At 38.4% G+C, this 61,866-nt stretch overlaps 3 protein-coding genes and 1 long non-coding RNA gene across 6 annotated transcripts in view; 2 read left to right on the top strand and 2 right to left on the bottom strand.

Moving 5' to 3' along the window:
• Positions 1-1,400: 1,400 nt before the first annotated feature.
• Positions 1,401-8,470, top strand: LOC121390482. The gene is made up of 2 exons (XR_005960216.1): positions 1,401-1,504; positions 5,453-8,470. It is a non-coding gene; the product is annotated as an uncharacterized LOC121390482 (long non-coding RNA).
• LOC121390480 lies at positions 2,135-4,841 on the bottom strand. Its single transcript, XM_041522308.1, has one exon. The coding sequence runs from the start codon at positions 4,633-4,635 to the stop codon at positions 2,665-2,667; it is 1,971 nt and encodes a 656-aa protein (XP_041378242.1). The 5' UTR covers positions 4,636-4,841; the 3' UTR covers positions 2,135-2,664.
• Positions 7,767-30,438, bottom strand: LOC121390481. Its single transcript, XM_041522309.1, has 3 exons — positions 30,252-30,438; positions 8,465-8,668; positions 7,767-7,963 (listed from the first exon to the last, which is right to left on the bottom strand). The coding sequence occupies exons 1-3, from the start codon at positions 30,328-30,330 to the stop codon at positions 7,767-7,769; spliced, it is 480 nt and encodes a 159-aa protein (XP_041378243.1). The 5' UTR covers positions 30,331-30,438.
• Positions 30,439-47,455: 17,017 nt separating this feature from the next.
• Positions 47,456-61,866, top strand: part of LOC121389657 — a 32,402-nt gene continuing 17,991 nt past the window's right edge. For all 3 annotated transcript variants that reach the window (XM_041521307.1, XM_041521306.1, XM_041521305.1), the window contains exon 1: positions 47,456-47,652. In XM_041521307.1, coding sequence (XP_041377241.1) covers positions 47,628-47,652 — 25 coding nt within the window. In that variant the 5' untranslated portion in view covers positions 47,456-47,627. The remainder of the gene's footprint in view (positions 47,653-61,866) is intronic.

Below are 61,866 nucleotides of genomic sequence, written 5' to 3'. Positions count from 1 at the left end.
TGGTGGCGTCGACCATTGTTCCGGCGGTGCACGGTGGCGTTTTCTATTGTATTCCATTGTTGTCCCCGCCACGTATAAAATATACTACTGGTGGTGTTGAACTCGGGGGAGTGTTCGCCTTCCTCCTCCTCACAACTGGCTCCTTCCGGGCCTGCGCCTCAACGGGTGTCGTCGGTGGAGTCGGCGATACGTCCGGAGGCGCTTGAGTAGGGCTAGGTGTCGGAGGCCGATTGGACGGGGTGACACAGATGGCTGCGTCAGGCTCGTCCAATTCGTCGTCTTCCAGTGGGACGGTAGACGACACAGACTTATAATAATAATAATTATTATTATTATTATTATCATAATTATGTACTAATCTAGCGCCTTTGTGGCCTTCTGTCTATTAAGCATTATAAATGATTACTCTGCATATAATGAAATAAACAATGTAATAACAAAACACAACGTAATTATTATCCAGATTCCAATTAATTGAATTATAAATAAATAGAATTTAAACGTACAGATTCCTGAGTAAAGATTTCACTAAACATTTTCAAGAGCCAGTGTTATGCATAATTTTATACTGTCTTTATTATATTATAAATGAAAGTAATTACGTTTGCAAATACATTTTAAAACAGACTTACGCTGACCGATCTAGTCGGATTATGTATGCGACATAACGCAGGGTGGTGTGGGGGGGGGGGGGGGGGGGGGGGGGGGGAGGTGCGATGAGTGCGTATGGCATCACCATTTTTTATTTTTTTATCTTTTATTTTTAATACCAAAGCTCATATTTTTTCTAGCGAATATAGATAACGTTACCGAAAGGTGTGGGTATTTTTTTATTTTTTTTTGTGATGATCCCATCACGAAGAATTCGCCCCCCATCCCCCCCAAAAAAAAGAAGAAGAAGAAATCTTGCCTATGTATTGTAGTTTCTATAAATGGATTTGTGAGGACCAGGGATGGGAGTGATACACCAGCTTACTTTATTTTTCTTCCTTGTTATTTAACAAAAAAAACTAACCTTTTTATTATTATGCAGGGCGCCTATGCGAGTGAAATTCTGTTATGGCGATTTAAATTTGCAAAACACTAGCCTTTTGGCGAGTAGATTATTTTTTCAGAATGAAGCTGTCACTGGAACATTTATTTCACTAATCAGTCAGACGACACATATACTAATGATCGAAACTGTAAACATACACTTCCGCATTTTGCCCTGTTTGCGGATATCACACTCGGAGCTCTCCGGCCGACTTGACGATCGAGGTGTTCGGAAAGCCTCGTGACACATCGGGGTTTTCCGATTGTAAATGAGTTTTCACAAAGCATTGGACCAATAGGGATGTTCGCCGAAGCAGGAAATGATGCAGTGCGGCGCATGCGCGTAAAACTGGTTGGCAGAAACCATTTCTTTTATCATTGTAATGGATGACCAGATCACAAAGAAATTAGTTTTGAATGGACCTTTGTCGGCGTATGCGAGTGCATTAACCCCTGAAGCAAAACAACGGTACTACAGAAAGCTGCTTTACGATTCTGAAACTAAAACGTTGCCCGACCCGTACAGTTTAGGTGGGAAATGGAGCACAAATCCAAGCAACTGGCCAGATTTAACTTTTGGAGATATTTATTAGCAATGACACATGATTTTTAAATTTATTATTTTTCTAAAAAACATTTGTGTAAACCCCTTCAAAACAATGTCTATAACGAGAAAATGACAAAAAAATTCAAATAAAAAAATAATTATTTACACTGAAATGGTTATTTCTTTCTAAATAGTGGTGCTCCAAAAAATGACAATTTCACAAATTTCACTGAAAAGTGACCCTCATCAATATTTTTTTTATATATTAAAAATGAAGCAGTTATTTGTTCCAGTTGATTAATTTGGCATCCCAGCATGAAGAAAAAGCTACATTTTTATACCTGGCATCAATTTCTGATCCTTTATCAGGGCTTGAAATTAGGGCACCAATGTCAGCCAAACACTGGTAATGAAGGTAAAGACAGAAAAATAATTATTTAGCTACAATTAAGTATATACAATTAATAAATATCCACAAAAGAAGTTAATGCTAAGCATTTTAATACAAATGATTTTCATTAATAGTCTTTAAAAAATATTTTAAACTTATAATTTGCTTAAGTAAGAGTCAGTGTAAAGTACTTGACATAATTTTTTCTTTCTTCTTATTATTATTTATTTATTAATTGTTTTCATCTTTTTTTACAATACTAAGTGAAAAATTATCTGGATAAGAATATGAATAATTGAAATAAAATCAATGAATAAATGTTCAACGACACTCCAGCACGAAAAGGAAATGAAATCAATATACTGTTTTTCACCAATAGCACACCGAAAACAAAATGACACATGCAATTAACAAATAATTATTTAAAAAAAGCTTTGTTAGTGATGCTGTACATGAATTAAATTGTTAGTTTTGCTAATAATGAGAAATGAAAATTAAGTACATTAAACACAATTCACAAATCATTTATTAATCAAGTGTCATGCACTTACATTATTTCATCATGTTCATTCATTTGTGCAAATAAAACAATGCCAACAAATCACAAAATGATCACGTGTGGATTTAGACAAAATGTCATTTGATTGGTTTGATTCTTAGTTGTGAGTATAAAGCCACCAATTAAGATACCTCAAATTATTACTGTAAGATTCCCTTGTAGATAGTCGTCTTGAAGTGTGTATGTGTACACAGCTGTGTCACCATCATAAACAATGTTGTACCACTTGGAGTAACCAGGAACAACAGAGATGATCTTTCCTGTGTATGTTCCTTCACTGAAGATGTGGCTTACTTGCTTGCCAACAAGAAGTGGCCGACATGGATCGGAATCCTCTTCAGTGAGATTTAAAAGTGCAGCGTCAACTAAGGTGGTCAAGTTTTGTTTCAGTTCCTCTACAGACAGCGGTTGGGACTTTCCATGCAAATTTTTCTTCGTTAAACAATAAACCTTTTTATCAGAGACATATTGTTTCAAAACATTTTTTCGAAATAATAGCTGAGTTTTAAGAGCTTCGCGTTGCGCGGAAACGTTTGATAATGACTTAAAGTTCTCTTCAATCTCTAGCCTTGTCTGCCATAGACCATGATACATTATTCTGTCACTTAGTTTACTTTTTCTTGCCAATTCCCGTCTACGTCTTTCTTCTATCTGTCTTTTCTTCTCTTCCATCCTCCTCAATCTCTCTTGATGTATTTCTTGGCATTGCTGCCTGAACCGTGTCCTTACAAGTCTTCCCTCTTTCCTGGAAGAAGCCAGGAGTTCCTCTTTCTCTGTTGGATCTAAATTCTTCAACCATTCACTGGTCGTATTTAGTGAATACATCACAAATGCTTCATTGACAATTGTTGTTGCATTTGGTCTGTATCTTAGCAAAAAATCCAATTGTCCAAATATAAATTCAGGCAGCTTATTGTGTGGAATGACTGATTCACTTTCACGTCGTTTTTGCATGGTCACATCCCAATGCTCTCCTCCTGGTAAATGATCCTTCACCATGGACTGTAACATTTCTTTTAATGCCAAACACACGCACTGAGCAAGAGGCAGCGCTAATGCATCGGTATCATCTGATTGTGTAAGACACTCAAAGACATCATCTCGTTTAATGACTTCAGCATTGAAAGGGAAAACGGATCCATCAAGAAATTTAGAAGCATCTTGAGCGATGTTTCCAAGGTATTTCACCAGGGTTCTGTAATGTTCATTCATGTCTAAAATGCTGATTTTACTTTCTAACATTCTCCACAACGGAGTGCTTATCAATTTTGAGATCAGCCCAAGGACTCGTGATGCTGCTATAATGACAGGATATTTTAATCCGTTACCTACTGCCTTTTGCAAGCTGTTTGATGGCTCATGATATTTTTGAAAAAAATCTGAAATTCTATCTTTGTGAAAGAACAAAATTTGTCCCACCAGAAAAACGATGTTGAACTGGTTTCCTCTAAACCTAACGAATCGGACTTTCTGATTCCTTGCATCGCAGTACGATTTGAATTTGGAATAACACCCACTTTTTTCATCTCCTCCACGGGAGAAACATTTGCTACAAACCCTCAAGAACTGAATTGTTTGTGCCTCATGTGAGTCATCTGTGCCCGAGTCCAGTGGTAGACTACTTAATGATGTGCTATCATTGTCGTCAGCAGATGATTTTCTGTTAACTATTTCAAATTTGTTAATGGCTTTAGCAGCAACCTCTGCAAAATGAACTAATAAATGCAGTCCACAGAAAAAATTGTTAAGTTTCGAGATTGACTCTTGGTTTTCACCCATAGCATCCCGATTAGTAACAATCTCAGGCATAATTTCAGTCCGATAGTCGGCTAGCAGACGATTAAAGGCTACTTCAGTTGCAGCTCTGTCCGACATCGTATTTTTAATCTTGCTGATAATTTTAGTGCCTCCACCAGTACCCTGTGCCTCAGAAATGTCAGAAATAATTTCTTTCAATGTGTCAAGTGTTGTTTTAGATGATTTGTTAGACATCTCTCTTAAGCCTAACAACAATGGTTCCTTTTTTTCATCTGTAATGGCAAAAACATTATACGTCTTCCCAAACTTGCCAGTTTCATCTGAATAAATAGTTGTATCTGACATATATGGAGCAACTGTACTCGAGTGTTTTTCTGTTACTGCTTTTTTTAGCACTAATGATGTTGTCAATGGTTGCGCGTGATGGAAGTCGATTGGCTTCACAGTTAGCTAGTGTTAGAACTGTCTTAATAACATGTGGTATATTTTTGTTGGAAACATTTAAGTTATCCAGATCCATAACACATTCCATTACAGAGGTACTGAAGCAATTTCTATTTACAATGTAGCTTTGCACATTTACTGCCACAAAACACACATTAACTGTTACTAATTACATTTATAATATTACATATATATATATATATATATATATATATATATATATATATATATATATATATATATATATATATATATATATATATATATATTATTAAGCAGCATGAAAATGTGAAATTAGCACTTATACGGGTCGACCCACTAAACTGGTAGTGGTATTTATATCTTGACCACAGAGGCAGCATGGTACTGAAATAAAAATGTATGATGTAGAGTAAGGACTAACGATGCAGCTGCTGTAGAAAAAAACCTGACATATACATGGAAATTATATAAATTTATTCTTTAAATGTTGACAACATTCATGTAATTTGTTACATTTAAAACATGTACAATGCATTAAACACTTCAATTGTTTTTATATAAACTAAGGGTATTATCTAATGAATGCTAGAATTGTTTTCTTTGATATTGGATGACTAAAATTATTTATTAAAAGAAAGCCTGCTTACACAAAGAATGTTTTTGCCTAAAATTATCTACTGTATTTTGTTTAACTTTATTATTGTATTATTGTTTATTATGGATCATTTATTTTTAGGTCGCTCCAACAACAATAACTGATATATTTCAGGAGATTAAAGGCAAAAGGAAGAAGGAAATTAAGACGGTTCAGGCCAGTGGATCAGCGTCATTGCCACCCTCAGAAGAACTGCACAAGTTGTATGCCCTGGTACCAAATGCATCTTTTTTTTACATCAGTCTCCATACCAGGACTAACAGATAACCTCCCCACTGATCACAATCTGCCATGTATCCAAAAATATCCAAAATTGTTAACAACATTCAGTGGAACACAGTTGGAAGATAATTCTAATTTTGAGACCTACAGCATTTCCAAACAACAAGCTGCTAACTTGGAAATAGCCACAAGGAATCAAGCTGTCAGTCCCCTGTGGTACCAACATAGGATGGGTAGAGTAACGGCATCCAAGGCCCATGACATTTTAACACGCAGAGACACGACATCTCCAGATAATCTTGTAAGGCGCATTGTTGGATATGTTTCGTATGACTTGTCAAAGAAAGAAGCTGTGAAATGGGGAATCGATCACGAAGACGAATGTAGAGTTGCCTATAGTAAGCATCAGACTGGGTCTCATTTCTTGGAGCTAGTCCCGATGGCTATATTGACTGTCAGTGTTGTGGGAAAGGTACCCTGGAAATTAAATGTCCTTTTAAGCATAGGGACAAGACTGTACAGGTAGCAGCTGCAACAGATAAGGATTTTTGTCTTGATTCATCTATGCAGCTTAAAGCGAATCACAGATATTACAGTCGAGTACAATTTCAAATGTACATTACAAAATGCCAATATTGTGATTTTGTTGTCTATACCAAGTGTAAGCCTGCACCAAGTATGGTCATTGTACGACTTTCCATTGATGTCGACTTCTGTCAGAGTCTGATTGCTAAATGTGAACATTTTGTAAACAACTTTGTCAAAAATGAGTTGGTGTCTCGCAAACTGGAAAACCAGCCAGTAGTTACTTCTACCCATAAAGAAGATAACAGTGATCAAACATGGTGCATTTGTGCTGAAGTAGAATATGGTCGAATGATCAAGTGCGACAATGAAGACTGCCCATATCAGTGGTTTCACTACAAGTGTGTGAACATTCGCAGGAAGCCTAGAGGGAAATGGTTTTGTGCTAGCTGTGACAAATAAATAACTATTCATAGTCATGAACAATGTTCAGAAATTGAACAAAAATTGTGAAATTGGTGGCCTTAAATTTTATTTATAAAGTATGTATTTTGAAACAATAAAATGGATATAGCTACTGTTAGCTGATGATTAGTGTAATAAACACCAATAAAGTTATTAAATACACTATCAGGGCTTCTAGAATTTTAAAAAAACCTTCTTTTTTTTTTTTTTACTAGCCATGGGGCATGGCCACAGTACTTAATTACTAGCCTGTTATTGAAATTCACTACCATATTATATAATTATAGAATCCCCGATAATTTAATCGTGGACATGTTACAAAATAAAAGACAGAATTATGTATATACCATTTTGAAGCAAAATACAAGTTAAAAAATCTAAGAAACAAGTTTTGGTTGTAAATTACATAGAGCTGAACAAATGGTGACTATGCTGTCTGAATGGGGAACCATGTGCATACTCATACTACTACTCAGAATGTTCCAGTTTTTCAGTCTTTCAATGGCTCTTTCCACATGTATGCGTACATTAGCAATTTTTCTGGTCTGCTCAACTTCCCGAGCACTAAGCTGCGACTTTCCTCTGGTGAAGGCTGGTATTACCAGTGTCGCATTACGATTTGCCAAGTCCTCTGCTATCAAAAATCCTCTATCTGCCAAAACTTCATCGCCATATTCTAATTTGTCCAAATAACCACTTCTCTGAGTAATAACTTTATCAGATGTCCTACCTCCAAATGCCCTGGATACATAAGAAATTGCTCCTGTTGCAGTTATAGACACAAGAAATTTAATGGTATTGTTGTGTTTGTAATTTGACCATGTTTGGGCCCTTGCTGTAAGTGGTCCAGGTCTCTGAATAAAAACTTCAAAACAGTCGATAATACTAACACATTTTGGATATGTTATTGTAATAATATTTGGCATATTGCGTTTTAGACTGTCTTTGTCTGGCCACTGAATAAGAAAGGCAAGTGTCTCTGCTAACTTTGGCAGCCCCTGATTAAGCATTTCTGAGATTGTGGTGACAGACACATTAAATCGATATGCCAAGTCCTGGTGCTGCAGATTTAATCTCAGTTTCATAATTAAGCACATCAAAACACATGTTGGTGATAAAACTTTACACGAAGGCAATGCCAAAGAGCAAAATGACAACAGCCACATAAACGGCGCTTTTGAAGTTACACCTGTGTAGAACCAATTCTACGGTCGCTTGAAATTGTCTGCTCCTCGAAGCTCAGCCGACTCGGGTTTTCTTTCAAAATACAATTCTCAGTCTGAAGCCTCCCCAGTTCTTCATACAGCTGCTGATTTTCAATCCGTAGGGAAGCTATTTTCCTTATACAAATACTGTGTGTCTCAGCATGGGGTTGTGACTCTGAAAAATAATTTTATTTTGCATATTAAGGGGTATCAAATTAATACATTAAATTTTATAAGTATAATCATGCAAACCTTGACATTCACCCCAAAACATGTCTATATTATGTACATAAAAGATCGCTATACATTATGTACATAACCAGTGCCTTGATGCAGATCACTATGTGGCAGACAATTAATATGCTGACGAATTGTATTTAAGCAATATATACATGTAGATGTACCAAAATGAAGTGTAAATACTTGTCTGACTAGTAAAAAAAACATTGTAACTTAATTTGGTTTAAAAAAAGTTTATTAATACCTACTCTTATTTATTACCATAATGTACATATTTTATATTTAGCATCTATAATTAGTTGTTGGGAGTGTTCACATTATACGTGATTAATATGTGTGTTTGTGTAATTAATTAAATTAATATTTCCCAAACTATGTCCAAAATATTGAAATTTGGATCACATATACATGTACATGCAAATAAATGATTGTCTACCTTCTGCTTGTGTGTCAATAAGATTTTCTGTGTTTGACAAATCTAGTAATGCAGAAGCGGCTTGCTTCTTCTGCTTTTCAGATTTTAGGACCTCCAGTCGCTGGTGTCTGGCATGGCAGATTGTACCACTTAATTTGGTGTCCTGGTAACCCATGTTGATGGAGGGAATGTAGTCAGGACTATTCTTGTCATTGTTTTTCTCTCCTGGAATGATAAAAATAGTCACTTGTATTTTACTGACAGGTTAATTGTCAGATATATGTTTTACTAATACATGTGAATGGGTTCCAATCTAATTATTCCAGATTGCCCAATTTTTACATTGAAAACTACAAGTTTTTAGTTGTGACCGAGTCGTCAATTTTGTCTGGCGGTATAACTCCTCCATAATACACTTTAAATTAAAAACATTGCCTACATATATATTTGAACTCTAATTTCTGATTCATGCTTACTTTAAATAAATTATGTGTAAAATTTTGAAAACATCCGATTCAGATCAAATGTATAAATATTTGTTCAATTTACCATACAAATTTTAAATGGTGTCTACCTCTCCACCCCTGTTTGTTTTCTTTTGGAATGCTAATATTTTGGAATAGAAATATATGTGTTCGACCCATCGGGTAGTTCGACCGAACCATTTGGTCAACGTCGGATATTTCCGTAACATCAGCTAGAAAGTTGAATTAGATAGATGTCAGGACGTTTCGACCCCAGTACGGCCCCAAACCGTTTCGGCCACCAATGCAATATACGGCGATCTAGTGTTCGTGTATACAGTTATATGCTGTAATTGGTATAGTAACACCGGTAATAATATAGATAAAATACAAATTTGTAACATTAATTTGTCTTTGGATATTAATGCTTTATCAGCTGTTTACTTTCTGTCAGCTGAAGCTAGGCGAAATCAACATACCGTACTCGGCGTTTTAACCTCAGCTGGGTATGTAGTATATTTAATAAGAAACCACAGCACATCAGTAGTATGCAGTGTGACTGTTCATTATCTAAGGCCTGTACGTATCTCATGTATATGGCTTGAGTAAATGATACTGGAAATAAACAAAATTATTAAAAAAAAATTATCTTTAAATATAAACACGCAATGTGTGACATCTAAAAATCAATGGATATAGGACAAATCAATGAATAAATGTACTTTATTAACAAAATAAAAATTAGTGCGAATAGAAACATGGGCGAAACGACTCGGTTAGAGGTACGAATCAACCCTGTTCAAAACGACTCGGGGTGAACTAGTAATACGGGCGAAACGACCTGTTATTTGATTGGTATCACGGTTCATCGAAAAGGCACCGTGACACTAGCTGTACTTGAAAGACTTTTACTGATACCTGCTGGCTGAACACACATGACAGGTATGGCAAAGAAAGGATTGCTTGGCTAGTGTCGCGATTCTTCGATCCATCTATAACTCGTTCCGCCTAAATTATTAGAATCCAAAGGTTGTAATAGCCAACTGCGCAAGCGCGGCAATTGTTGGTCCTTGGTTGGTCGGTGGTTTTCCATTTGATGTATCACCAGTTCGAGGGAAATATAGCTAATAACACAGACGAGACCGATAATTTAGTTCGAGCGAAGCCTTATAGTCGACTCGGGACGTATTCGACCCATCATCAGTTAATATAAGGGTTTACCGGACAAAAAACTCGGGACTTCGTATTTGGTTCGAGCGTTGCGGTGTGTTCGACCCTTCCGAGGTCGAGCCAACGAGATTCTACTGTACATGTATATATATATATATATATATATATATATATATATATATATATATATATATATATATATATATATATATATATATATATATATGAGATGTGAGTGGTAGCCTACCCTGTAATATTTCGTTTTTAGCCCCCCACCTCCTAAAATAAATCCATACTGTGATCAATAAACATAGTGATGGGGATCCCCCCCCCCATCAGTTACTTTTTACAGATCTTTATTATGACAGGTGTGTCGGGGTGGGGGAGTCTATTGAAAGTGAGGAGGTAGTATGGGATAATTACAAGATGATCCTGCTTTAATCATATATAACCATATGTATCAGTATATCTTGTAATTATCCCATACTACCCCCTCACTTTCAATAGACTCCCCCACCCCAACATTTTAATTTTTTTTTTAAATTATCGTAAATACTATCTAAATCTGCTACATGTATGTTTGGTTGTTTAGCCACTGTTCCGAATGAATTCGATAAATCCTGTGAGAAGTTATGAATTTTTCAAAAATAACCATGAAAATGTTTTGGACTTAGTTTTTCCCCCATTCATTTGGAACACATCATTTCTTTGCAAAAAGACTATCTCCAAACTAATTGTTCACTTATATTTCACTTATAGAAACAAACAAAAAATGTCTTAATTCCAGTTCACTTATACCACTGATAAACCACTTATAGGTGAAATATATGTGGAGTATCAGTGAAGTATCAATTAACATTTTTTTTCACTTATACTTATACACACTGATACTTCACTTATACCAATATATAAGTAACTTATACGTGGCGTATAAATAAAGTATATTCCACTTATAAGTTTGTATAGGTTATTTCCGTAAGGGATATATATGCTTTTTGAGGTGTACATTATAGGTTGCACTGTAGAAACAACAGTTTCAGTGAGGTTGTCAGTTTATGTCAGAATACACCAGATCCTGGTTACCATAAAGACACATAGCTGGACACTTTTTGAAAAATGTATGTTATCAGTATAGGTAGTACTAAACCAAATAACTTCCGGCTGGGTCAAAGTTGGAGGTGCACCGAACTTTTGATAGAGAAGTGAACACCACAAGTCCTGTGATTGGTTATAAATGTGAGTGTGTTGGTTGTAAAAAAGAATAATTTCGTCTGGGTAAAATAAATGTGCAATTTTATTTCATCTAGTACCAATGTGTCAAGTAGCCTTGTGCTTGAAACATGTATGGAGTACCTGTAAAAAAAAGTACTAAAATTTTGTGCGAAACTAGGGTAGTCATAGACGCTACCCGTTATCTCAGAAACGAGCAGCTTGACCCCCATTTTTTTCTGATTCACTTTAAGTGTAACGGGTGGTAGTATTTATATCCGTGGCGTTTATGTCGGTTGATACGTTGCAGGTAGGAGTTTTAGCCGCATATGTTACTATTGTCGTCTATGGGATTTGATTTGGTAGTATACACCCTAAAGGCTGTTTTTTGTACTGTCATATCTATAGGAAAGTGCATATAAAGACCTCTTGCTGGGGGTTTTCCGTGACGGTAGCAGGGATGTTATTAATAAGAGGCTATTGTCGGTTGTTCACTGCTTATTTAATAAATGTTCGCCGGAAATAGATTTACAAAGAACAAATTCTTTGTTGATAACCTCGTGATATGCATTGGAAAGTTTGTCCGCGATTGGTTGATATACAGTGAAGTAAAATGTCCGGTTTAAGAGATGTCCAGTTTAGAGATGTTAATTTCTGTACTGATTTTTAAAAAAGGACTTTGGAAAAATGTCCGGTTGGGGGGGTGGGGGGGGGGGGGGGGGGAATTCCGGTTTACAGACGGGTCGGTTTTTTGAGGTTTCGTTGTATTTGGTAGTTAATGTATGGTGTTAATATTAGAGAAAAATCAATGAAATTTTGTGATTTTAAGGTTTTAGTATTAAACTTTTTTTTAGGTCTCATGGCCATAAGCGTACGAGGCAGGGCTGGCCTCTAGTGCTGGAGCAAATTCTTATATTCGGGCAACAAAATGCTTACACGAGACCTTTTTACCATGTATTTCTACCCCTAATATTAGTTCATCCATGTAAAAATTAATAGTGATTACCCAGAGTGCGCAACTACGTTGGCCCAACTTCAGCAGGGTCGGCACTATCGCCGTCGCCGACCTGACGTTGTCACGACATTGGCAAATGGTTGGTTCGGGCCGATCTCTCCCCACCTTGCGACCGCGTGAGGAAAACTCTGACCTTCACCTTCAGCTGCAGCCATTTGTGTTTAAATATATATATATCTATATAAATATTCCCAGCATTAATTTCAGGAATTTAACCAGTCATATAAGTATTTGAAACACGGTATAAAATCTCAATGAATATGAATATTTTCTGCTTCAGATAATTTGTTGATTTATATGTGAAATTACGAAGATTTTGTATAAATTGTAAAAAATAAATTACCGCATTGAAGCATTTGCGCCAAAGTTACTTCTGCTTGAATATGTCGGCTCCACGTTAGCAGAATATTGCACCGACGTTAACAAAAGACTCGTTAGAAAAACAAATACTGGTAATTATATATATATATATATATATATATATATATATATATACTTAACTCCAAAAGAAACTCGAAAATTTTAAAATATTAAAAAACCCACATTTGAATAAACTATGTACAAATCGATTAAGTTGACCAATAGCCATCTTGTCAGCGTATCCAATTCCACATAACGCATGAAAAAAACGAGTACAGTGTGACGTCACGCACGTGCTGAAATTGATGACCAAAATCGATCTGGAATGCAAAACGGGTGGATCATGAAAGATGCGAATTGCACGTGAAACACTACCAGGCCTGGGTATAAAAGAAACGCCAGACAGCAATGTTCAACTCATTTTACGAGTAGCGATACAACGATGCCACGACTTAACGCTGATTCCAGACATAGAGCTTTGGGGAATTTGGAGGCCGGAATGGATGCCAGGCAGGTTGCACGTGCTTTCGGTGTCCATGTCTCGACAATCTACCGTCTCATAGACCGATTTCTACAGAACAACAACGTCGTCGACCGTCCACGTAGCGGCCGTCCCAGAGTGACGTCACAGCGCCAGGACCATTACATCGTCCGAACTCACATGCGTGATCGGTTCGTACCAGCCACCACAACAGCCGGGCAGACAGTGGGAACCCACAACCGCCCCGTTTCCTACACCACGGTACGACGTCGTCTGATCGCCATCCACCTGAACTGTCGTCGACCGTACATTGGACAACGTCTCACACAGCGACACCGCCTTGCACGACACAACTGGGCTGTTCTGCATCGACAGTGGCGGAACCGACAGTGGCAGAACATCGTCTTCTCCGACGAAAGCCGCTACTGCTTAGATAGGGCCGACGGTCGTATGAGGGTGTGGAGGCGTCGAGGTGAGCGCTTCACAGATGCGTGTGTTATGGAGAGGGACCGTTGGGGAGGGCCTTCCGTCATGCTGTGGGGTGCCATATCCTGGGGACGTCGTGTACAACCTGTCATCTTCGACAACAACGGCCGAGGACGCGGCAGGGGCGTCACAGCACAGCGCTACATCGACGAAGTGCTCACGCCTGTGGTGGTGCCTTTTTTCGCGGGTCACCGTCAGATGGTTTACCAGCACGACAACGCCAGGCCACACACGGCACGGGCCACCCAGGCATTCCTGGCACAGCACAACATCATCACAATGGACTGGCCAGCTTTAAGCCCGGATCTGAACCCCATCGAGCACTTGTGGGACGAGGTTCAGCGCATGATGAACCAACGCCCTGCTCCCGTGGTGACACAGCAGCGTGGACACCTACAACAACGTGCCCAGGGCTTCATCAGGAACCTCTTCCTCTCCATGGGTAGGAGGTGTGCGGCGGTCATGGCCAGCAATGGCGGACACACCCGCTATTAGTGGACATGTTTGAGTGGCATGTGACGCCATTGAAGAAGCGCCATGGCCTTGACATTTCAAATGACAATGCGACCTCGATTTTTAACATGTCAATAACATGAAATCTCATCTTTACGAATTGTTTAAGTTTTTCATAGAAACGATTATTTTAAGAACTTTGGGACGTATTTCAATGAGTGCACTCAAAACCTCCAATCTACGTATTCGCGTTTCTTTTGGAGTTAAGTATATATATATATATATATATATATATATATATATATATATATATATATACTTATTTTTTTTTTTTTTTTTTTTTTTTTATTGTCCCCAGAAATATTTGGCAGTGTCAGGGTTGAGGTGCCCTGAGCTCACTGACGTACACATATTTTAATTATATATATACATATATATGCACTGTATATACAGACTATTTACATAAAACATATACTGCATTAAAAAAACTCATCCACTCACCTACTCACCCCCCCCCCCCCCCCCCCCCCCCCCGCACACACACACACACAAATATCCATGTACATCAGTTTTCATACATGTCGGTAATTAGTTTTAATTATTTCTGGGAGCAAGAAAGAAGAGAAAGAAGAAAGGGGAAAAACGAAATATCAGAAGTGAAAGAAAAGAATAACTGGTTGCAAATTTTATCTTTCAATGTTTGTCTCTAAGCCAGTATGTTAAACTACAGTTGAAAAAGTTCATGTAAAATTGTCAATAAATAAAGTATACCATTTCTTCCAATATGTTTCTAAATATTCGTATTCACAGTTTTTAAGCAGAATACACCTTTGAATTTCTAATTTGTTTTTAATTGTCCGTTGTAATGATCGTAAGTTCAATTTTAGTTTTTGCATTTTTATAGAATAAATATAATATTTTATATTAATAATCATCCAATTTACTACACTGCTGTTTTGTTCATTAGGCAAACCTAAGATAACTATAATTTATTAAAAGTAATATGTTCACCCATAGTATTGTTATCCAATTTGCAATAGATTTCCATAGTTTTTTTTAACAAAATGACAATCGTAGAATAAGTGTTCCATTGTCTCTGGTAGCAGATTACAGAAAGTACATTTATTGGTATCTATATAGTGAATAGTGTATAAAAAAGGTGAGTATTCGATGCAATATTCTGTACTGAAACCACTGCAAAGTTGTATCTCTGGTACATTTAAAAGGTATGCTATAATATATTTTCCATTCCCTTAATGAATAGTTAAAACCTTTTTCCTGATATTTTAATTGTGATTTTGGTATTTGTGATGTTTTGCATAGCAGTTTATATTGTTCCTTGCAACCTTGTTTCTCTTTTAAAATCTGCTTTAACTTTTGTGGATAAACTGGTTTATAATTAGGGAAAAAATTCAGAGTTTGACAATTTAATTTTCCATATTTTTCAATGAAACATTTTACTGCTTTAATTAAAGACGTATAATCTAAAAAAAATCGTTATTATATTATACTTCACCATAAATTCGTCAAGTTAGAAAGCCAATTAAATCATTTATAAAAATAATTCCCTTTTCGGCATACTTTTTGTAGAAAATAGGTTTTTTATCGTTTAATATTTTACTGTTGTGCCAAATATTGACACCAACTATGTCGTCTTTACTTTCAATGATTTCTTCACATTGAATTTTTCTCCAGCTTTCAAGAACATCTTTCCAAAAAGGATTACTTGTATTTTGCATTTTCTTGCTAACAAATTGATCCCCATATATAATTAAATCATGTATTGATACCTTTGTAATAGATGAAAAAAAGATGTATCCATTTTGAATCATTTGTAAGTAGTCTTCTTATCCATGTCCATTTTAAGGCTGTTATATAAATTGAAATATTAATCATTCTTAATCCTCCGTTTTGATAATCTTGAATTATAGTTTCACGTTTTATTTTTTTCTGCTTTATTTTCCCATATAAAACTATAAAATCTGTTTTTTTAACTTTTGGACTAATTTTTCAGATGGAGTTGGTAATGAGATTAGTAAATTTATTATTCTGGGTAATATTAATGTTTTTAAAACAGTGAGTCTGCCTAATAGCGTCAATTTTCGTGCACTCCAGATTTTCATTGTACTTTCCATTTCTAATACTTTTGGTTCAAAATTTTCTTTAAAGGGACACACCCTAGTTACGTTTATTTGTTAACCATTACGGCGTTGTTTTTCGCTATTAAAACCCATTTTTCACAAATAAAATTGCACTTTACTTACATTTTATTATTTAGAATACACATTTCCATTCACCTGAAGTGCTTTTTGGTAATCCTGATGTTTGTAAAACCACGAAATGCATTTTTTGCATTTTTTCACAAAACGTGTTGTCGAGAAAAAACCGTTAAGCAAGCGAGGTCCAATCTATTTTTAATGTCACAGACGTTGGTATATCACGTGACCGTTATCATTTTGCTTCGGTTTGTTTTCTCGTGCACGGTTCGCGCAATCAACATCCGATTTGTTGTTGTTCATTTGTGAGATTTTTCTTAACAGTTCGTGAACATTTTCAGTAACAATAAAGTTCAGACAAGTAAGTGTCTCAATACAAAACGTTACAAACCCTTAAAACCAATAATTTTGCTAAGTCTTACGATATCTGGAGAGGGGATACAACCAGGACAGAACAGTTGGAACATGTCCAGGAGAGGTGAAACGAACGCACCCCAAGTCTGTGAAATTTGTCGTGACGTAGGCATTGTTGTGCTTTTACCGGTGACATCAGAATACTAACTTTCAAAATTATTTCAAGCAATTGGGACATGGGGATTCCCATGGTACTTATCGATATAAAACCCGCTTTTTCACTCCATTTGATAAAAACGTGATCTAAGTGTGTTACAGGTTTGTAGATTAACCAAATTATAATTTATTTTCGCTGGATGGAACTAGGGTGTGCGGCTTTAACTATATCTTTTAGATTTAAAGAGAAGCGAATTGCCAATAAAGTAAACTTAGTTGAACCCCATTCTAATTTCCATCTAGTATGATAAAAGACTTCATTTGAGATTTTTTTTTTGCCAATCCATATTGTCTTTGATTTAGAATAATTTAGCTTCAAACCTGACATTTTTGCAAAGCAGTCTAGAGTAGTAAGTGTGCCGTACAGTGACTCGGGAGATCCATCCAAAATAAAAGTAGTATCATCTGCATACTGCGAAATAAGATATTCTTCTCCATCAATATAAATTCCCTTAATATTCTTGTTATTGCGTATTAAAATGGCCAGTATTTCTGCACATATTATAAAAATGTAGGGCGATAACGGATCGCCTTGTCTGCAGCCTCTGTATAACTTAAAACTTTCTGATAGATGTCCATTTTGGATTACAGCTGAAATTGAATTTTTATACGGTGTTTGTATCCAAGTTTTTATTGAACATTTAAAATTAAAAATGTCTAGAGCTTTTTGAATAAATTTCCAGGATAAGGAGTCAAACGCCTTTTCAAAATCGACTAATACCGGTAATTATATTTGGTATGATAAATAATAAAACATAGAAAACTTATAAACTGGCTAACAACTATCAACATTAAGTATTTATAGTATGGAAATTAAAAAGACCACAAATGTTTTACAAAGGAATTTTAAATAGAAAAATTTATATCAGAGGCGGATCTAGGGGATGGGGCCCAGGGGCCCGGGCCCCTATACATTTTGCGACAGTTATAATTTTATTATGTATTAATGAAGGGGGTATCCCCTTTCAAACCTCCCCTAAAGTTCCCTTGGCATTCCGTCTCATGTCATTGCCCCCCCCCCCCCTCCCCCACAATGAATTTTCTAGATTCGCCACTGTATATTTAAAAAAAAAAAGTAATTATAATAAATTCAATTAATAATTCTGTATTTAAATAATAGAAGATTAAAAATCTTAGCTTGTTTGGAAACGAACGGAAAAAAAGCAAAATAAACACATTATTTTTTTTAAATCTTGTTATTGAGATCTCAGTATCTTATTCTAGGGAACATTTTGTTTTAAAAATCTTGATTAGTGATATCTCTAGTCAATTGAAAATTGATTAGCAACTACTGTAAATGTTTTAAAATTGTGTAGCGATCTCTGATACTTGCGTAGCGAATCACGACGCAATACTGAACAAAATGTTACATGCATTTTCTCTATCACCGTTTTCCTTTATTTTATTTTAAAAAAAAGCTAAACATCTCCTTATGAATGAATGCTATGATTCTGTTATATATTTGTTTAATTTAATATATACTCTGTCAAAAAAGAAACGAATAGGTGATAGGGAAAGAAGAAAAGTGTTTGATTTTACAAAATATAGTTTTTTTGTACAATTTTGCTGAATGTCCATGCATGTTTGTTAATGTTCCTGGAATGAGACAGCATGCCCAAATGCACCCTAAAACAAATTTAACGCTCGTTGTGCAAGAAATCGGCGTGAAATGGTCAGATTTTGGTGAATGCACGTGACACTCGGGGGAAAAGATTGGGTAGTGATGGATATTTAAAGCTGCATGGCTCGCAATGATGACGCATTTCCATTTCGACGTAGACGAGTTACAAGATGCCAAGACTAAGCCTGCCGAATCGAAACATTGCAATAGGCTGCCTCCAGGTGAATCGCAGTCAGCAGTCGCATGCCTCATGAACGTCCACCAGAGCACCATTTCACGTCTCTGGGACAGGTACCAGCAGTTTCAATCAGCTGAAGACCGGCCCAGAAGTGGAAGACCTCGCATAACAACTGCAGCACAAGATCGCTACAGCCGGGTTCTGCACTTGTGTCACCGAACTGCCACAGCAACGAACACTGCTGGACGCATACCTGGTTTGAGAAGGGTGTCTGCACAAACCATTCGGAACCGACTTTGAGAAGCTGGTTTACTGGCTAGGAGACCGTATGTTGGCCCCGTCCTGCGACGTCAACATCGACATTTACGTGTTAGCTGGTGCAGGAATGTACAGGGTTGGAACTTGGGAAACTGGCGGCGAGTATGGTTCAGCGACGAGTCACGTTTCCTTCTACAGCGACGTGATGGACGACAACGTGTTTACAGACGCCGCAATGAACGTTTTGCCAACAACTCCGTCGACCAAGTTGACAGATTCGGTGGAGGGAGTGTCATGGTATGCAGAGCCATCTCATACACCGGCAGAAGTGAACTTGTGTTCATACAAGGCAACCTGACAGCTGTATGCTACCGGGATGAAATTCTTCGCCGTCACATGCTTCCCATTTTAGATCGACAGAGAGAACTCTTTCAGCAGGACAATGCCGCATACGGCACGTGTAACAATGGATTTCCTACAGAATGAGAACATTGATGTGCTGCCATGGCCATCAAGATCGCCAGATCTCAACCCCATTAACATCTATGGGACGATGGGCTAGGATTCCACGTGCCCGGATTCAGAGACTCATTCAGTCTATGCCAAGGAGATGTGCAGTGATTGCTGCTGATGTTGGCCACACAAGGTACTGATTTCAGCACCCTCGTGCGACGCTGTTTGGTGACGAAAACTCCACCACTGCCGTCGGTCCATAGCAAGAGCATTGTCACATACTCATGTCAAATTTGACTGTGATACGATCATAAATAACGAAATTATGACACTCTGTATTAAAGAGATAATTCCATGAATATTTCGCCTATGCGTTTCTTTTTTGACAGTATATTTAATGACGTTAATTTTAAGCATTCAGGGCTCCCTAAGCGTGAAATTGTCATTGATCTGAGGATAATAAAATTTATAATTAAAGAATATATGATATTTATTTTAACACCATTGGCATCTACAAAGTGATGTTGAAAATTTCAGGCAGTCTGCTTAAAATGTTATTAGTAAGCCTTACTGTAAGGTGTGTGGACATAACGTAATATATTATCTCAGATTTTTTGCCAGTTTTTTTTTATTTCGTGGAAAGTTTTTTTTTTTTTTTTTTATAAATAAGATAATGAGAATGATAGGCAGAGGGTGACAGACGAGAAAGATGAATGTAACGGGAACTAGACCGGTAATTATGAGCGTGCAATAATTATGTGTTCACAAAAAATAATCTTTCAAAAACATTATTCTAAATCCTGTGACATTCTCTAACAAATAGCATAAATCTGTAATGTGTGATTTTAATATGTATGATCTAATGATTGGTTAAGAGCTGAACAATTAATATAACATCCACTTGAAACATATTTATGATATTTAATGCTGCTGTATTTATGTATTACATATAGGTTGCCTATTTTAATTTTGTTGATGCATAACAGCAAAGGATATAATTGAACGAATAATGGAGTGCATATTCACCCAGGCCTTTGCCTGTCAGTACAACTGGGTTGGAAGGTGGGGAAAAAACGGCATCAGCAAATTAATTCTCAGAAAGATGATAAAAGGTATTATTACCCTAATATTATGGTTCAAAATATCTTGGTACTTATCAGGTAGTACTAAACCAAATAAGTTCCGACTGAGTCAAAGTTCGAGGTGGACCCAACTTTTGATAGAGAAGTGAACCCCACAAGCCCTGTGATTGGTGATAAATGTGAGTGTGTTGGTTGTAAAAAAAAATAGTTTGATTTGGGTAAAAAAAATATGCAATTGTATTTCATCTAGTACCACTGTGTCAAGTAGCCTTGTGCTTGAAACATGTATGGGGTACCTGTAAAAAAAAGTACTCTAATTTTGTATGCAACTAGGGTAGTCATAGACGCTACCCGTTATCTCAGAAATGAGCAGCTTGACCCCCAATTTTTTCTGATTCGCTTTAAAGGTGAGGGGTGGTAGTATTTATATCCGTGGCGTTTATGTCGATTGATACGCTGCGGGTAGGAGTTTTAGCCACATATGTTACTATTGTCGTCTATAGGATTTGATTTGGTAATATACACCCATCAGGAGTGTTGCGTCCCACTTGACATCACAAATGATCACAGTCTGCATTCTTATACAATGATTTCTCAATTTAAAACATAATTATTTGGGTAATAAATAGGATATTAGACTTGAAATAATTTTTATTTGTCACTCGCTAAGACAAGTAAAAATCATTTCACTCGTGACATAAACTTGATAAATGGACACTCATTTAATATCCTATGATAAATCTTACAAATTGGCTAAGATATGCATCGGACCGAAGTGGGGGCCGCGAAAGGAAGCATGATAAGAAAAGAAGTGAGTTTTTGCCATCATATTTGACTATTTCCAGTTTATAATTTTATTAGGGCTATTCGTTTTAAAAGTCGGGGCTAGAAATTTTTGGACTACTTCCTTGCATATTTTCAGTATTTTTTAATAATGGTGAACATAGCAGAATCTGTATAAAAGAAAAAAGAAATGTTTTATTTAACGACGCACTCAACACATTTTATTTACGGTTATATGGCGTCAGACATATGGTTAAGGACTACAGATTTTGAGAGGAAACCCGCTGTCGCCACATAGGCTACTCTTTTACGACAGGCAGCAAGGGATCTTTTATTTGCGCTTCCCACAGGCAGGATAGCACAAACCATGGCCTTTGTTGAACTAGTTATGGATCACTGGTCGGTGCAAGTGGTTTACACCTACCCATTGAGCCTTGCGGAGCACTCACTCAGGGTTTGGAGTCGGTATCTGGATTAAAAACCCCATGCCTCGACTGGGATCCGAACCCAGTACCTACCAGCCTGTAGACCGATGGCTAACCACGACGCCACTGAGGCCGGTTGAATCTGTATAAAGACATCCCTCCCCACATTTAGAAACATCTTCAGGCTTACCCCCACCAATTTAAAAAAAAGAAATAGCCCTTATATATTTTTAAACATCTTTAATGTATAACATTAAATAAAATACAAAAAATAAGTCAAGAACTAAGACACGACAAGTAATGTCCATCAACATGGAACAAAATAAGTCTCACTACACAGATGACTTCCGGGTGAGAGTTCATTGATCACGGTCCACTATAGTTCCTAATTGTGACACAAGTTATGGTTCACATATTCACTTCTAGGAAATGGTGAAGAATTAAAGGGACATTCCCGAGTTTGCTGCATTGTAAGATGTTTCCGACTATTAAAATATTTCTACGATTAAACTTACATATTAAATATATTTTCTTGTTTAGAATATCAGTGTCTGTATATTCAGTGTGTTTCTGGTCGTCTTAATATTTGTAAGAAGCCCAAACTGGATTTGTGTTCAAATAATTTCGTACGTACGAAAAAATTATACTTTTGGAAATAAAATGAAATTTAACCTAGTACAAATATTAGAACGATCAAAAACACGTTTAATATACAGCCACTAATATTTTATGCAGAAAAATATATTTGATATGTAATTACAATCGTTAAAAAGTCTTTATTAGTCGATAACATCTTAAAACGTGCAGCAAATTCAGGAATGTCCCTTTAAGGGTGAGGGTGGTAGTAATTATATCCGTGGTGTTTATGTCGATTGATACGCTGTATGTAGGTGTTTTAGCCACATGTGTTATTATTGTCGTCTATGGGATTTGATGTAGTAGTATATTCTGCAGGGGTAGGGGTTTGGGGGTCGAAACCTCTCCCAGCTCAAGCAGGTTTTTTCCCCCAATGTATTTTCCGGAATAGCATGATTCGACCTCCCTATAAACTTCGCCCGCCTGCATACATTCCTGTACACACGCATCTGCCATTAAGTGTACTAGAAAGGCGTAGGTGACAGCTTTGAATTTGAAGTCTATTTCAGACCATGGATTGCAAGCGCGACGCCCTCGTTCGTATCAAGAGAAAAGTATCTCTGGAATCATCTGAGCTGCGTTCTGCTAGACTGTTTATGCGCTAACAAAACTGAAGTCAGACTTCCACTTAATAAACATATAGTTATGTTTGGTATGATAAATGGTGAGTTTAGCAATGTAGTTAACTGGATTTTAATCAATATAAAATATTATATTTATAGTATGAAAATACTTAAGAGTCTTCATATTAATGTTGTAAAAAACATATTGCAAAATAAATTTCAAATAGAAAAAGATACATTTATTTTAAAAACTGTGAACATGACAAATTTAATGAATGCTGGGGAAAGTGGTTTAAACTTTTCAGTATTGACGAATAACATCAAAAACATCATCTTCTTTAACTATAGGTTAGGACCCTTTCCTTTGGTTTCTTTGCTTATTGCTTTTTATTTACAAAAATACCATAACTTGTTTGGAAATACAATTCTAGATTTATCTTTTTTTATGAATCTTACATCCACCATATCTACTCGTAACTGCTTCTTCTCTATATGACATTAAGTGTGGATATTAACTGGTAGACACTATCTTGCTTCGCTTATTAAATTTTATTGTTTTTTTAATTAGCCTGAACCCCATAAACACATTGTTTTTTTCTCCACTCTGTCTTTTCTGTCTTTCTTTCCTTTTCTTCCTTATTTCTTTTTTTTTTTTTTTCTTTTTTCTTTTTTTCTTTTTTTTTCTTTGACTCTCAGATCAAAATCATTTCAGATAATTATGGGTGTACATATACATTAATAGGGTATGACTATGTTTTGAAAGTATATATGAAGTATTGGTATATGTAATATGAATGTACATATGTATGTATGTATGCATGCATGCACTACGTATGTATAACTATATGTAGATATTATGAAATGTAAGACAATGATTCAAGGCACCCCAACCTTGACATTGCCAGTGATCTGGGGACAATAAATAATTAAAAAAAAACACAAAAAAACTTGGGGCTGGTGCATTCCCGAAATCCTCAAGGCCACGGAGAATGGGTATTGAGTCAGCAATTTGTACGAAATCTACACCGGCCTCGGTGGCATCGTGGTTAACCCATCGGACATAAGGCTGGTAGATAACAGGGTTCGCAGCCCGGTACCAGCTCCCATCCAGAGCGAGTTTTAACGACTTAATGGCCACTACACCCTCTTCTCTCTCACTAACCACTAACAATTAAGAACTAACCCACTGGCCTGGACAGACAGCCCAAATAGCTGAGGTGTGTGCCCAGGACAGCGTGCTTGAACCTTAATTGGATATAGGCACGAAAATAAGTTGAAATGAACGAAGTGTACGACTAGGCTTAAACTACGCAGTACAGTCCAGCAACACGTGATCTGAGGGCTGGTCTGTTTGCCCAGTGCATTAATACACTTCTAAAATCTGAACGACAAAACCGTAATATGTGATCAGTGCCGTATCTCTGCACAATGCAGAGTCCAATTGGCATGTGTAAAAAATTATGGTTGATTTCATGAATCTCTATCAAGTGCCTCCTCTGTGAGAGGGCAGCTGCTCCCGAGAAGATCATTTACCGAAGATTCCATCCCTCTTGCACTGCCACAAAGAGGACTGCCACTCCCAGACTAGTTCACTAAATCTAAACTAGGACCAGACAGAGCCCATTAGAATAAGTATACAGTTGTGATGACATGCACTGGCATAACAGTGATGATATCAGGTGTTCGCGAAAGGTCAGCATACCCTGTCCCACCCGTGGCACCCGTCATGAGTACTGCCACCACAGCTGTCAGGGTTGTCACTTTAGGCCCCCATTCCCCCCCCCCCCCCCACCCCCTAAAAAAACAAAACAAAAAACACCCTGTCTCTGGTGAGATCAAAGCTCCAAAATTAATGCGGCGATCCAGCTTTTCTTTTTTCTTTTTCAATTTTTAAAAATTTATTATTAAAGCACGGATTGCACAGAAAAGGTGGGTATATTTGATACCGAAATAAGGGGCAGGTTGCACGTCTTAGTTCATGCGTGATGGCATTTTGTCTCCAAATTTATGTGATTTTACGTCGTAGCAAGAAAAGCCCGCCAAAACTCGACGTCATACCGAGGGAAATTAAAAAATATGTCGACGGACGAAGGTCAAAATCGATACGCGTGCAGACCAGAGACTAGAAATATATTAAGTTTGGCCATGTCTAAAACGATGAAAAAAATATAAATGTGAAAATGTCACCAAAACCCGTTCCAAATCTAGAATAGCATCAGGCATCATTTTGGTCAGTGATGTATTGTATATAGTCGCCTATAAGCAAATGGATGACCCGACTGGTGTGTGCAAGAAGAAGACGGATACGTCAGAAAATACAGTTAAAATTCCCTTTGTTCAACGACACCACTAGAGCATCGTCTATTGGATGTCAAACATTTGGTAATTTTGACATATAATCTTAGAGAGGAATCCGCAACATGTACCACTCCACATACCACGGCCTTTGATATACCAGTCGTAATACAGTGACGGGGATCGATCCTAGACTGACCGCGCACCAGGCGCGCGCTTCACCACTGGGCTACATCCCGCCCCATCCCCCAATAATACAGAGAAAAGGAATTTTTATTTTTATTTAACGACGCACTCAACACATGAGGAAGGAAACCCGCTGTCGCCACTTCATGGGCTACTCTTTCCGATTAGCAGCAAGGGATCTTTTATATGCACCATCCTATAGACACATACCACGGCCTTTGATGAACCAGTCGTGGTGTACTGGCTGGATCGAGAAATAGCCCAATGGTCCCACCGACGGGGATCGATACCAGACCGACCGCACATCGAGCGGACGCTTTACCACTGGACTACGTCCCGCCCGCACAGAGAAAAGGAGCGACGTACACGGACTGTACCAATGTTAGACATCCAGTAAATCAACGTGCTCTAGTGGTGTTGTTAAACAAAGCAACATTTAACTTTGGGCCCATATGTCTTTAAATTGATAACTTACACGTGTAATACATGCTACGTGATATATAGATACAGGGACGGATTATGCTTTAGGTAAGTGGTGTGTGTGTGTGGGGGGGGGGGGGGGGGGTGTTCCGAAACAATATGTAAATGTTTATAATTTGAAATTAAAATTTTTACGTGGACATCAATTTAGATCTATGTGGTGGTTTTTTTTTTTTTTTTTTTAGCCGTGGGAGGGGTTTCCGTGCAACTGGGAAACCCCCCATAATCCACCCCTGAGATATAACAAAAAATCTCCACAACGTATGTATAATAAAAATCAATATCACTCGAGATATATATCCTGTTTAGTTGAGTAATTCGTCCTAAGCGAGGGGGAGGAGGGGTTCCGTCTTAAGCATTGCGACCCCCTCCCCCAGTTATAAAATCCCGGATCCGCTGTCCAAACAGAAGTGTGAGAAGTTTTAAAATGTAAGAAAAGGTTATGTTTTTTTTTTTTTAACGACACCACTAGAGCATGCTGATTTATTAATCATCGGTTATATGATGTCAAACTTTTTCTTCTTTTTTTGATAATTTATTTTATTGCTCCAAGATACATTGGTAGTGTTAGGAGTTATATCCCCGTCACACTCTACTGCGATCACGCTGGCTCTCCCGCTGCGACCTCAAAAGTATGAAAGCGTGAGGCAAAGCGCAGAGAACGATTTGATAACGCAGTGGAAACTGTCAAAGATGGGAGTGGGTCGCCATGACCTACCTTGGCGCCAGACGAGAGCGGTGTAATGACGCAGTACAGTCGCCATGGCATCACAAAGCTTGTAGCTGCTTCTAATCGAGCAATCTGGTTAAAATTAGCTCTACTGGTCGACATGTAATAGTGGAGCTAATTTTAATCAGATTGCTAATCGAGAAGATAAAAATAGAAGGAAAAAATATACGAGTAATGAAACAGCCAACTGACCCGACTATCCAGCGAATGACATAAATTAATAAATAACCAACTAACAAATCAAATAAAAAAAATAAAAAAATCATATAAATAAATAAAAATAAATAAATAAATAGGGAGGGAGGTGGGTGTGTAGGTAGGTACATTTACATTATATCATAGTGTAGGCAAACAGTACAATATAATATGGCATATGTCTAGTAACAAGGCTTCTAGAATTTAAAAAAATCCACTAGCCATGGGATCAGTGATTTAAAAAATGTATTAGGCATGAATAAAAATTCACTAGCCCTATTTTACTTTAAGTTAATGCAATTTTACTAAATAATAGTAATAATCAGACATATGCCACCTAAAGAGGGAGATATAGCTTAAAAACACTAACACTATGGACTGGAGTGGGTCAGGATATTCACATTTACAAAATAGACTTAATTGCAACATTTGAAAAAAAAATCACTAGCCGCCGGGCATGGCAATAGTAGTTATTTACTAGCCCAACACTGAATATCACTAGCCATAGGAGTGGGGCTACCATAATCTAGAATCTTTACTAGTAGTAAACATATTTACAAATTCAAATTACTGATATATCCGTGTCTAGATAGTACACATGATTTTATGCTTTATAGGAGTACTTGTAGTAAGTACTCTGTTAATGTCGGGTGGAAGAGTTTGATTAACGTTTGTTTTGTTGAGCTGATTTTGATGCTCAGAGTTAGCAAGTCTGGTATTAGCTGTAACTTTGATAATTTGTCCACTGTGTAACTTTGCAAACAGTTTTCCACCTGACGACCAAGCTGTTTCCACAGAAGGTGTTTCTTTAGTTCTAAGAATTTGGTGGTTTACAATTGTGAGGTCCTCAACAATAGATATACCAGTGCCTTTGAGTTTCTTGCGGTGTTTCATTACTTCGATCTTATCTTTTCGGGAGTTGAACTTGACTGTAATGCCCCTGTCACTGTTTGGTGTAAATCTTCCAACTCTATGAGCATTATCATTTGTGCATTTTACTTCAATCCCCAGTTTACTTCTAATCATGTCTACTACTTTTGTTTCACTTGCAATGTGTGTCTGATTTCTGTCTGTATCTTTTAGGCTAAACACTCTCACGCTGGAATTACGGGTCCATTGCTCAAAATCGTTCACTTTATCATTTGTGAGAAAGAAAGAAATGTTTTATTTAACGACGCACTCAACACATTTTATTTACGGTTATATGGCGTCAGACATATGGTTACATGGGCTACTCTTTCTGATTAGCAACAAGGGATCTTTTATTTGCGCTTCCCATAGGCATGATAGCACAAATCATGGCCTTTGTTGAACCAGTTATGGATCACTGGTCGGTGCAAGTGGTTTACACCTACCAATTGAGCCTTGCGGAGCATTCTCTCAGGGTTCGGAGTCCGTATCTGGATTAAAAATCTCATGCCTCGACTGGGAGCCGAACCCAGTACCTACCAGCCTGTAGACCGATGGCCTAACCACTACGCCACCGAGGCCGGTCATCATTTGAGAGTAAAATAAGTGTTTTATTTAACGACGCACTCAACACATTTTATTTACGGTTATATGGCGTCAGACATATGGTTAAGGACCACACAGATTTTTTTAGAGGAAACCCGCTGTCGCCACATAGGTTACTCTTTTACGACAGGCAGCAAGGGATCTTTTATTTGCGCTTCCCACAGGCAGGATAGCACAAACCATGACCTTTGTTGAACCAGTTATGGATCACTGGTCGGTGCAAGTGGTTTACACCTACCCACTGAGCCTTGCGGAGCACTCACTCAGGGTTTGGAGTCGGTATCTGGATTAAAAATCCCATGCCTCGACTGGGATCCGAACCCAGTACCTACCAGCTTGTAGACCGATGACCTGCCACGATTTGTGAAAGTAAAGAAAGAAAGAAAAAGAAAAAAAGACAGACATGTTTTATTTAACGACGCACTCAAGACATTTTTATTTACGGTTATATGGCGTCAGACATATGGTTAAGGACAACACAGATATTGAGAGAGGAAATCCGCTGTCGCCACTTCATGGGCTACTCTTTCCGATTAGCAGCAAGGGATCTTTTATATGCACCATCCCACAGACAGGATAGTACATACCACGGCCTTTGATATACCAATCGCGGTGCACTGGCTGGAACGAGAAATAGCCCAATGGGCCCACCAATGGGGATCGATCCCACACAGACCGCGCATCGAGCGAACGCTGTACCACTGGGCTACGTCCTGCCCTTTGTGAGAGAAAGAGCATACAAGTTCTACTCCAGTTTGTTATCAAAATCATCTTGTCTTTGTTTAAAGGGACATTCCTGAGTTTGCTGCATTGTAAGATGTTTCCGACTAATAAAATATTTCTACGATTAAACTTACATATTAAATATATTTTCTTGTTTAGAATATCACTCTCTGTATATTCAATGTGTTTCTGGTCGTCTTAATATTTGTAGGAAGCATAGACTGGATTTTGTCTTCAAATAATTACGTATGTACGAAAAGAATGGGTTTTTTTTAGGAAATAAAATGAAATTTAACCTAGTACAAATATTAGAACGATCAGAAACACGTTTAATATACAGCCACTAATATTTTATGCAGAAAAATATATTTGATATGTAATTACAATCGTTAAAAAGTCTCTGTTAGTCGATAACATCTTTAAATTTGCAGCAAACTCAGGAATGTCCCTTTAAACGTTTCGACCTCTTCTTTCAGCTGTTTATTTTCATTTTCCATTTCAAGCATCCGCCCTACAAGTTCATTTATTTTTGATGTCAGTGACTGGACGATATCTGATATTAAATTTGTTATTTCCAAGTTGAACATTTCTTTTGTCACCAGCATTTCTGTCAATGCGGGCTATTTCTCATCACAGCCAGTGCACCACGACTGGTATATCAAAGGCCGTGGTATGTGCTATCCTGTCTGTGGGATGGTGCATATAAAAGATCCCTTGCTACTAATCGGAAAGAGTAGCCCATGAAGTGGCGACAGCGGGTTTCTGTCAATGCGTCGATTATTTTAATGTAATGCTTGGATCTGGGAATCAGTAGTAAACATTTTCATGGTGATCTGGTCTGTTGTCGTTTGGTTTTCTGTGTTTTATTTTTTTTACTCATTGTAGCGTTCTGCAGGGCTTCTAGATTATGGTAGCCCCACTCCCATGGCTAGTGATATTCAATGTTGGGCTATTAAATAACTAATATTGCCATACCCGACGGCTAGTGAAAAAAGGTCAAATGTTGCAATTAAGTCTATTTTGTAAATATGAATAAACTGTCCTCACCCAAAAACCCCCAATGTTAGTGTTTTTAAGCTCTATCTCCCTCTTTAGGTGACTATTATTTAGTAAAATTATATTAACTTAAAGTAAAGTAGGGCTAGTGAATTTTTAATCATGGCTAATAAATTTTTTAAATCACTGATCCCATGGCTAGTAGATTTGATAAACATTGTAGAAGCCCTGCCGTTCTGTGTTAAAGATAGTTCAAAACTCTCACCTTGACTTGAATCAGTTGAGTCCCGATACTTTCTTACGTTTATGCCGGTTCTTTTTTTCGACCCGTCACCTTTTAACATTGCAGACAGGCACACTTCAACATTATCGAGATGTGTTGTTAATTGCTCGCTGGGATATGTCACACTGGGCTTCGCTTCAGTGATCACATACTATTGAAGCCATTTACGTACAGAGTTATAAGATACAGTGAAATTACAAACACAGAGAAGCCCAACAATATCTTACATAGAATAAACGGCAAACCCTGGAAATAGCCAGCGTTGTAATTGGTATAAACTCAAAGCTATCGGGAGCGTAGCAAATGCACGTCAGTACACGGCAGCCATCTTGGTAATTTTGACATATAGTCTTAGAGAGGAAACCCGCTACATTTCCCCATTAGTGTGTGGGTGTGGGTAATTTTTGGCATGCTTCCATCAGAGAATTGTTCAAGCACGCCTGTCGCGGGCACAACCTCTGACTTCGCCAGTTAGTTCTGTCCATGACCGGGCTTTACCATTAGTAGCAAAGGATATTTTATATGCATCATCCCATAGACAGGATAGCACATGCCACGGCGTTTGCTATACCAGTCGTGGTGCATTGGCTGGAACGAGAAATAGCCTAATGGGCGTACCGAACGCGAATCAGGTGAGCGCTTTAAATACCACTGGGCTACGTCCCGCCCATATGTTTCAAGTGTCACTGTCCACCGCCACACCCCAGTCCTTGTCTTTCCAACCATGACAGGTGTCACGGGTCGGTATCCCAAAAGAAACAAGACGACAACTCAAGAATCATTCATACACATTTATTTACATAACACTTCCCTCCCAACCAATACATATTGCACTTTCACGCATGTAACACATATCACATGTAAATTAAACTATGAATCAATATTAAACAGAGTAAAAATCTTTTAACCACAAAATAATACTAAAATGTCTGTCTTTCACTATTCATCACATTTCACAATTCATCATCATAAGTCACCCTCATGATCACCCTTGTCATGATCATTCACTGATCATCTTCACCATTCCCCATTATCATTATTATCATTCACTAGAATCATCACACCTCATAATGATCATTCACTGATCACCGTTGTCGTTTACCATTAATACCCCTGTCGTTCACCAGAATCACTAACCCCCTCGTCACGGTCATTCACTGATCATCTCCGTTCACCAGAATCATTGGTACCCTCATCACGATCCTTCACTGATCATCTCCTCCATTCACCATTATTACCACCATCATTCACCCGAATCAGCAACACTCTTTGTCAGGATCATTCATAGATCACATTCGCCGTTCGTCAAAATCATTGACACCGTCGTCACGATCATTCACTGATCATCTTCTCTGTTCACCATTATCACCACCGCCATTCACCAGACTCACTCTTCGCCAACTCCCAGAATACATCATCTACGTTCGTCATCACCAGGACCCAATACACAAATACACTGAAATACAATATACCCTAATCAAAACCATGTAATATTTATATTACCATATCAAATGTTAGACAATTTTCTCTTAATATAATGTCCGCACTTCACAAGTGTCTTAAATATTACATAAATCAGATTTACTTAAGACTTTTGTTTTGCAATGACGTTACATACAACTACTAACACATATACACAATAGTATACCACAGTTATACAACAAACAAACAAAATCTACTTACGGTTGTCATCAACCCAGAGTTATACAGAATAAAATATTTCACAATATCTTAACACACAGTTTCTCTCTCAAGAACGTTATGTGACTGCCCACAACTCATTACATCTCCCAACTATATCCCCACTATGCATGCTTCACTCACAACCAAAAGTGTTCACCAATGTAAGCCCAAGCCCAAGTTCTTTACAAACACCTCTGCTAGTGATTACAGTATAAAAATATAGTTTGCCTTAGCAAGCTATGACACACAGTTCAACAATATATTCTCAATTACCCAAGTATTTACAATAAATGTTCTAAAATATAATATGGTTCTTATTTTAGTACCCTTGACTTGTGACAACAGGTACTTGTCTCTTGTGGCTATCCATGCCACACACCTGTCATTTCGCAGCAATAGTTCAGTAGTTACTTCTGGCAGCACTTGCAACCACCTACTACACTCCCCTATTACTGGCGGTCGTTAGTTAGTGCCGTAGGTCAGACCAGCTTTATTTGCAGCAGAGAACGATGATGCCAGATGGATGCAGACAAGTACACTTGATATTTACTATAGTCCTGTTCAATTGTTTAGACTCTAAGTTTTTTTTTGTTGCAAATTACTATTCAATATTGTTTTCTTTACATACGCGTGAAAACAAACCCAAACCCTGACATATTTCATATACAATTCATCATCTAAAATGCACGAAGTTGACTTATTTCCATTTTACAAAAATCTCTGTATGTTTTGAATGCAGGTTCTTTGTCCTATTAATAACTACGGCTATTTGTATAACAAAAGTATTACTCTATAGTGTGTTTCAAACTAATGTTCTTTTCCAATTTCCTAGCGGAATATATTATAGCATGACCTATATTTAAGAAACAATTTGGAAACATAAGTCAATAAACAATTCAGGCGCGGATTCAGGAGGGGAAACCAGGTGACACACCCCCTCTACTTTTTGTCAAACAAATATATTACAGAATACACACAAAAAAAAGAAAGCTTATTCCATCTACCTGTTCAAAAGCAACAACGGGTTTTGGGCCCCCACTATTGAAAACTTCTGGATCCGTGCCTGTTATTTCATTAATGTAATGTACTGATACAAAACTAAATATGTTTGGGTGCTATTGGGGATAGAACACTGTAAAGTAACAATAAGATAGCTTCAATCTGATTAAAATTAGCTCTACTGATCTACCGATAGATCTAACAGCATTGCGTGGACTCCCATGTCCAGATGACATTTCATCTATAAATAACAATTTAAATATCGACCAATTACCCTTCGCCTTTTATAGCGTATTCGGAAGCATATAAATTCTAAAAATATGCATTAGACGACATTAAAAAAACAGGGGGGAAAGTGCAGTAATAAACTCTGGAATACTAATATAAACAGATTTTATGGCTATACCATCACGGGGTTTTTTGGGTCTTAAAACGAATTTTATATAACATTTTATATTGAAATTAGTTTCCGGCATACTTCGTAATTCATCCGAATCATTTCGTATACCCTCGGCATAATCCCGCATGTTTTCATATTCTTTTCAAATCACTGGCATGATTTGGCAAGTAAGGTTTTGATTGGTCGAGTGAAAGGTCAACTGGACATGAGCTCCAACGGGCTGCTGTTAGATCCACAGGTAATAGTAATTAACCAGTGGAGCTAATTTTAATTAGATTGAGATAGCTTGATACATTATGACGGTCCGGTTATATGTCCATGGATATTATATAATATTTATTATTTACTAATGCACGGGCAAGAGTTCAGCTGAAGGCCACGTTCCCTTTTAATGAGGGGGTGGGGTGGGGTGGAGTGAGGTGGGGTGGAGTGAGGTCTTATGTAATGTAGGTCATTCTATCTCTATAAAATCGGTATACTCGTCGTCTCATAATATCTTTATCAAACAAATCGATGAGTTTTCGGTCAGGTTCTTTAACAATGCATTCTGTGTTCAGACTGGTAGCGTTTAGATTTTTTATACTTCTTTTCACTGTTGAAACCGAAACTTTAAGTGCAGCGGCAACTCGTTCGACAATACGATAAGCGGCATATCTAGGTCTACCATGCTGATATTCGTCTTGAAAATAATCGAAAACGTTCTTAATACAAGATTTTACATCAGTTGAAATGCTTTTCGATTTATCCATATTTTACTCAAATAACAATAATATATGGAATGTCCAGTAATACATTTTATGTGAACTTATATACACTTCTATACTTGTATTCCATGTGGTTTACACAATGCTACAACAGCACGTGCAACCATAGATTATACTTCGAAAATAATATGTTATTGACCATCGACTTGATATGTACAAGAAATGTTATCGTATTTTGGACATTCAGGGACGTGTCTAGCGGATGAGGCAAGTGGTGGAACCCCCGAAAAAGTGTGAACAATAGCTTTTTGGGTTACAAAAATTCTTTGCGCATTACAAAAGTACCCCCCCCCCCCCCCCCCCCCCCCAAGCACCACCATAAATATTATAGATTTGACCACAAGGGATCCCAATTAAAAGAAAAACATTCTGGAAAGGGAGGGCCTACCAGACCTAACACTGTGGACTCTGTAACACCCCGACCGTGGGTCAGCTGATTTTTGTTTGTTACTACACCCCAGTTGTGTTAGGTTAGGTACGGTATATAAATATATAATTTATAAAATAAAATTCAAATAAATAATGTATTAGCAAATTTGATTCAATATACTGCATGTACATGGAATGGTTACATGTATTTCTACCTATATGTTTAAAGAAAAGGTTGGTCAAAGCGGGTACACATATCACATTCCAAAACATACATAACTTGATTCAATAAAACAAGCTATAATGGCCTTCACTTAGCCTCGTATCCTAATCTTTTGTTATGCAAATAGCCTTAGTTATTTATAGGAGAAAGAACATGCATTCAAAACATACAGAGATTTTTGTAAAATGGAAATAAGTCAACTTCGTGCATTTTAGATGATGAATTGTATATAAAACCTGTCTGGGTTTGGGTTTGTTTTTAATGTAAATGTAAAGAAAACACGGATTGAACAGGATTTAAACGTAACATTTACAAAACACTTAGGGTCTAACAATTGAACAGGACTATAGCTCTCGTTTGCTCTAGTCTTTAGCTGTTTATGTTATTGTTTCCTCTAGTCTTTAGCTGTTTATGTTATCGTTTCCTCTAGTCTTTAGCTGTTTATGTTATCGTTTCCTCTAGTCTTTAGCTGTTTATGTTATCGTTTCCTCTAGTCTTTAGCTGTTTATGTTATCGTTTCCTCTAGTCTTTAGCTGTTTATGTTATCGTTTCCTCTAGTCTTTAGCTGTTTATGTTATCGTTTCCTCTAGTCTTTAGCTGTTTATGTTATTGTTTCCTCTAGTCTTTAGCTGTTTATGTTATTGTTTCCTCTAGTCTTTAGCTGTTTATGTTATTGTTTCCTCTAGTCTTTAGCTGTTTATGTTATTGTTTCCTCTAGTCTTTAGCTGTTTATGTTATTGTTTCCTCTAGTCTTTAGCTGTTTATGTTATTGTTTCAACATACAAGCAGGGGAGGGCTAGACGAAATTCGAGCTAGATATTTACATATAGATAATACATGTTGTGGGCACCAAAACTGTCTATGAGTGTTATGGAGAAAAACAGGTGTACTTTTCAATAGTTATACACGCCTCGCGAAATGCATTTGAATATTTGGGTAAGGCGAAAAAAAGAAGGACAATGCATATATTTGAGGGGGGGGGGGGAGTTCGGAGTTATGCTCCCCCGAGACAATTTTGAATTTCAGGTATTCAAACACGGCATTTCCAGCGATCTCAACAGAGCAATTGGGGGGTGGGGGGTGGCCGCTGCACCCCCACCAACCTCGACTCCGCGGCCTATGAGTAAGCGTGCACATCTTCCCTGAATAAAGCGCTCGCTTGATACGCGGTCAGTGTGGGATCGATCCCCGTCGGTGGCCCTATTTGGGATATTTCTCGTTCCAGCCAGTGTACCACGACTGGTATATCAAAAACCGTAGTATGTGTTATCCTGTATGTGGGATGATGCATATAAAATACTCCTTGTTATTGATGGAAACATTTAGCGGGTTTCCTCTCTAAGTCTGTATGTCCGAATTACCATATGTTTGTCATTGAATAGCCGATGATTAATAAATCAATGTGCTCTAGTGGTGTCGTTAAATAAAAACCAACTTTAACCTTCCGTGAATACTGAAGGTGTCGTGTTTTAAATGTTGCACTCCTAGTTAGAGAGAAATCCTGCATCCGCACCTGTATTACAGTGTCATAGATCACTTAGCGTAATGTTAACGACGCCACTAGAGCACATAACTTAATAGCCCGAGTACTCTGACTGTAGAGGGCTAGACGGACATTTGGACAGATATCCAGCCTTGGCTACAGTCAGAGACCAAGCTATGTACTTTTCTGGCAATCGCTGCCCACCACACGGTAGTCAAAGATTCCCGCTCTAATACCACAACAATCCTATGTTTGACGTCAAATACGTTTACATCGATCATTTTCGAGTTACTTGATTTATTTTTTATATATATTATAAATAAAATTATAATACAGTCAGTCAGAAAAAGACAGATCGCAGTTGCATTTTTTAAACTCGTCCGTCAGGTTTTTTACTCGCATTTGGCGAGTACTTTCTGCAATCTAATTAAAATTAGTTCCACTATTCCATGTGTTTCTAACAGCAGCCCGTTGAAGCTCATAGATAGATAACTACTTTAACGTGCTCATATACCACTAGGGTTTCGAACACGCCCATCCAGAGTCCGACCTCCTATAAGATCGGTGGCCTGACTCGGGATGGTGGGGGTAGGGGAGGGGAGGGGAAGGTAGAGTTGAAAATGGCCAGAATTTTGAAAATAGCAATTAGTAAAACAGTTAATAGAATTTTTTAAAAATTAAACAAAAAGTTGCCAGCCAAAAATAAAAAGAATTGACTGCTCGGCCGAATATTTGTTTAATTTGGAGCATTTTAGAAGGACAGTCCCAAAATAAATAAGAGAAAGAAGAGAGGATCGGACTATTTAATAATATTAAAAAAGAAAGTAATTTCGACATAAAATTTTGAACGAAGGTCTAAAAGTTTAAAGTCCGATCTATATGTCTACGTGAGTGGCCTCGATAAGGCCGTTTGGGTGCACAGCTTATAGGGACGAGATGGGTTGCATCCCGTCAACCTCCCCCCCCCCCCCCCCCAGATTGACAGTCATTAGATGTTGAAGGTGAAGTGCTGTGCTGAAATACAGATCTTGAGAAGTCGGATCCGTCTGAACTAGAGAGGGTATCAGACTAGGGTATAGTCCAGTCGTCATGGGTTGGTGTAGTGGTGCGGACGGGCCCGACTCCGGAGGATACGAGATGGTATCACTATAAAGCAAAGTAAGGTCTAGAAAAGAGTAGTAGGGGCCGACCCCGCTTCCTATTTCTTCTTAGAGTGGGGTGGTCAATCTTCCAGTGCTGCTAGGACAGGCTTGGACATGTAGAGACTAAACGCGAACAACCGTGGCGTTTTGCAGAATGGCCGTCATACGAGTCACGAAAAAACAAGTCGACATAATCAGCCGGAGAAATGACGTGGAGGCAAGGAATCTTGCTAAAAAAGAATCAAACCTGGTGGTGCAGTCTGTCGAAACGAGAAGCGTTCCAGCGTTCAATCAGTTCCAATGGCAGCATACATCCCAGTAGAAAACTTCATTTCGCTGAACCCTGCGCGTGCTGTCACCTCACCGTGGTGCAGGGGTGTAACATTCTCTTTGAGAATGGCCAATACAGCACAAATCCCTTTGTTTGTTTTCGAGATACAATTGAAATTTTGAGTAAAAGTCAGTGTATATCTGTGATATTGTATTTTGCACAGTTCTTTACAATGTTTTTATTTAAATTTTGAATTTTTATATTTCTGTTGATCATCACTTTATTTGTTTGCATTACCATAGTTTGACACCCAATAGCCGATGTATTTTTCGTGCTGGGGTGTCGTTCAACATTCATTCATTCATTCATTTCGCTGACAAAAACAACGAAATGAAGGATCCCCAAGTCGAGCACATGAAAGCACGTGCAGTGTGCGCAAGCGAAACAAACACGTCTTACCGCGTCGAGCTCCAGACTGAGAATACGTTGAAGCTCATGTCCATCTGACCGTTGATTCGACCAATCAAAACCTTGCTTGCATAATCATGCCAGTGATTTGAACAGAATTCGAAAACATTCGGAATTATACCGAGTGTATATGAAATGATTCGGGTGAATTACGAAGTATGCCGGAAACTAATTTCACTGCCGTTATATAATATTTTAATGTTGAACTTTCGTTTCAAGACGGAAAGAAAACCGTAAAACCTATTTATTCTAGTACACAATCCAGAGTTTATTACTGCACTTTTACCCCCGTTTTTTAATGTTGAAATAGGCCAACAAGTTCGCCTATTGCTTCGGCGGTAACCTAATTGAATTGGAGCTCGGCTATATTATATGAACCACGACCGTATTTTCGTAATTTGACGTCATCAAAGTACTTTTAAGTTACAAGTAACATCGATCGACTGTTTTTGTCTTCGCATGTTGAATGCACACTCGACTTATTATCTCGAGCTCTCAAACTTATTATCTTGAGCGCATTACTGATTAGCTCTGCATTCTTTCAAATGCTCAACTTATTATCTTGAGCGCTTGCATGACTTATTATCTCAAGTGCTTGACTTATATTATCTAAAGCGTTTGACTGATTATCCTGAGTGCTCAACGTATTATGTTAAACTCTTGACATTATCTTGAGTGCTCGAATTGCTATCTTAAGTGCTTGACTTATTATCTCGATAGCTCAACTTATTATCCTTAGTGCTCAACTTATTATCTCAAGTGCTCAACTTATTATCTCAAGTGTTCAATTTATTATCTCCAGCGCTCGACTTATTATCTTGAGCTCTCAACTTCTGCATCAGTACTGTACAGCCAAAAACAGAGAATTGCAAAAACAAATGACATGCATGTTGTCTAAAGTTAATACATTGATCGCTTGAGATAATAAGTTAATAGCTCAGGATCATAAGCTACGTTTTTCCTCTAGCAGCAAGGGATCTTTTATATGCACACTCTCATAGATAGGAAAACAAATACCACAGTTGACCATTTGTCGTGCACTGACTGGAACAAGAAAAATCCAATCAGTTGAATGGATCCACCAAGGTGGTTCGATCCTGCAACGCAAGCACCTAAGTCGAGCACTCAACCGATTGAGTTAAACCCCGTCCACGCCCAGCCAAAACGAGAATTGCAAAAGATAGACGTACTTGATGAAAAAACAACCCAGAACTGATCACTTAATTAGTTAATCTCTAGGTGTCTAGTTTACACAATATTATAATCACTTCACCGTGACACAACACCCACACGTGTGATAATTGAGAAACGCTTCCAGGGGAACTTAATTAGTAAAGGAATTACAACTCTATTCCTTACTGGTTAATTTTTAATTAACCCTTAACTACTCATTCAGTAACCTTGTAATACAGGATTAATACTGGTACCTATCACAATAAAGACAATAACCTACAGTTTACCTAGGTCCTCTAGGATGACTGGTTAAGCTTTTTATATATATTAGAACAGTGAGCCTACAGTTTACTGCGTCAGATGACCGGCAGCACCGTCTAAATAATATTGGTATAATACAGTATTAAAATATTTAAATTCACATCAATCACATCAAGGTTATACAACAGAGCAGAAACAATATTTACCAAGTCCAAACAGACGCGTTCCCTGGGAGCCTTCCAATATGTTTCTCCCTGATATCTCTAAAACCCTAGCTATTTATCATAAAAACCGAATATCGCCTTGGGGTACATCGCGGCACCGAATACCTACAAGTGATATTTCCACAGCGACCAAGACGGGAATTTTCCTTAGATGGCCAGACTTGCTGATGCCTAGTTCGCCAGCAATACCCCGAACGTACCGAACTAGCGGAGGTATTACGTAACTACTGGCCACATGGCCTCCGCACCTGAGCTGGGTGGGTATTAGGCACAGCTCGACCACGGTCGCGTGGAGGTATTACGTAACAAAGTGCCCAGCTGGGCTTAAGTGCATATTGAGACTGTACACGGCCCTGTAAAACAATTAATATCGCCACAGACGAAAAGAAAATTAAGAGCATGTTCCATCACACACCCCCACCTCAAAAAGGATATTTCGTCTACTCTAGGAATAGGGAAATATACTACATTAAAACAAAAATTGCGTTAACCGACGCATCCGGGCATTTATAACACATAGTAATAAGGTGACTACCAGTAATCACACTGAGTCTCTGAGTCCCTGGTATACAAATCAAATATATAAAAACAAAACAGAAATCAAGAATGTCAACACATTATCATAACGTTCAACTTCGGGACAGGGCATCAGCGATTACATTAGAAGTGCCCTTGATATGTTCAATGGTAATTGGGAATTCCTTCAGAAGAAGACTCCATCTCAAAACTCTCTGGTTGGTGGCTTTCATTCTGTGAATGAAAGTGAGCGGATTATGGTCCGTAAAGACCACCACTTGATGCACTGCCGATTTCACGTAGATCTGAAAATGCTTCAGAGCTTGTACCATGGCCAAAGCTTCCTTCTCCATAGTGGAATAGTTCACCTGGTGTATGTCAAACTTTTTGGAGAAGAAACTTACAGGATGGTCCAGTCCATTTTCATCTTCCTGGAACAGCACAGCTCCAGCTCCCACGTCACTGGCATCCTCAGCCAGCTTGAAAGGCATTCGGTAGTCTGGTGCTGCCATCACGGTAGACGAGGAGCGCATCTGCTTGAGACGGTTGAATGACTTCTCTCGCATTCTTCTGACCACTGGAACTTCGTTTCCTACTTTTTCAGGGTCGCACGTTTTCCAGGTTTTCTCCGATAGGCATGCTGTTGAATCAGTGTAGCGTTGGGTTCCAAGCGCACATCCTGGCTTAAGGTATTGGTAACCGTTGGAAGGTCCTGACAAATGGAAACATTGTCTTGTTTCAACGTAGTCAACTTTGCTCGCTGGGGGCTCAAGTCTGCTATAATCTGGCTGTTGGTTACTTTGTTCTCTGCAGTCTTGACGTCATCACAGGAAATTGAGTGACTCTCAAGTTGGACCGGTAACTCTGAAACTATCGGCAGTCTGTAAAAATAACCTTTTAGCAAATTGATGTGACAATACCTACGTTTCCTAACCCTATCAGGAGTGTTTATCACATACTCTGTCTTATTAACCCGTTTGCGCACAACATAGGGCCCGAAATACCTGTTCTGCACAGAACCCCGTTTAATGGGAAGGTACAGCAGCACCTTATCCCCTTGTTTAAATTCCCGACTCCTAGTCTTCCTATCAAACACCGATTTTATTTTGCTCTGAGCATGGCTCAGTTGCTTCCTAGCTAGTTCGGTTGCCTGCCACCTCCTATCTCTAACTCTCTTATTCATTAATACTCCCTTGTCCTCAGTTAACAATGTAGTGCGAGCTGCCAAGAAATTTGGATCAGCCCCCTGCTCTAGTATTAACTCTGGTCTATTACAAGGTAAGGCCCCTCTATCAAACACAACTGGTTCATTTACCCTCTGTAGAAGTTCAACCGGTTCCACCACATTTAGTTCGTCAGTTGACTTATCTACCATTTTACTGATAACCTCATCCACTCAAATTTCATGGCTCACACACGTATCAGACAAATCACAAATATCCTCTGGGTCTCGTGTTACCCTTCTGGCTATAGCCCTAGTCTTTACACACACAGGATATCTAATCTCATCAACCTCACTCTCTTCTATTGGTAAAGTGCTGTCTTTAATTAACAATTGGTCACATTTCGGCTGACAACACTGACTAGTCAAATCATTACCCAACAAAACTCCTATGTTTTCAACAGGCAAGTCCTTCACAACACCCATAACGACTGGTCCCGTCACAAACTTCGAACACAAGAAAACGTTATGTAACCGGACAACCATTTTTTCTCCAGTAACTGAGGTTAAAGCCAAACTACGTCCCGTATCTGAATTTTCAATACCAGCTAAACACTTTGACGTTATAAGCAGCAGGTTACACTCAGTATCTCGATAGACTGATATTGCCTTAGGACTCAATTCTTGTTTCACATCACAAACCACACCAGTGGACACATACGGGTTTACTTTCTCTGCCATGGGACTAACCATTAACTCTCTCGCTAACGGAACTGACCTCACTAAACCAACCACTTGCGCATTATCGCGTTTCCTTTTAAAACAGTCCCCGACAAGATGGTTATCCTTTTTACAGTAACTGCAATGTGGACGAAAAGTTCGTGCATTGGCTGATAATGTAGGCTTATGCTTACTTTGCCCACCAGGTGCATTCCTTGTCTGACTAGCTGACCAACTAGATGACTCTCCCCGATAGTTACTTTCCCGGGAAAAACCTGGCTGAAATTTCTTCTTATCACCCTGTTGTATAGAACTACCCTGTACTGCCTGAGCTTTGTGTATTAACACGTAATCATCTGCCACTATGCCTGCCTCCTCTATCTTTTTGACATCACGATCCTCTAAATGAATACGTAAGCTAACTGGTAATCCATTTTTAATGTCCTGTAAGATCAACAACTCCCGTAACTCGGTATATGACTATACCTGATGAGAAACCACCCATTTATCAAACATCCCTGCCTTCTTAGCCACACACTCACTATAAGATTGATCCTGCGTTTTTCTCAACTCACTATACCGTAAACGATAATCCTCAGGTCGTAATTCATACGCCCTCAACACTGCCGCCGTAACTAGGTCGTACTGACTTGCTCGCTCATCACTCATTGAATTATAAGCTACACTAGCCTTCCCCTTAAACTTAGACACGGCCAATTTAGCTGCTTAGCGGCCAGTTCAAAAAGTTGGAAGAACATACCTACCTCCTGGTCATCAAATACAGGCACTGATCTATAAGCCTCCGACATGTTAAAACCATTTCCTGCCTCCCGTCTAACTTCTTCAGTATTCAACTTTAACTCATGTTCCACTTTTAATTTTTCTAACTGGAATTCTCTATCCCTCTCTTCTTTCTCTCTATCCCTCTCTTCTCTCTCTCTCTCTCTCTCTCTCTCTCTCTCTCTCTCTCTCTCTCTCTCTCTCTCTCTCTCTCTCTCTCTCTCTCTCTCTCTCTCTCTCTCTCTTCCCTATCTCTATCTCTATCTTCTCTATCCCTCTCTTGGTCCAGTCCATTTTCGTCTTCTTGGAACAGGACAGCTCCAGCTCCCACGTCACTGGCATCCACAGCCAGGTTGAAAGGCATTCGGTAGTGTGGTGCTGCCATCAACATGTAATCTATCTCCTTTTTCAGTGCCGCACGTTTTACAGGGTTTATTCGATAGGCATGCTGTCGAATCGGTGTAGCGTTGGGTTCCAAGCGCACATCCTGGATTAAGGTATTGGTAACCGTTGGAAAGTCCTGAGAAATGGAAACATTGTCTTGTATCAACGTAGTCAGCTTTGCTCGCTGGGGGCTGTCAAGGTGCAAGTCCGGACTCAAGTCTGCTAGAATCTGGCTGTTGGTTAATTTGATCTCTGCAGTCTTGACGTCATCACAGGAAATTGAGTGACTTTCAATCTGGACAGGTAACACTGGAACTATCGGCAGTCTGTCAAAATAACCTTTTAGCAAATTGATGTGACAATACCTACTTTTCCTAACCCTATCAGGAGTGTTTAGCACATACCCTGTCTCATTAACCCGTTTGTGCACAACATAGGGACCGAAATACCGGTTCTGTAATGAACCCCGTTTAATGGGAAGGTACAGCAGCACTTTATCCCCAGGTTTAAATTCCCGACTCCTAGCCTTCCTATCAAACACTGATTTTCTTTTGTTCTGAGCATAGCTCAGATGCTTCCTAGCTAGTTCGGTCGCCTGCCAGAACCTATCTCTAACTCTCTTATTCATTAATCCTCCCTTGTCCATATAATAACGTGACATCTGATCCTCCATCTCACCCTCAGTTAACAATGTAGTGCGAGCTGCCAACAAATTTGGATCAGCCCCCTGCTCTAGGATTAACTCTTGTCTATTACAAGGTAAGTCCCCTCTATCAAACACAACTGGTTCATTTACCCTCTGCGGGAGGTCAACAGGTTCCACCACATTTATTTCCTCAGTTGACTTATCTACCATTTTACTGGTAACCTCATCCACTCCAATTTCATGGCTCACACACGTATCAGACAAATCACAATTTTCCTCTGGGTCTCGTGCTACCCTTCCGGCCATAGCCCTAGTCATTACACACGCAGGATATCTAATCTCATCAACCTCACACTGTTCTATTGGTAAAGTGCTGTCTTCAATTAACAATTTGTCACCTTGCGGCTGGCAACACTGACTAGTCAAATCGTTACCCAACAAAACTCCTATGTTTTCAACAGGCAAGTCCTTCACAACACCCATAACGACTGGTCCCGTCACAAACTTCGAACACAAGAAAACGTTATGTAACCGGACAACCATATTTTCTCCAGTAACCGAGGTTAAGGCCAAACTACGTCCTGTATCTGAATTTTCAATACCAGCTAAACATTGACGTTATAAGCGGCTGGCTACACCCTGTATCCCGATAGATTGATATTGACTTAGGACTCAACTCTTGTTTCACATCACAAACCATACCAGTGGACACATACGGGTTTACTTTCTCTGCCATGGGACTAACCATTAACTCTCTCGCTAACGGAGCTGACTTCACTAAACCGACCACTTGCGCATTATCGCGTTTCCTTTTAAAACAGTCCCCGACAAGATGGTTATCCTTTTTACAGTAACTGCAATGTGGACCAAAAGTTCAAAAGTTGGCTGATAATGCAAGTTTATCCTTACTTTGCCCACCAGGTAACTCGGTATATGACCCTACCTGATGACAAACCACCCATTTATCAAACATCCCTGCTTTGTTAGCCACAAACTCACTATAAGACTGACCCTGCGTTTTTCTCAACTCGCTATACCATAAACGATAATCCTCAGGTCGTAACTCATAAGCCCTCAACACTGCAGACTTAACTAGGTCGTACTGAGTTGCTCGCTCATCACTCATTGAATTATAAGCTACGCTAGCCTTCTATCCCTATCTCTCTCTCTTCTCTCTCTCTCTCTCTCTCTATCCCTATCTCTCTCTTCTCTATCTCTATCTTCATCTTCTCTTTATTTGTCTCTCTCTCTCTCTCTCTCTCTCTCTCTCTCTCTCTCTCTCTCTCTCTCTCTCTCTCTCTCTCTCTCTCTCTCTAATGCACGTTCTTCTCTTTTGTACTCAAGCTTTTTAAAAGCTCACTGTTCTTCCATACTCAACTCATTTATTTCTATCTCTGGAACAATCTCACTTTCTTCCATAACAGGACTATCACCAAAAACATCCTGGATAATAATTGTCCTTATATCTCCTAATGTTTTAGCTGATGTTAAATCAATTTCTCGCTCACTCGCAATTTCAACTAATTCGGCCTTACGCGCTCGCTTAATCTCCACTACATTGAGCGTAGGCCTATCCAGCAAATTCTTATCCATGTTTAGGTATGACGCACTTATTATTATTTTTTTCTAGTGAACAACGTTGCTACTTCTAGTTAATTTGTAAAAATAATTTATAAAGCCCCCATTTACAAACAATACTTTTTAAATATGCATGTCCCGTTTCAGATCCGGGACGAGCGCCCCAATTTTTACTCCTGTCACGGTGATCCTATAATACCTGTAACTGAATAAAACACGATTATCCAAATATCTCTCCTAACTGTATATCTATTAGATCTCTCTGTATTGGGCAGTCTAATACCCGAGTGGCTCGGCTCTAGGTATGATCAGAGATAAAATTTTATATATATATATATATATATATATATAGCACGTTTAGTTCACTAGAAAACACAACAAAACACAATACACTTTGGAATCTGTGTTAACACTACGCTCGTTGACAAATGTGCTTGCCGCAGTAGTTAATTAACAACAAAAATATAATAACAACCCAGAGCTAATCATTTAATTAGTTAATCACTAGGTGTATAGTTTACACAATATTCTAATCACTGCACGGTGATACAATCCACAGTACCGGGGATACCGGCCAGTTCTGTCTGGGCCACGTAGTGGTCGGCGATGGAGGGCCTTTACGGGGCGTCTCACACACCGCGGTGTTGAGTCTGTCCCTCTCGATGGTCGAAGGTTCCGGCGTAGCTGGTTTCCTCGACTCAGGCTGGGCTGGGGGCGGCGTCGCAGAAGGGACCGCCGCCAGTTTTGGTCCCCCCCCCCCCGTGCCGTTCCTGGCGAGTTTTTCCTCTTCCTCCATCTCCTCCTCTTCTTCTGTACGATCGCGTCGCCGTACACCAAAGTCACGGAAGCGCGTGACCCGGTGTACGTGACGCGATACTCAAGTAGCTTCCCGTAACTCAGTAAGAGTCCCCCCAGGTGGGGGTGGGGGTAACTCGAGAGTACATGGCGAGACGTCTGTCCTCATTGCAAGTTAGCTTGGAAGTCGCTTTAACTATAGGATAGATACACCACGGATCAAAGGAACCGACAAGTCAAATAAATAGAGGATATTTCATGTTTTTTTGTCAAATATGATTTATATCTCATCGAGTCGCGCTCACGAAATGAAATATAAATCATATTTGACAAAAAACACACAAAAAACAAAAAATAAATAAAAGTTTGTTTTATTTAACGACGCCACTAGAGCACATTGATTTTTTATCTTATCATCGGCTATTGGACGTCAAACATATGGTCATTCTGACACTGTTTTTAGAGGAAACCCGCTGTCGCCACATAGGCTACTCTTTTTACGACAGGCAGCAAGGGATCTTTTATTTGCGCTTCCCACAGGCAGGATAGCACAAACCATGGCCTTTGTTGAACCAGTTATGGATCACTGGTCGGTGCAAGTGGTTTACACCTACCCATTGAGCCTTGCGGAACACTCACTCAGGGTTTGGAGTCGGTATCTGGATTAAAAATCCCCATGCCTCGACTGGGATCCGAACCCAGTACCTACCAGCCTGTAGACCGATGGCCTGCCACGACGCCACCGAGGCCGGTCACAAAAAAACATGAAATTTTCTATTTATTATGTAACGTCTGGCAATTTACCTTTATTTTTAAAATGCCAGCAGCAAGTCTATTATATGGACGTCAACAAAGAAACCCCTGATTGACCGAGTTACTCTTAAACGTTGGACTACTCCGCTATATATGTAGTTCCCATGTATGAAAATTAATTAAAAAAATTGAAGTACTTTATTTCAAACATTAATAAAAGTCAATAACATTTTAAGTTAGCTATGTTCAAAAGTTCATCTAAATCTGAATCTGTTCCCTCTTGAAATGTACTACTGTTTCATCAATTTTTTGGAAGCAGAAGTGAACACAAACAATAAAAGGGAGCTAACTCTGTTTCAAGGGTGTGTGGGGTGTGTTGGGGGGTGAAAATAGTTCCGGCTTTCTTACAGTGACGATGACACATTTTAGAATGACTGAGTGACTGATAGCACTTTTATTTCACTGATATTTTAAAATATTTCACTAAATGTTATAATAAAGCATTTTATATTGCGGCTGACATTGATACACTGACTTCTTCTTTCAATCTTTGTGAATGCGGCGATGTTGTTCGACAACAAATTCCGAGGTATGTTCATCATTGTTTAATATTTATAATAGAGCTGAATACGTTTTATCATTACAGAAAACAAAGTTAAAAAGGTAGTTTTGTTTAACGATACCACTAGAGCACATTGATTTATTAATTATCGGCTATTGAATGTGAAATATTTGTTAATTTTGACACACAGTCTTAGAGAGGAAAGCCGCTACATGTTTCCATTAGTAGCAAGTGATCTTTTATATACACCATCCCACAGACAGGATGATCATCACCACGGCCTTTGATATACCAGCCGTTGTGCATTGGCTGAAATGATAAATAGCTCAATGGAGCCACAGACGGTGATTGATCCTAGACCGACCACGCGAGCGATTTACCACTGGACGACGTCCCACCCCTACAGAAAACAATTTTACGCATCACGCGAATGCTTTACCACTGGGTTACGTCTCGCCCTGTAGGAAACAATTTAAAGGAGAACGTATGCTTTTACTGTAATGTGTTTACAACCAATAGGTCGCTTTTAATTAATAAAACTGTATACTCGTAATCGTAAACTCTATTAACGTGCCTCTATCCAATTAAGGTTCAGGCATGTCTCTCTCACACCCAATCTCTGGCATGACCAGTGGTCGAGAGTGGGACAGAAAAACTGTATACTAAATGCATTGTCTTGTTTCAACTCCGTCGTCTATATCACTAGTTTTCCCTAGATTGTTTTAGCATGGCGCAGCAACATGCGTCAATAGTCTTAATATCATCTTGCCTTAATCAGCACCATGCTGCCCTGAGATTAAACAAGCCTTTTTCAGTAATTAACTCTAAAATTGCCTTTATATATAAAAAAGGTATTATTAATTAATAAAATATGCCTTTTATATCTTTTGCCATTCATTTATTAAAGGAAGCACATAAATTACATTAATGTTTATTTCAATTAATGTTTGTGTATTTTTAATGAAAAATAAGTGCCCCGAAAATGGTGAAAATGCCCCAAAATTGTTTGGTCTACCATGCCTTGCCTAATTTCTAGGGAAATCACTAATCAGGTTTTCGTCGCAGGATCGAACCACCTTGGTGGATCCATTTAACTGATTGTTGTTTTTCTCGTTCCTACCAGTGCCGTGGTATATGCTTTCCTGTCTGTGGGAAAGTGCATGCAAAAAATTCTTGCTGCACTAGGAAAAATAAAGCGGGATTCCTTAGATGACTACGTGTCAGAATTACCATATGTTTAACATCCAACAGCCGATGATTAGTAAATCAATCTGCTCTATTGGGGTAATTTATTCATGAATTCATTCGTTATTGACTTTGAGCTATAAAGCTCATAAGTTACATCAAGAAAATATATAAATAAATCAATACACAAATACACAGGTGAACAATGGTGACACATAAAGAACTAATGTGCAATGGAAAGTAAGTAAATAAAAAAATAACATAACTGCATAATATTGTTTCTACGGTGGCTGGGAATAGAAAATCACATCAAATTAGGGTTTTTCCGATCGATCGACTTAATATCTTGATCGATCGACTTGCTATCTCAATCGATTGACTTTCGAAATAAAAGGCTTTCCGTCAAGATAGGCGACTTGGATACCGTTAGCCTATAGGTTATACTATACCAAATAAATTCCCATAGGCAACACTGTTAACGTTTGTAGTTATAAACACTATATGAAACACATCAAACAAACTATGACATTCATCTAGGTAATCGTCCAACACATAAATACAGGCCACCACAGTGACCACATGTACAGGTCATTTTTCTTTTCTCAAATTGGAGAATAACTAATCCCCATTCCTTTTGCCTTACTAATTTGGTCGGGATGGTGTGAGCAGGTACGTATACACTGTACTAAAAGCCACCCACTATTCGCATGTCTCAAGTACACCCACTGTTGCAATAGCTACGGTAACTACGTGTGTGTTTGTAGCAGATATCATGATCCATCTGTAGCTTTGCTGATATGCATCGAATATGGAGACTCATGTTGAAGCCCAAAATGTCCCAACTGGGACATCGTGGGCAGTGCTTGGCCAAAGATGTTCTTGGGACATATTGGGCCTAGATATGCCACATACTTTGTTACATTTGCTTAAATCGTTCAAATTGTTTTGTTTGTTTTGTTTAACGACACCTCTAAAGCACATTAATGAATTAATAATCGGCTATTGGATGTCAAACAAATGGTAATTCTGACACGTAGTCTTGAGAGGAAACCTGTCACATTTTTCCATTAGCAGCAAAGGGTCTTTTATATGCAGTTTCCCACAGGAAGGACGGAACATACAAAATAGTTTGCTATACCAGTCCTGCCTCGGATGGATGGATGCATGCAACCCTTTTCAAATGTCTGTCTCCGTCACAGGCATGCTGGTAACTTAATACAACTCATTTGTGTAAACCAAGATGTTGTTCAACAGGCTATGTCAATGTAGCATGCGACACAGCTGATCGAACATTGTAGTTGGGAGCTACTGTTTTTACACTTACCTATATTCATACTTTTGGTGACTCCACTGTCCAAAGGAAACCAAGCGAGACCTATCTAAAAGAAGAACATTTTTATTTATAGACGTAGGCAAACAATTTTAATGGAGTTAAAACACAATGCAAATGATGAAAGTAAAAAAACAAAACTCGCCGCCATCACTAGAGCACTGGCTAAAACGATATAGCTCAATGGGCCCACCGACGGGGAACAATCCTAAGAGCAAATACCACTGGTATATAAAACTGATAAATGCAATGGACTCACTCAGGCAGTACGTGTAGAAACAGCATGTCATTTCATATTAATTTTAATCTACGGACGTCACTGCATGTTCTCTCGATCTGCTTCCCACCCCTACCCCGGGGGCAACTTGACGTAACATCCGGCCTTCTGTTAGTAGGTCAAACTGCCGACAGCAGAGAATGATTTATCGAATAACAGATGATTCTTAACGGACGCTAGTTTGGCCATTTTTGTCTCATAACATTTGTTCATCTACTCGAATGGTATTTCGATTGGTGAGGAAGTGGTATATAAACACGTTAACCTAGTTACCTACCTACCTGTGAGAAGGAGGACACAAGTTCAGTCAGACTTTTGAAAGTGGGATATTAACATTTGACTGTAATAAAAATATGTGTTCAGATCAGAACACATTTAAAACAAGCAGAATAAAGAACATTATTTTATTGATTAATATCACATAAAATAGGGATCTGAATTTATTGTGTTAGACAGATCGGTATGATGCAATGCAGGTATGAACACATACAAATAATAATACAATTTATCCTGCTACCTACACCCGTTACTAGAGGTGTTGTTCATTGTTTATTAAGCTTTCAAAGAGGCGCGATTAATTCATAACACTTTCTGTGGTGTCTTAATTACTGGGGGAAATGCAGTCATTGTTTAAAACGTGACCGCTGGCAGAAAGTAGAGGTATGTTCGCATGCAATAAAATGCTTCTTGCACATCACTATATATTATATGTATATCAATCAGTATTTGCTATCAACAAGCACTTTCAGGTCATACACATTGACCAATATGTCATTAAATGTTGCTAAAAACTAACACTGTCTCAGCTACATGTATTCATTAAGGTAAGTAGTATTCAGGTTACCTATTTTATCGTTAACCTACATTATGCAACTACACAACTATTTCCATTATAACTAAATTTCTGTTTACTTATACTCTAACTTCAGATGTGCTAGTTTAATATATTGCTTTGTTTTTAATACTACAGTTCACTACACTATCTCTAATACTCTCTCTCTCTCTCTCTCATTACTTCCTACTACTTCAGTACTATATTTCTCTACTCTACATCACTCTCTGTCACTTCAACACTATAATAACTACACAGGGTGGCACTACATCAACCTCAACTACTACTTAAACTACACAGGGTGGCACTACATCACCCTCAACTACCACTTAAACACTATAAACTCAGTAGGGTGTCACTACATCACCCACAACTACTTCAACTATATTTCACTTGTCACTCTTCACTACGTCTACACTATCTTCTCTTATACACAGTGTGAACTACCTCACTTTTCACTACTTCAGCAATATATTAAACTACACTTTAACTTCTATTTCAATACTTCTCACTCTTCACTACTTCTATTCTATTTTCTCTTATACACTGAGTGAACTATCTCACTTTTCACTACTTCAGCAATATTAAGCTACACTTGAACATCTGTTTCAGTACTTCTAACTCAATAGACTAAATATTCCTATCTCAGAATAATATCACTTATGTCCAAGACACTTTATCTCAATGTTAACTTTTCACAGTAAATACCATAGCACTTCTGGGCTCTGTTTAGAGCCCAGTTTATGATTGAAGGCTAACCTATCTCTAAATAATAAATTTCTAATTAATTATTATTGCCAAATATAATTATCATATTTATTGATATTACTTATTAGTGAGAATGGCTGTCTAATCCCAACTCTTTATTTAAAAACCCACAATTTTAGAAAATAAACAAAATGGGTCCCAACCCACCTAATGTAAGGGTAAAGCCAGACTGACGGCCAGCATTAAACGCTGCCTTTTTATAACTTTTGATAATCATCGAAAAATTCAGCGTACTGGTAAAATCAGCTTGCTGAATCAGCGCACTGGGAGGGTATTCACGTCTAAAACGACCAAAATCAGCGTGCTGAATCAGCGGAGCCGGCTGAATCAGCGACCTAAGACCCGCCCCCTGTTTGGCTGGGTAAGGCTAGTCACGCTAAAAGTACACCCGACTTCCCTATTACTGGTGTAAACTAATACCTCAGTAAATTATCAAAATAAACATATACAGTAAATTCTAATCTCATTCATGTTCCTACAAAAATAATAATTTAAACTTTGGGTTTCCAAAGTTTAGTTGTATTTACCGTAATGTAGTTGTATTTACCGCTAAAACGTTTGACAGCTGTGACCCGGATGCACAATAAATATAAATCTTCAAGGTCACGGTCAACTTGGCCATTACCGCCATTTGCAAATGCGTGAACACATAAACATGATTTGTTAAACACTCAGAAGTGACAAGAAACTTCGTGCCACGACATGACATCATTGGAATACGAATTTGGAATGTACACAAGTAATAATCACATCATTTAAAAGGATCGACATTCGCCCAAACGTAATAAAATGGACATAAAAGACTTCGTAAGTTGGCGGTTGGTAATGGTCTCATACCGGAGTTATGTGAGCGCCAGTTTACAATTACTTACATAAGCCGTTCATACATAAGTGTATAAAATGGTTTTAGTGTTTATCATCGCACGAACGTCAAAACATATAACGTTCAATTCTTATAATTGGGTCATTCTGTGTCAAATCACCCAATGGGTTAAACCCGACCGTCTCAGATTTTTATGAAACTTGGTATACTTGTTAATTGGGATCCCACAGCACCAAATCCGAAATTTTAGGCAATTGGGAGATACGGCCCCCCAAAGTTTCAGATTTTCGGCCAAAATGGGCGTGGCCGCCAACTTTTGAACCCTCATATCTCAGGAATTACTGGGCCAATCGTCATAACATTGGTATTGTTGGAAAGGCAATTTGACAAGGATTCCAAATCTGCCATTATTGTTCAAGAATTTTTGTTGGAGAATGTTGTGGTACACTGACCTTTTGACCTTTGTTATGACCTTCAAATTGACCTTGTGGATCACGTGACCTTGAGATGACCTTTTTTGAAATTTAATCTCCCACATGTTAACTAAAACATATAAAAGTTTCAGAGGTGTAATCTTTTTTGTTTAGCCACAATATAGATTTTTAAAATGCATACCTGCACGGATGATTGATACAATGCATTACAATGTACATTTTCTACATGTACAGACTTCTCTGAGACCAAAAACTCATCTTTGGAGTCAAAATCCACCTGACATGTCTGAAGGAATGCCTGAAGGATATGAAAAGATGCCAAATGGCATGAGAGATTCTACACAATCAGGCCCAAAGGGTTAACAGGAAGTGTGGCTTCAGACATGTCAGGTACTCCTTGAAATCCCCTGGGGGAAATTCCCATTGAGCACATGGCAATTAGAAGTTTAAGACAAATAATTTTCTTGATCTGCATTTCTTTGACAACCTGAAGCTTTCAAGTTGGACACTATGTCAGATGTTGATATGTATGTATTATGTTTTCTTCATAAAACCCTATTAAGTCATTTTATCATGTCATATGGCCTTGCCAATGGTTTTGAACAATATTTCAATCAACTACAGTACAACCCAGTCTTTATCCAGTGATGTACTACATAATGTATTTGTACACCCAGTCTTCGGCACAGTGTGAACAAGGTCTACCTTGACATTGATTAACTGATTTATATTTGAAAAGTTTGACCCAAATGCCCAAGGCTTGTGGTCCTTTGGCAATGATACATGTACTCTGCTGCCATTTTAGTTTTCTGACCTGCTTAACTTTACTGAAAGGGTTTCAGGGCTAGATTTAATATTTAGGAAAGCATTGACTTTGTCCTGCAAGGTGATTTTGTGGAAAATTTCTCGTACGTTGTTCAGGATGAGATTCAGAGTTTCCACTGGGAAAATAAACAGGCTACCTTACATCCTTTTGAGGCATACTGCAGATTGGCTGATGGAACCCTCGGACACCGTAACATTTGTGTAGTGAGTGACACTAGGAAGCACTCAACTGTAACTGTGTATGCTTTCTTGAGTGTTGTTATTCCATACCTTCAGACTGAGTTTCCTCATGTAAAAAAAATCCATTATTTCACTGACGATTGTGCTGGACAGTGTAAAAATAAGAACAATTTTGTTAACCTGTGCCATCATGAAGAGGACTTTGGGTTGGAAGGTGAATGGAACTTTTTTGCGACAAGCCACGGCAAAAGTGCCTGTGATGGAATTGGGGGGACGGTGAAGAGGTTGCTGACAAAGGCCAGTTTGCAGCATCCCTACACAGACCCAATCCTGACCAGGGAGGCTATCATGGACTTCTGCATCAAGAGTATTCCAGGTATTCACGTTTTCAACATCACACCAGAACACATAGCAAAGCATGAGTTGGAACTACAAGGGAAGTTTCAAGTGGCTAAAACGGTCAAGGGAACACAGCAATTTCACCGGTTAGTTCGTGTCTAAGTCAAAGATGCATGCCTACAAGCTGAGCCTGCAGAGTGACCCACCAGAACTAGTATCTGTCCAGGATTCTGAGGATGATATGACAGTTACCAGAGGAGCCTCCCATTGAAGCCAAGAAGCAAAACTATGTTTGTTGTCTGTATGATAATGAGGCATGGGTTGGGCTAGTTGAGGACATTTCAGAAGAGCATGGAAACTTCTTAATTCGTTTCATGCACCCTCACGGACCTTCTAAGTTATTTCACTGGCCAAACGAAGAAGACACTTGTTGGATTAGTGATGGAGGCATCTTCTGTGTCATTGATACACCTTCTATTGCATCTTCTTTACGGATGTACTCTCTGATCTGAGTAAAAAGAATGATGCTAGAATTGCAAGACTATGGGGGAAAAGGGTGACTGAATGATTCTGTGACTGCTGAACTGGTGAGAAGGCAATGAAGGAAGTAGTTTGATATCATATGATCATAGCATGTAGGCCTACAATGTATTACTCGGTGTTCAAGAGAGATGATGATTCCTAGCATCAGGAATTGGTCATTCGGGTTTACTTCAGTATATCTAATCAGACGTTAATGGCAGAAAAGGTGTTATTTTCATGGACATGCAATTTTTGAATGTGTATTGCTGCTAAACAAAGAATATTACACCTCTGAAACTTATATGTTTTAGTTAACATGTGGGAGATTAAATTTCAAGAAAGGTCATTTCAAGGTCACGTGATCCACAAGGTCAATTTGAAGGTCATAACAAAGGTCAAACTGTCAGTGTACCCCAACATTCTCCAATCTGAACAATAATGGCCCAGTAGTTCCTGAGATACGAGGGTTCAAAGGTTGGCGGCCTCGCCCATTTTGGCCGAATATCTCAAAATTTTGGGGGCTATATCTCCCACACCACTGGTCCGATTGGCCTAAAATTTGGAATTTAGTGCTGTGGGATCCGAATCAACAGGTATACCAAGTTTCATAAAAATCTGAGACGGTCGGGTTTAAAATATCTGGGTTTTTTTGGTGATTTGACATGGAATGCATTAATATTGCCTTTATACAAAACTATATTTAAAAGCCCAATCGAACTCTATTCCATAATGATTTACAACTGTATCAATACTCAAATAAGGAAATTCCCTTAGACAGTTACATTCGGTTTTTTTCCCGTCAAATCTCCGGTTCATTATAATGATTTACATAAGGTTTTATAAATGTTAATTTTCTGAACCAATGTGGATAAAAAGTTATAAAATTTAAAATAACTGAACATCAACCGATAACGCAAACAGTTGTTTTTTTCCAAAAATATCAAACGCTAATTACATATGGGAGAGTGTCAAATTATTTAGAAGATTTATCAATTACTATATTAAAATTACTGTTACCAAAAGTTGAATTAATGAAAAGTGAATGTGAAGACTGACTTGAAAGGGATACAGTGGTTTCAGTGTTACTGTGTGCGTGTGTGTGTGTGTGTGTGTGTGTGTGTGTATTTCAGAGGAAGTTTGTGATTGTGTGGTATTATTCTCGGAAAGGACAGGTCGTGCACGAAGGCGTATGTGTTTTCGTGCGTGTAAGTTGTCGATTTGGTGTTTTTATCAAATGTGACAGAGCTGCGCTCATGTCTCTCCTTTGATTTGTTGAGCATTCTCTGCTATAACTTCTAATAGAAGCTTCGTTTTTTGTGGCCTGTCAAATACATTATGTGTCTCAGTTCAAAACCGGAGTCGTTTAAAGCCTGAATTGCGGTGGCTTACTGTAAAGTCTCCACCAAAACTTTCGTGTCTGTCATTCGACATTGTGATTGTTGTCTGTCAGTTTATCACTGCCATTCACAGTGCAGACGATATAAAATTAGAAACGATAGGAATCCTCGAGGATTCCGTTGTAGACGTAATTGATAAAAAGTAGTTCTGGTAATAACATTCTGTTTACCGAAAAAGTGCAGTTTTCACGTTTATGGAAGAATGAAGGGTTTTTTTTTAGATCACGTAATAGCATTTTAACCAATCCAGACGCCTATTACAAAATACTAATTATAAAATGGAATATAATATATATACACAAACTGTGTGCGTGCGTGTGTGTGTATATATACAAACTGTGTGTGTGTTTGTGTGTATATATATGCACGCACGCACAAAAAGTTTGTATTTAATTATGAAATACAAGCCCCATATTTTTATCGTTCTAGCCTTGGTACCCTCGACTGGCGTAGGCAGGATTTTGTATTGGGATTGGGGGAGGGGGGGGGGGGGGGGGAATCATAACACTATGACTCTGTTACCGATGTGTTGTATGAAGGAAAACACGAACAACTCGGCAGGGGTTTAGGGAGAATCCAGTGCTCTACCAACTGAGCTAATAGGGAAATTCCCACTAGCTACTGCCAGTAGGAGAATTTTATACCTACACTACTATATACTCCCCCCTCCATGCATGTACCATGCGCAATCGTAGAACATGTGCCGGTGGGTGATACAGGTTTGGAACAGATATGTTAAAAAAAATAGGTGTCATATTTATCGACCACCTTAAATAATTGTAATCCTCAGGGATGAAGTGGTCACTGCAGATCCTATCCCATCGTGATGGTCCTTTCCATTACGCACGGGTTCTGCTTAAGAACCACTTTCATGCAAACCTTGTGATTGTCGGTTTGTTTAAAGTTCGGAAAAACCGCTGCTTTGATATATCCAAATCCAAACACTAAACAATGGTTGACCATATTTTACATTTGAAAACTATCTCCAAAAGAATATTCCATCCATAAAATTTAATTCAATAGAATAAAATGTTCGCGTTTTAAAAATACACGTGTTCCACCTTCCCAGTAAAATGTCTGAAAGGCTGCGAATTTTGCTTTCATGTTATGCCGGTTAGCGCGTCACGGGGTCACGTGACTTAGCTCTTGGATTCGACAGGCGTTTTGGCAAGCGATGGAAAAAAAACGCGACTTTTTATTGCGAATATATTAAAAACGAGTAGTTTTTAAAATTTATTTTATTGATATATATTGTAAAAGGTATACCTAGATACAAAACAATAGTGAATTACGTTTTTGATAAACGTGGACCTTTAACTCATCGCCACTAGTGGGTGTACCTGATTCAAATACCCCCCCCCCCCCCCCCCCCCAATAACCTCTTCTGCGACCATACGAAGTGCTTTGACATTTTGAGGAAATTTCTTGCCTGTAAACATCTTTGTTACACCAGAAAATGCCTCACCCATGACTTCTGCTAACACACTCTCTCCACCAGTCCACCTACTGACTCAACAAAACTCAAAACTCATAAGTAGATGCATGCCTCCTAATACTAGTACAACATCAGCAAATCTTTCTGGATATACGCACATCACATGTAAAACAACTCTGTACAGCGGTTGGGCACATGTAAACACAGTTACATCTTGACCAGCCATTTTAGTCAGACGCTGGGCTTCCATTAAAGAGGTAATCATTATATGAGGATCTCAAGGGGCCATATCAATAAGTGGCTGATATGTCGCTGAAGTACTAGGTTTCAAAGGTGCACCACATTCACGGTATGCGTGAGTATTCAAGCCATTAAAGTCAGGGCATTTGTCATATAAAAGTATGTCTTTACAAAAGAGAAAATCACTATCTTTAGCTTTATTAGCTGAAACAGCCAATAGCCAATACTTTCAAATGTGATGGTAATTTCAAAGCTGCCTTTTGGGCATGACAGGCTTCTTAGGTCCATGATATCGCGTAATGGCTGTTTCATATTGTATCTTTTGTGAAATGTCTTCTTTTTTATTCGTTTGATTGTTGTACTGACGACTCATTCAAATTCAGTATCATGAGTTTGTGTTTGTGCCACAAGTACATATAATGAAGGTGTGGAAAGGAAGGAAGGAAATGTTTTATTTAACGACGCACTCAACACATTTGAGTTATATGGCGTCAGAAATATGGTTAAGGACCACACAGATATTGAGAGAGGAAACCTGCTGTCGCCACTTCATGGCTTACTCTTTCCGATTAGCAACAAGGGATCTTTTATATGCACCATCCCACAGACAGGGTAGTACATATCACGGCCTTTGATATACCAGTCGTGGTGCACTGGATGGAACGATAAATACCCCCAATGGGCCCACCGACGGGGATCGATCCCAGACCGACCGCGCATCGAGCGAGCGCTGTACCATTGGGCTACGTCCCGTCCCTGAATGTGTGAACTGCTTTCCATTCTGGGATGAAATATCAGCATCAAATATGTCCACTACAATTTGAGTGAAACAGGCGTCACCATCAGTTATGCCTGACAATGTATAATTATGTGATGCAGCATGAGCGGCAGACTTCTTAAACCTCAGTACTTCATCATGGGAGCAAACCACCTGCAAGTTGTCCATGAAGCTCACCATCTCTTTAGAATGGCGTATTTTTATTCCTAATCCAATATGCAAATCTGTAGCTGTGTTAGACAAGGTAGCAGTAACCATTTTACCCATCAGTAAAAAAGCAGGGGTGTCATCAAGTTTTGGCGATAGTGAGCCAAACAGTTCCATCAGTTAGTACGGGAGCCAGGTCGATTTATCTATGTCGGAGAGTCAGGAAGGTTTGAACATTTATTCTTATGTAAAAATATGTGTAGATTTCAGATTTGCAAGTCTTACTTGCCTAAACGTGTACGTTAATTGGGAATTTGCATACTTTTAATGGAACGTCAAGGTCAATTTGTGTTGGATCTGCTTCTACCCCAAAACAACAGTCCACGGGACAGACACCAAATTTCAGTTATAACGGAGATTAAACACTTTAAAAATGTTTTCTGTGACGCTTAATATCCAAACTTTCCATTTTATTTGCTGGATTTTCATAATTGGTCAATTTGACCTACATTTTCAAGGTCAAATGAAGGTAATTGAAGAGACACGAAGAAAAGAGATGTCACACACATATACCAGTGATCAAAACATATTTTTATGAAAGAAGAACCGGGATATCATCATGTGGGATGCTAGACAAGTACGACTTATAAACATAAGTGAAAGTCAACATTAATGTATCGCCATAACTGGGACATAGCTAAATATTCACACGCAAACACATTTACATAACCAGATACACACACAGGCACGCATGAACACACAGACATACATGCATGCATGCATGCATGCTTGCATCCATCCATCCGAGACAGGACGTAGCCCAGTGGTAAATAGTTCGCCTGATACGCGGTCTGTCTAGGATCGATCCCCGTCGGTGGACCCATCGGACTATTTATCGTTCCAGCCAGTGCATCTCTACTTGTATATCAAAAACCGTGGTATGTGTCTATGGGATAGTGCATACAAAAGATCCCTTGCTACTATTGTGGGGAAAATGTAGCGGGTTTCCTTTCTAAAACTCTAGCCGATGATTAATAAATCAATTAATATGTTCTTGTGGTGTCGTTAAAAAAACACAACTTTAAACCATCCATCGATCCATCCATACGTACGTACGTAACTACGTACCAACCACCCACCTACCTGCCTACATCCATTCATCCATACATACATGCATATACATAGATAGGAGATACACGCACACACATACATGTACATACAAAGTATATACATATTTACACAGCATACTTTATACTATTTCCTATGATATGCCATTCATGAATCACTGGTTGGATTAGGAAAACTCGATAGCTTCACCCAGATGATCAACCCTTCATTGTAGTCCATTTCAAAGGAACGGATTGCGACCGAGCAAAAATCCCACTCGTTTGGGCAGGCAAAGCTTCAAAATGTCCACATGTCTTTAAATGGTGTAACCAGAGCCCCACGTCTGGTATATCAAAATATTTTGTATGTACCGTCCTTTCTTTGGGAAAGTGCATATAAAAGACCCTTTGCTGCTAATGGCAAAATGTCACAGGTTTCTTCTCAAGACTACATGTCAGAATTGCCAATTGTTTGACATCCAATAGCCGATTATTAATTCATTAATGTGCCTAAGGTATCGTAAACAAAAAACAATTTGAACGATTTAAGCAAATGTAACAAAAGTATATGGCATCTCGTGGCCCAAGAAGATGTTCCAAGGACATCTTGGGCCGAGCACAGCCCAGGATGCCCCATTTGCGCACAGTAGGCCTTATGTTGAGATCTCCACTTATTACATGTATAGTGATGTTGAGGGCTGAACATATTATCTTGAGCTTTCAAATTACATTGTATATTGTCGAATGCTATACGTATGTCTTGTCAATGCCTTCATGTACGTACCTTCAGTGGCATATACTAGTACATTATATATATATATATGTATATATATATATATATATATATATATATATATATATATATATATATATATATATATATATATAAATCTCTATATTTTCGGTCACTGACCACAAATTTAGGTCACGTGACATAAGCCCGACTCTCGACTGAGTATTTAAGAGTAGATTTTCAACAAACATACTCTTTAAATCATTTGTTGTACAAGTACAGTAAATACAAATAACTATCAGTTTTTCTATAACAATACAAAACTTGTATATTTATTTATGAATTAGAGTTTAAAAACACTTTTTTTTTAATGTGACTGAATGTAGCTAGCGTCTTATAAATAATGACGTCATGTATCTTGTATGACGTCATACGGAAAAAGCCTTGCTAGGTTGACAATACTCGATTTGTTTACACAAAACTGGAATAAATAATGATTTTCTGAATATTCCTGTAGGATTGCCTCGCTGCATTCGCCATTCTAACCTTCGCAGGATAAAGCCGATATCTTAAGATAGTAACCAGTTATTCCCTATATATATATATATATATATATATATATATATATATATATATATATATATATATATATATATATATATATACACACACACACAAATATGTGTGTGTGTGTGTGTGTGTGTGTGTGTGTGTGTGTGTGTGTGTGTGTGTGGTATATATATATATATATATATATATATATATATATATATATATATATATATATACATATACATACATATAATAATAACTTGGATATATTACACTTTGACTTCCATGGTTTATTTACATACAATACCGTTTCGTACAGGTCGCGATGTTTGTGCGAA

This window comes from Gigantopelta aegis, chromosome 15 (genome assembly GCF_016097555.1).
Source record: "Gigantopelta aegis isolate Gae_Host chromosome 15, Gae_host_genome, whole genome shotgun sequence".
In the NCBI taxonomy this organism is placed as follows: Eukaryota; Metazoa; Mollusca; class Gastropoda; order Neomphalida; family Peltospiridae; genus Gigantopelta; species Gigantopelta aegis.
Note: the sequence above shows the minus strand (reverse complement) of the source record. Positions and strands in the feature narration are given on the sequence as shown.

Bases quoted from the DNA above. Each gene is read 5' to 3' on its own strand.
- LOC121390480 (XM_041522308.1), bottom strand. From the start codon at position 4,635: ATGTCAGATACAACTATTTATTCAGATGAAACTGGCAAGTTTGGGAAG.
- LOC121390481 (XM_041522309.1), bottom strand. From the start codon at position 30,330: ATGTTAAAAGGTGACGGGTCGAAAAAAAGAACCGGCATAAACGTAAGA. The intron at 8,669-30,251 runs GTGAGAGTTTTG...TTATCATTCCAG, and splicing joins CTCAACTGATTCAAGTCAAG to GAGAGAAAAACAATGACAAG. The intron at 7,964-8,464 runs GTAGACAATCAT...ATTATTTTTCAG, and splicing joins TATTGACACACAAGCAGAAG to AGTCACAACCCCATGCTGAG.